This window comes from Marmota flaviventris, chromosome 10, assembly GCF_047511675.1.
Source record: "Marmota flaviventris isolate mMarFla1 chromosome 10, mMarFla1.hap1, whole genome shotgun sequence".
Lineage (NCBI taxonomy): Eukaryota > Metazoa > Chordata > Mammalia > Rodentia > Sciuridae > Marmota > Marmota flaviventris.
Genome location: NC_092507.1, coordinates 117,288,680 through 117,360,768, shown reverse-complemented (window position 1 = coordinate 117,360,768; position 72,089 = coordinate 117,288,680). Strand labels below are relative to the sequence as shown.

The following is a 72,089-nucleotide window of genomic DNA, read 5'->3' as shown; positions in this document are numbered from 1 at the left end:
TACTTGGCAGAAATCTAACTTTAGGGATTCAGCAGACCTGATCCCTCCAGATCCCTATATCAGAGCTGATGTCTTCCGTCATTTGGTCTTTTTGACAAAGAGTACACTGTCACTTCATCCCTCACAAATAGCTTCACCAAGAACAATAATTTGGAGGCTGCTCTGGTGAAGTCCAGGCCTCTGCTGTCAGATTTAATTCCAGATTCTCCCATAATGCCGTGAGCAGGCTAGCAATCCCCCCATCACCTCTGGTGTCTTAGAGGACAAATCCCTCTAATCTCAATACCTGGGTAGGAGTCTCTTTTTCCTTTTGTTTGTTCTGTGGTCAGAAACCCAACTGGGAGTCTGTCTATCAACATCACTGGGAGAATCCTGCCAGGTGTTGACTGCAGAGGATGATGCATCTGTGGTTTAAGGTGATGAGTCTCCTTCAGCAGAGTTCTAAGGCTGCCTGGTAGTTGACCCCACTGCAGTAACATCCAGACTTTGGCCAGCTGTTTCATCAAGCAAAGCAGGTTGGAGGTCCAGTATTGACTTCCATTCTCCTTTCTGGAAAGCTCCTAGTTTCTTAAGGAATTGTGGTTCCTTTGGAAGAAAAATTTGCACCTAATAGTTTCATGGGTTATTCTTAGAATTTAGTCATTCATGTATGCTCACAGGAGAGTATTTCAAATAAGAGAACTGAACATGTTTTATTTAACACGTAAAAATGATGTGTGGATTTTCAATATGTAGACATGGGATTTATGGATCTCCATTGGTTAACTTACTCTGGGTTCCATCAATGTTAGAGATGGTTTTGGCAGCAGGAGTAGGAGCATTGCTATTCTAAGCAACCTGCTTATGTGATTTATGTTTTCAAGTCCTGCTTGAACCTACTCCTGTATGTGTGCGTATGTGTGCATGTGTGCATGTGTGTGTGTGTGTGTGTGTGTGTATGTACGTGTGTGACTTTCACTTGGTAATAAAATGCTCTCATGCCTGATCACATGGTTTCATGAATTAGAAATTATCCAGATAAGGATAACAGCAAACCTAAAACCATGTGAAAAGTGTTACTTTCCCAAGAAGCTGCTGTTCTGCTCAATATTTAAGGAACATCAGTGTGTCTTTTTCTATCACATTCTGCCAGAGCTCCAAATAGTAACTAGAGAGCTCAAGGTCACTTCAAACACCTTTAGGTTTGCAGGATCATAAGGGCACTTTACAGCCACACCACAAGGAGAACCTTGTCTTGTTTTGAGCTATTTAAAGTTGATTGCCTCATGAAATTCATTTGGAAAAACAGGAGACCCGGAATCACTGAGGCAGTACTTAGCAAGAGTGAAGTAGGAGGTATCACAATACCAGACCTTAAACTATACTACAGAGCAATGGTAACAAAAATGCCATGGTATTGGCGCCAAAACAGACATGTAGACTAATGGTACAAAATAGAAGACACAGAGACAAACCCACATAATTACAGTTATTCCGTACTAGACAAAGGTGCCAAAAACATACATTGGGGGAAAGATAACCTATTCAACAAATGGTGCTGGGGAAACTGGAAATCCACATATAGCAAAATGAAATTAAACCTCTATCTCTCACCCTGCTCCAAAATCAACTCAAAATTGGGTTGGGGCTGTAGCTAAGTGGTACAGCACTTGTCTAGCATGCATGAGGCGCTGTGTTCGATCCTCAGTACCGCAAAAGAAAATAAATAAATAAAATAAAGTATTGTTATCCATCTACAACTAGAAATTTTTTTTGCAGGTTGAAAAACAATTTTTAAAAAATCAACTCAAAGTGGATCAAAAACTTAGACACTATAACAGAGAGAAACCCTGCACTAATAGAAGAAAAAGTAGGCCCAAATCTTCATCATGTTGGCTTAGAACCTGACTTCGTTAACAAGACTCCTAAAGCACAAGAAGTAAAATCAAGAATCAATAAATAGAAGCTGGGCTTGGTGGCACACACCTATAATTGCAGCAGCTGGGGAGACTGAGACAGGAGGATCACAAGTTCGAAGCCAGCCTCAACAAAACAAGGTATTAAGCAACTCAGTGTGACCCTGTCTTTAACATACAAAATAAGGCTAGGGATGTGGCTCAGTGGTCAAGTGCCCCTGAGTTCAATTCCTGGTACACCTCCTCCAAACCCTGGGAAAAAAAAAGAAACTATAAATGGAATGGATTCAAACTAAAAAGCTTCTTCTCAACAAAGGAAACAATCAGTAACATGATGAGAGAGCCTACACACTCTTTACCACACTCACCACAAATAAAGCACTAATCTCCAGGATATATAAAGAACTCAAAAAACTTAACACCTAAACCACAAATAACCCAATCTATAAATGAGCAAAGTAACTAAACAGGCACTTTGCAGAAGAAATACGATTGGTCAATAAATATATGAAAAAATGTTTAACATCTTTATTAATTTAAAAAAATGCAAATTAAAACTACATTGAGATTCCATCTCATTACAGTCAGAATGACAACTATCAAGAACACAGGTGACAATGAATGTTGTCGTGGATGTGGGGGAAAAGGCACACTCACACATTGCTGGTGGGACTGCAAAATGGTGCAACCACTCTGGAAAGCAGTATGGAGAGTCCTCAGAAAACTTGGAATGGATCCACCATGTGACCCAATTATTCCACCCCACAATTTATACACAAAGGACTGAAAATCAGCATACCACAGTGACACAGCCACATCAATGTTTATAGCAGCTCAATGCACAATAGCTAAACTGTGGAACCAACCTAGATGCCCTTAAATAAGGGAAAGGATAAAGAAAATGTGGTACTTGTACACAATGGAACATTACTCAGCCTTAGAGAAGAATGAAATTATGGCATAGCAGGTAAATGGATGGAACTAGACAACATCATGCTAGGTGAAATAAGCCAACCCCCCAAAACCAAAAGCCAAATGTTTTCTCTGATAAGCCAATGCTGATCCATAATAGGGTGGAGGGATAGGAAAGAATAAAGGATCTTTGGTTTGTGTAGAGGGGAGTGAGGGGAGGGGGGGGACTGTGGGGATGGGAAGGACAGTAGAATGAGGAAGACATTATTACCCCATATACATGTATGATTACACTACTGGAGTGACTCTGCACCATGGACAGCCAGAGGAATTGATCCCTGTCCCCAGTGCCAATCAATGCCAATTTAATAATGAGGACACCGCGTGTCTCTCTTGATCAGGAGGGACAGGGAGGTTTTAAAGGAACTTCAAGGGTTACATTCCAGGTGTGCTCTGGTAGGGGGACCCCAGGGTGCCCTGATGGCTGTTAGGATTCACATTTTAATTTGGGAGATATTCACTTCCCAGATCCTCAGCAGGCATCTCCTTCCTGTAGTGGGTGTGTTCAAGGGCATTAAACTAGGGGAAGAAAAGGTAACACTGTCTCCCCAATCTGGTTAGGGAGGGGAGAGGGGAGAAGAGAAAAAACATTTTGTAAAAATATAAGCCTTAGGGGCTGTGATTGTTGCTCAGCGGTAGAGCGCTCGCCTAGCATGTGTGAGGCCCTGGGTTTGATCCTCAGCCCACATAAAAATAAATAAAATAAAGGTAGTGTGTCCAACTACAACTAAAAAATAAACATTTAAAAAAAATAAGCCTTAGAGCAACGAGGGCTACATTCATAAGGTGAAGGTACCACTGTTACAGAATAAGAAGTTGTGTTCCATTTGTGTACAATATGTCAAAATGCATCCTACTATAAAATAAACAAATTTAATAATAAATAAATAAATACAGTTGATTGCCATATGTGTATCTTGGTGAATGTGCTGACACAGTACACCCTGATGTGATGAATCATGCCTCCAAATGCAGAAAAGACTACAAGGCCTGGTGGGTGACTCTTTGTTCAAAACTGTGCATTTAAGGTAAAGCAAAATTTTTTGTCTTTGAGGGAATGTGCTGGTGGTCCCCAAATGATTTGACTCCTAGAACTGTGCCAACATGTCAGGTCCGCTGACTTCCAAGAGATCTGTCTTCCATTTCCTGATACCTCTGTGTTGTGCAGTGCATCTAGAGCACCTGCAATTTCCTTCTCACTGCATCAAACCAACATCATGTAATTCCCTACTTAGATCTGCAGTCCGATGGGATGGGATATGACCAGACCCAATTACATTTCTCCCTCAAGGCTGTGATATCTTGAGAATCTATTCCCACTAGTATTCCCCTGATGTTCTCTGATATGACTTTACAAAATCTTGCAAGTCATAAAGTTTGAGAAACTTCTCCTCTATTGTTTTAGTTTCTAATTGGCCCATGGGACACAGAGGACCTAGTTATCCTGGAGGGATGAGGGATAAGAGAGACAAAGCATGAGGGGAATTGCTGTCTTCCTTCACCAGAACTCACAGGAGATGAGGTTACTACAACTGGGAAGGCAGGATTCCTTTTCCAGATGGATGTAGGAGCACTTTGGTTGGAAAGTGAGGTCCTGGTTCTCAGGGTCCAGTTTTTACCCAATTAGTGTGCTGCTCTTTAAAACAAGATAATTGAAAAGGCTGAGAATTCAACCTACTTTGAAATTCAGCAACCTGCAGGATCTGACTCTATCTGATTTTTGGCTGTGGGAAGTGAGCGATTATTTTGTAGTAGACAGAGAAAGCTTCTGCTTGTCTGATCACTCATTAAACTGAGAATTTTTAACATTGAGCTTATCTCCAGCACACTTAGAAGCATCTAGGGCAGCCCATAAACCTTATAGTCCTCATGTTTCCTCCCTAAAATTTTCTATCACAAGAGTCATTCAATATGTCTATGTCTTATCTTCAATACACACTTTGTTCCAGGTAACTCTAGGTGATCATTAGAGCTGTGTGCTATGAACTACCAGCATCTCACCATATAATAGTAATATTTGTTAGATGATTCAGATTAGTATCTATTATACAGGACAGACAAAATAATTTTTTGCTGGGTTTCAGTTCTCGAGACTAAAAGGCCCAGGGGTTACTCCAATTAAACTGGGCTGACTGGGCTGCACAAAATAACCACACAAGAGATTCAAGTATCTTTTTCCTTGGGGTTGCTGTAATGGATCCTCTAACCTTAAAGGTCCACAAGAAGAGAGAGAGAGAGAGAGAGAGAGAGAGAGAGAGAGAGAGAGAGAGAGAGCTCAAGTGAGAAAGAGCATGCACTGACCCATTTTGTTGAGGAGAAGCTATTCAAATGAGGCAAGGGGTCAGGTTTCAGGGGGCTGAGTCTATCTTCATGGTGTCCACTGTCAGCAGGTTGACTGACACCTGGGTAGGCCACACCCAAGGGCACAGTAAGAAAAGGGGACACAAAACAAGGCACTTCTATGGAAGATTCTATCCTAAACAGGGCATTGGGTTATATTACAAAGGAACAAATGAGCATAGTTCCACCCATGGGGCTGCAGCAAGACACACCCATGCATGAGACACCATCCCTTGAACCCAAGAAGGGTGTGGAAAGCTCTGCCACATTTCCGTGACTGAGCATCTCAGAGCCCACCTGGGGAGTGTGACTCAGTCATGTGCAAGTTTGGTCTCCCACATATTCCCCATTTCTTAATATATATTTTAAAAATGCAACTGGGAAATTCTATCTTTCAGTCACTTGACTCTTGGTCCAAGGTCATCATGATCCACTATTGAAACACAAAAAGAATTAGTAGAAAACATATCATCTTCATAACACAATCAACTTGGAAGATCCAGGTTATTATTATTATTTCACCAAACACTCATTAGAAGATTCTTAATCTTTTCCTAATTTTATTGGGAGGCATTGCTTTTGGCCATGCTAACAGACATTTTCATTGGCATGGCATTTAGGCCTCTCCATAAACCACAGAGCAGAGGGCTCACTCACATTATTTATTACATTGTCTTCTAGAGCATTATTACTTAGTTCTCATCCTTCCATCAGCACTTATCTGACCATGAAGGATTTTGGAAGTAATTTAAGTCAAACAATCCACACATTGTAAGTTTTAAGACATAGCCACAAAGGCTGCAATTGAATAAGCAAGGAATAACATTTAAAGTAGTCGCTTCAGGGATTATGAGACCAGCAGTTTGCCTAGGTCTGGTTAATTGACATACACCTGTTCCAAAGCCTGAATATTAACCTCAGCATATTATAGATCTGAAATATTATCTGGCAATAACTAATGATGCAATAAGTTGTATTCTTACAGGCTACAGGATATTTATCGTCTTTTTTCTTAATTCCTACTTTTAAGGAGTTTATTAGGTCTCTCAGTATTATAAATACTCTTGGAAAAATCTATTTTAATAATCTTTGCAACAATTGTCCATATAGGTAAATGTAGTCTTAGTCACTAAAGTCCAGCATAATTGGCTGGCTTTGGTTTCTCATTTGCTGTCTCACATACGTTCCTGTCACTGGTGTGGTCAATTAGTTGCTCGGCTACCTCGGCTATCTCAGTCGTGGTGGGTAGAGATGTGGAATCAACACACAGACTCCAGGAGCTGGTGAGAACTGGCTGGTGACAAACCTCAAGTCAATGTCCAGTAGCTCAGTTTAATTTTAAAATGCACACAACTGTTATAGGGCTCGAGTGGGGTGTGTCCGTCAATCATACATAAGCAAGACAACATCCATAGGCCAATTGTCTTCTGCCTAATGTAACCTCTCTGTGAGGAACTCTAAATGCTCGCAGCTGTTAGTTGCAACTGAAGGCTGTTCCAACATCTCCTCCACTTTTATTAAATTTGTTACCAAAGGAGAACCCTGATGAGAGAAGAAAGGAAAAGGGAAAAGCATAGAAAAAAGGGAAACATCCAGACACGGCCCTTTCCAGTGGCTGCAGGTGTTTCCTGCTGTGGTGGGAAGGCAGTTGCTGTGGACTAGGTCTCTGTCTGCCACTTGGGTCCCCATCTGAGCTGGACATGGGGAGCAAAGCTGCTATGGGGCAGGAGACCTCTCTCAGGAGGGGTGAAGAATTAGGCCTTTGCACAGGTGGAGTGTGCAAGGCATTGTCCCTGAGAGGGCTCCCTGTCTCCTTGATATATAATGCCCCCGTGGCCTCCACACCAGCATTTACCTTAGGATCAGCAAACTCAGGTTTCTTCTCCATGGAGGGCCCGGCTCACAGCACTGGGCTGGTGAGACTGCATTCAGGAAGGAAGGAGAAAGGCCACAGACCGACAAACAGTAATATTGTGACAAAGCCAAGAGACAGGGATAGATGAAGAGGAGGGCAGTGCTAAGACTCAGGGCATGATCCCTCACAGAGAACTGGCCCTTAGTTGATGTTAGTTACATCTGGTCCATAGCTGCCATCCATATGGATGCAGAACAATCCGTTATTTCAACACTGTCTTTTTCTCAAAAGATAATTCCACATAGTCTGTTTACCACAGAATCAATATGTAGGTATAACTGACCATTACAGTCAGGACAATTAATCTAGTCTCGTGGGTGGACTTTCCACTCCACACTGCAAGACACATTACAGGTGGACCTGGGAAATGTGTCCATAAGTCTTTTCATAATTTTTACTTACCTGACAAGCTCATGAAGCTGCATGGTATAGACTCTGTAGCTGGAAATTTACCTTCCTGAGCCAGGTTCTCAGTCATCATCATGATGACTGGTTTAAACTTTCCTTTGAAATCTAATATAATTTACTGAATCATGTTCAGTAACATTAAGGCTCTCAATATTACAATTTAAGAAAAAATTTAAAAATATTTTGTAAAACCTAGTTTGTCTCTCTGGGGTCCTGTATTTCTCCCTTTTCTTTATTTAATAAAATTGAGTAAAGGATTGGCATAAGTCATAGTATTAGTTTAAGTTATATATTATAGTACAAGTATTTAAATGATAAGAATATATTTACCTTTTACTGATTATTATAATTTTTTAATATAGACAAGTTGATCCATCCTAATAATTTAGTAAGAACTCTCAATCTCTTTTTGAGAAGGTCTCAAAATATCTTTATATTTTAGAATATTATCCTTTAAATAGATATCTCTTAATTGTTTTTAAAAAATATGATTAAGGTTATTTTCCAGTGTAGGGAGCAGTATATAAGTTTCACCATATTTTTTATAGATAATATGTCCAGCCAGAGAACTTATATAATATCAATGAATTTTTAAAGTTTGTAAATTTTATTGGTCAAAATTAACATACGATTTTAATTTGGAGAACTTTATTCCTAATAAAATGTTGTCTTAAATCTCATATAATTATCTAACAAACAAAATATGTAAAAATCAACAGTGTCTTTGTGTCTTAGAATCAATCAAATTTAGTCTTAAAGGACAATTTTTTTTTGTCAAAATTGGGATGTAAGTCAGCAGTTTAATATACTTAGTGTTTAATCAAGGATGTGAATTTATTTACCAAAATTAATCTTTGTCTTAAACAGCAAGAATCATTAGGCAATAAACAATGTTAAGGAAATAAACTTAACATTTTAATAGGTTTTTATCATGTCAAAATATGGGCAAAATCTTAGCTCATATCAGCATAGTAAAATTAGGGAAATAGCCAGGAATATCTTTGAATTAATCAGTTAAAATTTTTATAGTAAATCCAATATATATATAATTTTTAAAATTGTTTTAACTTTTTTATATCATCTGGTTAGATAATGATATAAAGATCTTGAAAGAAGATGCGACGCGAGACAAATCACCGGAGAAGTTCCACTTTATTACAAAAGGCTGTGGGCTTATATAGATCTAAGGAGAGGGTGCAGGGCTTAGGTAAATGACGGTCACCCGTTTATTGGTAAGTTCTTCCAGATGTCAGTTCTGGAGCCCAGGAAATCAATTCTCATTGGGGCTAAGGTTTCCCACCTCAGGAGTGAGCATTGGCGCTGCAGGAGTTTTTGGTGCCGGCGGGAAAGGGAGAGGCAGGAAGAGAAGCTCCTCAGGCGCCATGTTGGGTTTTTTTTAGGGTATGGCTGCCATTATACTTTAACCAAAAGATCTTTTTATTTAGAAAAATATTTTTATCATTCAAATTTAGAACATAAAGAGCTTGTTTTACCCAAAGATGATTTTTTTTTTTTTTTGATTTCCAATGCATGCTTCCTCTCTGTTGAAGCATCATTATCTTCTCAAATTTCTCCTGGTCACATTTTAGAACAATTTTTCAAAGCCTTAGAATTTATAAACAAATTATTGTACTTTGATAAGAAATATCAATGAAAATATAGTTAAAATCCTTACATATTTTTGCAGACAGAATTATATTTGTTTATAATCTTATAAGTTTGTACAATAACTTGAGAATTAGAAACTACTTGAAGATTGTACTTTTTCTTAAAAGCAAATTTATAGTAAATACATTTATCTCAAATATCTGTAACTGACAGGCAGAGGATCTAATAAATGTACATATAAAATGTATAAATTATGGTTTTCTGTTAAAGAAAAACAATTAGACAAATATATGTTAACCAAACAATTAGACCTGTGCTAATTATTTTATAGATTAACAACTATAGGTTATCTAAATATCTAGAAAAAATATATATTAAGATTAAGGAAATAACTTATAATTGTATTAACTTTATATAACCACGTGGTCTTAAAATACTTGGATCCATGTCAATTTATTTTTACTTAGGAGTGCACTCTTATATGATGTCACTGAAATAAGAACCTTATGTATACATATTTATTTCTTATAGTCAGGAATAAGAATAGGATTTTTTGGTCATCACAGGAACATTGCCAGCTTTTGTTCCTGTGGTGAGCAAATGCACCCCTGTAACCTCCAAATTTAAAAGTAAAATACAAAAAAGCATGTTTGATATCTTTCATTCATAGAACATTATTTAGTAACACAACTATAGAGAAAGTCAGGTTATTTAACTCAGAATTAATTTAAATTTAGGGTTGCAACGTAGCAACCTGTGGAATTAAATTTTAACTGAAAAAGATATCTTTCGTTAGCATTTACAGGTGGGCATTTTTAAAAATGAACGCTCTGAGCAGGTCCAGTAGCAATCTGAAACAGGAAGTACAGGTGAGCAGCTGGAAGGCGGGACCAGAAGTCCTATCTGAGTGACTGTGGAAGAACCAATAGAAGCCCATAAAAGTGTGGGAGGTGGGACCAGGAAGCCCCCTCCTCTGGCCAGGCACCCCATGGTTACCATGGTGATGCAAGCTATATGGAGTCTGCTGCTCATTGTTTGGGGCAAAGTTTCCTAAGAGTTTTCCTAGCCTATTGCATTTCATTTGATTTTGTCTGCATTTCCCCCACCTGGCCAAGATCCTACTGCGGTAGCAGCTTGCTCTGTCTCTGAGACCTGTCGTTGCAGCCTGTGCACTCCCACACCCTGCACTTCTTTCTGTGGCACGTGGGTGCTCCAAAAGTTTTTTTTTAGCAGCACATGCCAGCATTACCATCAGATATTAAGTTAGTGTGTGTCAAGTCATTTAAGGGTTCAAAGCACTGCTGGCCACAGGGTCTAGGACCCCATAGTGAGCAGCAAGCAGCAGCTAAAGTCTCTCCTCCCCAGTGGCTGAGTTACAGCCATTCTGATTCATAGGACAATCATGTAGCAAAGAGGTCAGTAAAAACTTTCTGAGTATTCACAAAAACAATAGAAAGTTGAAACTTACTTCTCTCCAGGTAAACATCACAACATTTTCTCTCCTTTTTACTCACTCTCCTAGCACAAACTTCTAGAACATAAAGCCCAACAAATCTTTTCCAAAGATTTACAAAAACAATTCAAAAAAGTCCATAAACTTGCTCTTTCCATGGAGAGGACTCAAATCAACAACAAAGGCCATTAATCATCTTAATAACTCTTTACATTTATTTAGAGTCTCTAGAATATATTAAAAATATATAAAAATTATACCCCAATATTAAAAATTTTAACGTCACAGATTTTCCTTCTCTCTAATTTACTTACTCATTACAAGTCTGCCCCAAATACTCTGCAATCCTAAGCATGCTTAACTTCTGGAGAGAATTTTCAACTTTACTAAACTTTTAATATTTAAATTGGAATCCCCTTAAGAGCCAGCATTTGTCTCTTTTGTCCTGGCAGCTTAAAGACTCAGACCTTTGGCCCACATTGAACACCAACTGCCGGGTTTCTGTTCTCATGACTAAAAGGCTCAGGGGTCACTCCAATTAAACTGGGCTGACTGGGCTGCACAAAATAACCACACAAGAGACACAAGTACCTTTTTCTTTGGGGTTGCTGTGTGGGCTCCTCTAACCTCAAAGGTCTGAAAGGAGAGAGAGAGAGAGAGAGAGAGAGAGAGAGAGAGAGAGAGAGAGAGCGCACATGAGCTGACCCCTTTTATTTAGGAGAAGCGCTATTCAAATGAGGCAAGGGGCCAGGTTTCAGGGGCTGAGTCTATCTTCATGATGTCCACTGTCAGCAGGTTGACTGACACCTGGGTAGGCCACACCCAAGGGCACAGTAAGAGAAGGGGACACACACAAGGCACTTCCATGGAAGATTCTATCCTAAACAGGACAAGGGGTTATATTACAAAGGAACAGGTGAGCATAGCTTCACCCATGGGGCTGTAGGAAGACACACTCATGCACAAGACACTGACCCTGGAACCCAAGAAAGGTGGGGAAAGCTCTGCTACATTTCTGTGACTGAGCACCTCAGCACCCAGCCAGGGAGTGTGACTCAGTCACATGCAAAGTTGGTCTTCCACAAATTCCAAATCAATTAAATAAAAATATTAGATCCTTCAAAGTCATTTAGATAGAGTATTCCATACTCAATTTTCCTTTAAAGGCTTATGTGAGCAACTATTTAATATCATCTTGTATTAGTCAAATATCTAGCAGAGGGCTGGGGATATAGCTCAGTTGATAGAGTGCTTGCCTTGCATGCACAATGCCCTGGGTGTGATCCGCAGAACCACACATACATACACATACACACACACACACACACACACACACACACAAAAAAAAAAAAAAAAAAACAATTAACAGAGACAGCATTCTTTGTAACTACTCAAAGGGAAAAAAGCATACTAAAAGAAATGTATTTTTAGGGGCTGGGAGTATAGCTCAATTGGTAGAGTGCTTGTCTTCCATGCACAAAGCCTTGGGTTCAATCCCCAGCACCACAAAAGAAAAAAATATTCTTGTGGGGGTAGGGGGTGAGGAGCACACCTGTAATCCCAGCAGCTGGAGTGGCTGAGACAGGAGAATTGGGAGCTCAAAACCAGCCTTAGCAGGACTGAGGCGCTAAGCAACTCAGTGAGACCCTGTCTCTAAATAAAATACAAAACAGAGCTGGGGATATGGCTCAATGGTCGAGTGCCCCTAAGTTCAATCCTGATACCAAAAAAAAAAAAAAAAAAGTACTGGGGATGTGGCTCAGGAGGTAAGTGCCCCTGAGTTTAGTCTCAGGTACAAAAAAAAAAAAAAAAAAAGTAGTTTTGAGTTTTTCATCCACTTCAGGATAGTGATACTGCTGGTGATCGGTGACGAGTCCTGCTTCCCCACATGTTGAAGTTTGAACTTCAAACTTGCCCTCTGAGGCAAGCATATGAAGCAGGGTTTATTTAAAAAGGGGTTGGTATACCAGATTCGTGGGACCCCAATAGACCTCCAGGAGCCGAATCCAATGCAATCACACAAGAGTCTTCTTTGCAAGCTTGAGCCTGGACTCACACACGTTTCCATCTCAGCAGTCCCAGGGAGTGAATCCTGGTCCTTTGTTCAGTGAGATTTTATAGGTTTTGGGGCACACTCTATGCGTCACAACATCACAGGGCAAATCATTTCACACCGTGGGAAAATCAAACAACTCTTAACATTGATAAGCACATTCATTGGTGGGACCAAGTCGGGTAAGGGTGATTGGTGAGTTCAAGTGGTGGATACCTTTGAACTGATTGGTTTAGGCCAGCAGGTGTTGCAAGAGTGTTATGTTAAACTGCAGGGTGTCCTAATCACAATATCAATCAGGGAAACTACAGGGAGGGCAGCCTGCATTCCAGATATCTTCCTTGTCTCAAGCTGATTGGTTGTTGCTTTGGGTCTTTAAGGTCAAAACTTAGGCCTCAAGCATTCTCTGGTCTTTCCCGGAACCTGCATTGCTGTGTCAAGGACATCTGTCTCTTGTTGGAGTCCAGCTCCAACAGGGGGTCTCAGGAGAGGAACTGATGGTGAGGAGTCGGTGAAAGGGGGGTGGAGAAACAACACAGACACCAAAGTGAAGGTGCTGAATCCCCATTTTTACTTGCGAAGTTGATCAAATATACTTTTCATTTTGGCAGGCTCACAGTACTTTGTGGTTACAAAACAGGAATCATTATTCAAAGAAATAAAATATTGTGTAGCTACAATTAGAATAGAAGAATGTATCTTGGCTTATGCATAAGCAAACATTTTTCCTTTTAGTTTGCGTTTTGCTTTGAGCTGTTTCTGTTTAGTTAACTTTTAATAATAGTTAGAAATGTCCCAACTATTGGCCTATACCTTGACTATTCTTTCTTGACTTACTGACTGGGACTGGTGCCATGGTTACGGCAAGTGGTTGACTTGTTATTAATTTTAATCAACAAGAGTAAGAGCACAAACCATTGTGCACAGAAACAAGAACAAGTTGCCCAGTACTAAGCACTAATCTGTCTCCTTAACATTAATTCTTCTTCTCTAGATTTTAATTTAATTTCTCAAAAACTTCCTTGACAGGAATACAGGGAGTTTTTCATTAGACATTAACAATTTATGCTCCACAGCTGAATCATTGCATTTAGAGCAAACAGATCTATTCTTTAGAAGTAGTTGCATTAATTGGGAAAGTCATGTTTTTTCCTTCATACTTAATGGTCATATGAGAAGTCGCAACTATACTTATTAAAGAAATACAAAAACAAACCAGCCCATTCCCAGAAACATACTGCCCTCCTCCAGAGGATGGATGCCTTGCACCATCCACCTCAGTAGGGCCTTGCCATTGCCTGAGTCAGGGGAGGGGCGCAGCAGTCTCTGCTGTCTGGGATATCTGGCTCCCCAGGCCCTTCCTGTTACTCATGGACAAATGACTCAGCAGGGTGGCTATGTGCCTAGGAACACTCATGGGTTTTCCAAGAACAAGGGTCACCTCAGTTTCTCAGGGTAACATAGACTTCTCCAGGAGGAGAAGGGGGCTATGGCTGGTGTCCTGATATCCCCAGAAGCGATGTCTTCTGCCCTTTTTATATGTCCTAGGCTTCCTTGGTTCTCCTGCCCTCTTCCCCTTATCTTCCTCCTCCCTGCTTAGGTGACTAGGCCCAGTCTCCTACTTCCCAGGACTCAAAATCGGCCTCCTTGACCCCACCTGACTCCATTTACCCATCTATGCTGACTGCCTGTCTAATTCTGGCTTCAATAGGAAGGCACCCTGTATCAGAGATGTCATGGCTGCTGGATGAGCCAGTTCATGTGTCTGCCAATTGTTCTGAGAATATGTTTAAAGTTGGTCTGACCCCTTTCCAGGGTTTGGCACAATGAAGTCCCCCCAATGGCTTCCATAAATCTCCAACTGTACTATCTCACAGTCCCCCCACCTCCTTTCCTAACTTGTTCAAACCTGTATCCATGCCTCCTGTCTTGGTTCTGTCCTAGTGTGAGGATGGCCTTTGGCCTGAGCCTTAGCAACTCCATTTTGAAAACTCCAGTTTGAAACCTGCAGTGTCCCCAGGCACACCCTCAGAGCCCTCCAGAGTGGCTTCAAACAAGTCACTTCCCCTCACATGATAAACAGAGTGAAGCTTCTGGCAGGCTATCCTCACCTGATAAGAGGGAAAGGCCAGAAGATCAGGGTGGAGATCACCAGACCAGTTGCTTCTGACCCCAGGGTAAATGATGTCATGGAGCTGATAAGGATTGCATGGAGGGTCAAAAAGCCCCCCAAATTTAGTATAAATAATAAAGCTGATGAACAGGGATTCAGCCAGCTGAAACAAGGATGCATTTGAGCTGGAGAGCATGATGAGGACCTCTCCTGATCCTCTGCATGATCCTCACCTCTCTCAAATTCTACCACCTTGTCTGGACCTTGGTGAGAGCTGCAACTCCTCCCTACAACACCTTCCTCAATCAATGGTCCACTCCACACCGGAAATGCCTGCCTTGGTTCCAGACCTGGTTACCATGGTCTGAGTGAGTGTGCATCTGCTGGATTTAAAGCCTAAGGTTTAAAACTTCTAAACTGAGAATGCAGAGGGAATGTCTGTCATTAGCCTGTCATAATTAAGTGTGTTTTGCAATGCTTAGAATTAATCTAGAATTGTTTGCTGTGAATTTATTAATCTAGAATTTTTTGCTGTGAATGGATTATGTCTATTGCAGTGCCTAGCACTAAGGATCATCATTTTCTTGATTAAGAACCTATAGAGTGAGTTGTATTGAGTAATTTGAGTGAATAAAGCATAGAAAGATGCAGAAGCATGTGGACATTCTTTATTTCTCCCTTTGACTGCAATTTTGCCCCCTCGTGATACCAGGTCCTATGAAAAATCCCACTGATCTGAGAACATTCTGGGTTGTTGACACTGCTATACATCAGAGTCTGGCATTGGCCACCCAGGATTTCCCTCTGTGGAGTCACTTTCAGGCTCTGCCTCAGGCAACAGCCTGAGTTGAACACAACCACCATCCTGCCCTGTGCTGCCCTTTGATCCTGTGTCTCTTCCTCCAGTTATTTCTTTGCAAGAGAAGTTCCAGGCTCTCATTGCTCAGCCCCCTGCAGGGAAATTGGAGTTAGATTCTTACCTCATGACACCAGTGATCTCCAGGAGAACCTGGGGCCAAGATGAGAACCAAAGAGTGGAATTTCAAAGTGTGCATTTCAATCATTTTAGACTCAGGTAAACTAGTTGAAACTATGGCAACCTTTCCCATGGGAAAAAAAACACACATTTATTTCCAGATAACACACCTAATAATTGCTTCTGCTTTCATTTCCCATTGGAGAAGGAAAATGCATCCTCTCTATCTTGCCAAATTCCACATTATACAAAAAAGGAACTGATACCAACACCCCAGCAGCCCAGATTCCTGCTTGGAGGTGTGAACCTTCTGGGAAACTTCAAAAGCCTAAAAATAATCAATAAGGAACAAAAGACAAGAGGTAGGTAATAGTTTTAAAAGCTGGGGCTTGGTGTGTTATGCTCGAATTCGGGACCCCCAAAGACCACCAGAGACCCAAGATCGATGTAAGCAGCAAAGACGTGTTTATTGGGAGCTAGCTTGGTCCTCCGCGTGCACACACAGCAACTGGTGACGCTGAGAGGCCCCGAGCCCAGGGTTTGCAGCATTTTTATACATTCTTTGGAGAGGGCAGGGTCTTCACATACATCATAGCCTCTTTTAGCAAATCATCACACACTGCGGGAAAATCAAATAACAACTCTAAAACATGATTAGCACATTCACTGGCGGGAACAAGTTGGGTAGGGGTGATTGGTCAGTACAAAAGGGGGATTCGTTTCAACTGATTGGTTTAAGCCAAGAGGGGTGTACGTGCTGAACTACATGGTTTCCCAACTTGTTATCAACCACCATAAACTGGGAGGGTCATCTGGCATCCTAGGTATTTCCCTGTCTCATGCTGATTGGTGGCTGCTAGGGGGTTGCTATGGATCTCCACCTAGCCTGACTGAGTCTCCTATTATTGGTAGATAAAAAGCTTAGCAGGGTGGGAATGTGCTTAGGAGTGCTCTGTGGGTCTTTCCAAGGACAAAGGTGATGTCCCTTCCTTGGATAGGCTTTGCTCTGAGATAGAGGCTGGTTTTTCAGGTGGTTTTTTCAGTCCTGGCAGAAACTGGAAATGCATAATGAAAAATGCCCAAATTCTTTATTTAAGAGGAAATACAGCAAGAGATTTCAGTGTGGCAGGCTTCTAGAAGAAAACCAGATAAAGACAGGGCTAGGGAGGTTATGTTCACTTCCGGTGGTGCAATGTATAAGCATATCTTTTCCCCCATGTCCTCACTAACATTTATTGTAACTTGTATTCTTGATAATTATCATTCTGACTGGAGTGAGATGGAATCTCAGTGTAGTTTTAATTTGCATTTTATTGATTGGGTTATTTTTGGTTTAGGTGTTAATTTTTTTGAGTTCTTTATATATGATGGGAGTGGCAAAGACTTTTTCCCCATTCTGTAGGCTCTTTATTAATTGCTTCCTTTGTTGGGAAGAAGCTTTTTAGTTTGATTCCATCCATTTATTGATTCTTGATTTTACTTCTTGCACTTTCATAGTCTTGTTGAGGAAGCTGACATGATAGAGAGTTGGCCCTACATTTTCTTCTGTTAGGCACAGGGTCTCAGGTTACATTTTTCTAGGAAATTATATAATTAAATGTTTGAATGCATTAGCCCAAAAAAGAACGAGCCAGGAGCTGTGGTGCATACCTGAATCTCCAGCATCTCGGGAGGCTGAGGCAGGAGGATTGCAAGTTCAAAGCAGGCCTCAGCAACTGCAAGGCACTAAGAAGCTCAGTGAGACCCTGTCTCAAAATAAAATACAAAATAGGGCTGAGATGTGGCTCAGTGGTGGAGTGCCCCTGAGTTCAATTCCTGGTACCAAAAAAAAAAAAAAAAAAAAAAAAAAAGGACAAAACCCTAGTAGAGTCTGATGGCTTCAGAGTGAATTGATTCAGTTGCTTCAAATGATATTAATCAGCCAGGAATGGGGGCACACGTCTGTAATCCCTGTAGCTCAGAAGGTTAAGACAGGAGGATCACAGGTTCAAGGCCAGCCTCAGCAACTAAGTGAGACCCAAAGAAACTTGTGAGACCCTCTCTCAAAATAAAAATAGATAGGACTGGAGATATGGCTCAGTGGTAAATTACCCCTGGGGACTTAACCCAATGCCTCTCCCCACTGCAAAAAAAGGGAGAGAGATATTAATGGTGCATCGACAAGCCTACATTATTTATCATATAATCACTTTTTATCTGTACTGTCTTTGTCTTCTCTATTATAAAAATATAAACTTATTCAATTATCTTTTATTAATTTCTATACAACTTGCATAATAGTTGGAAAAGAAAGTTAGTGACTCTTTAATATTCATTGAAATTCACTTCATGGACTCCTAGTAGAGGTGCTAGTTAACTTTTCTAAATGTTCCAGATGCGTTTGAAAATAAAATGCAATATTAAGTGTTTGGTGTTTTATCTATTAAATCAATTTACTCAGTTGTGTTGTTTTAACACACTTTAAGAAGATTGTTCTGATTTTTGTTATATTTTTTGATTACTGAGATTCAGACTAAAATCTTTTACTGTGTGAAACTGGGTCTATTTTTTTCTCCTTGAAATTCTGTCAATTTTGTGTTCTATAAGGCTGTGTTATTTAAGGTATTTTTATAATTTACCAGTATATTAGAATCACTGTATGATCCCTGCTACGATCTCAGTATTCACAACACAATTCATATGTTGAAACTTAACTCGTGAGGTAAGGATATTAGGAGCTGGAGCCAGAGGGAGATGATTAGGTCCCAAGGGCAGAACCTTCATAAATGGAATTATTAAGCTTAGAAAAGCCACACTTCCATCCCTAGTTTGCATTTTACTTAGAGACAGGGTCTCCCTGAGTTGCTAAGTGCCTGGCTTTCCATGAGGCTGGCTTTGAACCCAGGCTCCTCATGTCTCAGCATCCCAAGCCTCTGGGATGACAGGTGTGCACCACTGCACTTGGCCAAACTGATAGTTTTGAATATGATTTTTAATATTGTGCTGGATCTCTTGCTAATAAACCTGTTTGACTTTCAAAGACAAAAAGGAGGCTGACCTTATTTCGGGGCCAGCAGGGCTGCAGCGGGCTGAGGATCCCTAGCAGAGGCTGGAGAGTGCTGTCCTCAAGATATTTTATATCTTGTATCAGATCTTCCCACAGCTTCACCCAGCTACCCCCAAAGGGAGGGAGGGAACATGACACACCCTGTTAACTAAGAGCAGAGCTGAAGTGTTTCCTTAAGAAGGCAACCCCACTGGGGCTATGGATCAGTGGGAGAGCGGTCATCTAGCAAGTGCACGGGCCTGGGTTCGATTCTCAGCACCACAAAAAATAAAGAAATAAAATAAAGGTATTGCAATCATCTACAACTAAAAAATAAATATTAAAAAATGCAACCCCATTGGGACTGAGGGGATGGGGAGGACAGTAGGGTGAGACAGACAGTATGACCCTATAGATACATGTATGATGATGTGACTCTATGTCATGTAGAGCCAGAGGAATGAGAAGTTGTGCTCCATTTGTGTGCAATGTGTCAACATGCATTCCACTGCCATCTATAACTAATTAGAACACATTTTAAAAAATAGAAAGGAGACCAGCAGAATAGAAGGGGATCAGGGGGAGGGGGGAGGGAAAGGGGAATGAAATTGATTCAATTATGCTGTTTTATTGTGTGCCCATATGAGTATATCATAGCAAGTCTCACTGTCATAAAAATATAATATGCCAGTTAAAAAGGAAAAAAAAAAATTCAACCCCAGTCTGGGGAGTCCAGGGTCATTCTCAGGAAAAGAGAAAGTTGAGAAGGACCTGAAATAATATGGATTCCTCTTCCCAGTCCACAGGATGATGGGTCTGCAGGAGTTTGAGGTGTAAGTCCAGGTTAGCACAGGAATCCAGGAAGGCCACTCTGGCCCTGGTGTGTAATGTGCACAAGAAACTCCCCCAACACACACACACACACACACACACACACACACACACTTAGCTCCAGAGGAAACCCTGCACAAGGAAAGGAAGGAAAACCTAGAAAGTAAGTTAGGCTCCCACTTGCCACGCTGCCTCCATCAACCCCAATTCAGCGGCAGGACCCATCTTCACCCCCTCTGCTGGGGCAAGTCAGCACCTCTTCACGGTGCCCACACCTAGACCTGGGGTCTCAGAATGGCAAGAGTGACGCAGCAGAGGTGGCGAGGCTGTGCCAGCTGCAGAGTCAGGCAAGGATCTCTTTGGGAAGGCTTCTGAAAGGGAGGGGTCAGAAGCCACAGCAGTGACAGAGGAAGAACCCTGGCTGGATGGCACGAGAGCTCTGAGTGTGAAGGCAGCTTGGAAGGTGGCAGGAGAAGTGACAGGGCCACATGTGCCCACAGAGGTAGAGATGACCACCAGGTCAGGCTCATGCAGACCAGTGGCATCTCGAGCTGGACTGAAGATAGAGGAAGCAGGTATCCGCAGGTGTCAGGTGCAGAGTGCAGGTGTCTCCCTAGTGCTGGGTTCTCCTCCCTCCTCCAAATAAGTCATCTTCAAGGCCTGGCATGGCTTGGTCTCTGGGCCAGGCTGTAAACACTGGTGCAGGGCCCCTTTCCTTCCAGATGTTTGTCATCAATATCCTGAGAATACAAGAGAGAGGGTTCTCAGAGTAATTGAAGGACAGAGTGGCCCCAGAGAGACCAGAAGACAATCGACGCCCATTAACATGAATAGCTTAAGCCAGGGATGGTGGAACACATGTGTGGTCCCAAGACTTGGGAAGCTGAGGCAGGAGGATTGCAGGTTCTAGGCCATCCTCAGCAAATTAGTGAGACTATGTCTTGAAATTAAAATAAAATTTAAACCCCTGGGGGATGGGAGGTACTAGGGGTGAACCCAGAAGTGCTTTACCACTGAGTCACATCCCCAGCTTTTTATTTATTTTTTTGAGACAGGATCTCACTATGTTGTTTAGGGCCTCACTAAATTTCTAAGGCTAGCCTCCAACTTGTGATCATCCTGCCTCAGCCTCCCAAGTCACTGGGATTACAGGCTTGTGCCACCAACAAAGAAAATACAAATTATTTTATTTTTTTGCATATTGGGTATTGAACTCAGGGCCTTGTACATACTCAGCAAAAACTCAGCCACTGAGTTACACCCCAACTGTATTAGTCAGGGTTTTCTAGAGGAACACAATCAGCAGGAAGTATAATTATAAAAAGGGACCTATTAGGTGGTCTCTTACAACCAGGAGCTGGATAGTCCACAATGGCCGTGTGCAGGCTGGAGAGCTGGGAGAACCAGTAGCTGCAGTCTAAGAGGCTGAAGCCCCAGAACCAGAGGGATCCACGGTGCTACCCTGGTCTGAGATGTAAGCCTTCTGGAGAATCTCTGTCAGAGTCCACTTGGGAAGAATGAAGAGGCAAGAATCCGATATCCTACCGCAGTAGCCATCAAGAACCCATTCAAGAAGGAGTGAGCTTCATCTGCTGCTGCTGCTTTGTTCTTCCAACTTTTATTCCATCCAAGCCATCATCCTATTGGTTGCTGCTGCCCACACTTAGGGAGGGTCTTCATTTCAGTTGGCTATCCCACATGCCAATCACTCCTAGACACACCCTCATTGACACACTCATAATCCTCTTATTCGCATCTCTCTTTTTTTCCTAAATATTTATCTTTTAGTTGTAGTTGGACACAATACCTTTATTTATTTATTTTATGTGGTGCTGAGGATGGAACTCAGTGCCTTGCACTTGCTAAGTGAGTGCCCTACCGCTGAGCCACAACCCCAGCCCTTCCTTGTCATCTCTTAATCCAATCAAGTCAACAATTCAAATTAACCATGACACCAACCCATAAATTTTCTTAATACTCTCAACACAAAAAGAGGTAAAAAGGAAAGAAAAAATACAGTGGAGATAGCACAGCAGATACCTGGCTTTGTGCGGGCAGCCCAGGGCTGGGTGCCATGAGACCTGGCTGGTCACCACTCACAGCTCTCTCCTTCCGCTTGTCCTTCCGAGAATCCTGTTTTGTCAGCTGTGCATAGACTGCATCATCCTTGGCCCTGGGGTCCTCTGGCAATCCCGCACCTGAGTCATAACAGACTGGAGCTTGATTCTGTGCCAGGGAAACCTCCAACCCTACACACACACACACACACACACACACACACTTCCACTCACACTCACACACTCCAATACACTCTAACACTCACACACTCTCACACACTCACACTCTAACACATACATGCATTCACACTCACACACTCACGTCCACACACGCACTTACACTCATACACAGTCTCACAGTCTCACACATGCACTTACACTCACACAACTTTTACAAACACACTGTCACACACTCACATTCTCACACTCACACTCAGACACTTACACTCACACTCACACACTAACACTCACACACAATCATACTTACACTCTCACACTCACACACACTGTCACACACTCACACATACTCTCACACAGACTACAATCACACATAAACTCTCACACTCTCACACTTACACTCACACACGCACTTACATACACACTCACACTCAAATACGCACTTACACTCATAAACACACACACTCTCACACATGCACTTACACTCACACTCACACACTAACACTCACACACAATCATACTTACACTCTCACACTCACACACACTGTCACACACTCACACATACTCTCACACAGACTACAATCACACATAAACTCTCACACTCTCACACTTACACTCACACACGCACTTACATACACACTCACACTCAAATACGCACTTACACTCATAAACACACACACTCTCACACATGCACTTGCACTCACACAACTGTTACACACACACTGTCACATACTCACATTCTCACACTCACACTCAGACACTTACACTCACACTCACAATCATACTTACACTCACACACTCACACACACTCACACACTCACACATACTCTCACACTACAATCAAACAAAACTCTCACACTCTCACACAGACTCACATTTACACTCACACACGCACTTACATACACACACTCAAACATGCACTTACACTCATAAACACACACTCTCACACATGCACTTACAGTCACACACTCTTACATTCCCACTAACACACTAAAACACACTCACACACACTCATACTTGCACTCTCACACTCTCACACACACTCACAATCACATATTTACTCTCACACTCACACACTCACAACACTGTAATACACACACACTTACACACACTCATTCTAACACGCATCCACAATCTAACACACACACGCACTCACACAGTCACACTCATACATTTACTTATACTCAGACACACACTCTCACATGCACTTACACTCACACACTTTCACACACACACTAACAACACACATTGTCACACACACATTATCACACACTCACAAACACACACACTAACACACACTCACACACTAACACACACTGATACACTCTCACACTCACACACTCACTCTCACACACACTCAATCACACACTCTCACACACACTCATACTTTAACACACATGCACTCACACTCACACACATGCACTTAAACTCACACATGCACTTAAACTCACACACACCCTTACAAACACAGTCACTTTCTCACACACTCTAACACACTCACACACACTCAGAGTTACACTCTCACACACACTCACTCTCACACACTTACACTCAACAGACATGCAATCAAACGCACTTACACTCACACACACATGCACTTACACTCATACACACTCACACACTCACACACACTAACACATACACACACACACACACGCACAGAGCCAGAAACCCAAGGCCATCGAGGCTACACCCCTCATCCCCTCTACAAGGCCACTTCCTGCCATTAAAATGCAGGAGGAAGGAAGTCCAGGATCCAAGGGGAGAGGGGGAGACATCTGGACCAGAAAGGTAAGTGCAACCTGCCTCTCTCCATCTCCATCTCCATCTTCTTCTTCTTCTTCTTCTTCTCTCGTAAGTGCCAAAGGAACAGGAAACCTCCAACTCCCAGGATGAAAAACCCAGCCAGGAAGGCCCCTATGACACCTCTCGTGTGGCCAGCTGTGGGCGCTGCTTTCCAGAGTTAAGAAAACAAGAGAGTTAAGACAGGATATGGTAATAAGAGGAGCTGACACATCCATTGCCAGGGGAGGTGGAGAAGGCGCAGGTGTCAGGGGTCCTGGTGCAGAAGCCGCAGAGGGAGGGCGTGGCAGGTCCACTCAGTCAAGCAGTGGCCCAGGTCCTTCGTGGAGCAGGGGAGATGGGGATGAGCAAGGTGGGGTCTGTGAACAAGTCATCACCAGGAAGAGACAGAAGCTCTCAATCACCAGGGGAAGGAACTCACTGCAGAGAGGTTGACCCATGTCCAAGGTCTCCAGTGAGACCCCCAAGGACATGCACAGTCACCTGTGTGTGGGGAGTGGCAGGAGTTTCACAGATACTCAGTGTGGCGGGGGCGTCCCACAGGGGAGGGACAGCACAGGAGGCAGGGCTAGGTGGGGAGGCCAGGAGGCAGCCGTGAGTCCAGGAGGTTTGGTGGGCCATGTTGAACTTCCTCTGAGACTCCAGGGTGGAGGGGGGGGCACATGACCAGGGGTGGTGACTGCACTGACCAGTCAGGCTCCTCCAGCAGCCCCTAGAGGAAGACTGAGAGAGGACGGGTGCACACGGGTCCCAGGCATTCGGGTTCAGTGAAACACCTACTGGGCGCAAACTGCCCAGAACTGAGCTGGACACCTGGGCTAAGAGGAGAGAAGGATGTGTCCCCTGCCCTCATGGTGTCCCACTCAGGGTGGACTCAGACCCAGAAAGGGATCTTTCCACTCAGGGGGGATGGCCGTGGGCAGCTCCTTAAAGAGGCTGCGTCTTCAGAGCTGGCAGTGGCTTCACACATTAGGGAAGTCAGCAAGCAGCTGTGTCCCTGTGTGGATGAGGCCACCATCGGGGGCACAGGACCTTCTAAGCCCTACATCCTATGGGAACTAGGTGGAGGTCGACCCCAGAGATGACACAGACAAAGGCCACAATCCAATCTGTTTTTCCAAAGATGATTCTGGACACAGGGCAAGGGGACGGGGTGGGACAGGTCCTGGAAAGTGGCCCCTGGCCCAGGGGGAAGGGCATGGAGTTGAGGGATATTTAAAGACAGTCGTGAGCTGGATGCGACCCCACACTTCTGGATTGGAGTGACCAAGGGAAGGCAGTGCTGTTCATAAACACAGCAGCAAAAAAGCCAGGGACCTTCAGGCTCCAGAGCCACCTGAGCCCTTCCTGTGCCCCTCCCTCCTGCAGGTGCACTCACCTGGGCTACAGAGGTCAAGGAGCTGTAAGGTGGCATTTTTCTGGTCCACTGGGTTGCTGAGGACACAGGTGAGGCTGACATTGGGCTGCCTCAGTGGCAGGGTCAGGGCCAGTGTCCAGGGGTTGGGGGGTCCTGTTGCCCCTCTCTGCTCCAGCTCACTGGGGGGGCCCTGTACCACCCAGGTTACATTGAGGACGTCTACAGCCTCTCGGACCCCACACTCCAGAGTGACATTGCACCAGCTGGGTGTGATGGATGCTGATGTGATCTGGATCTGGGCAAGGGGCACAGGATCTGAGGAAGGAGGGGACAAAGGAGAGAGCCTCACACATGCCACACATTGTCCTCCAGTGTCTCACTGACCAGAGGCAGCAGCCCTAGGAGGAAGCTGGGAGCACGTTACAAATAAAGCACAATTTCCCCAGAGCTACATGTTGACAAGTGACAGCAGCCACTTTATTAAGCTCATGTGATCTCACTAGATGAAGCAAGTCTAAACTTTTTTTTTCCCATGAGAAAATGATGCTGAATCCCAGTTTTTAGGGCCAATTATTTCTAGAAGATAGGGGTCTTCTGGAAGGGAAGGAAGCATGGGACAGAAGAGCTTGTCTGGGGCCAGGGTCCTGTGTCCTGGGTCTTCAGCTGAGACAGTGCTTGGGACTGCACAGCCCGACTGGGGCAGGACACCAGGCCAGCTCTGGGAGGACCCAGAAAGCTCAATGTCAAAACAGGAGACATTGAGGGAGATACCATGGCTGCAACAGAGAGCACAACTCTGCAGGCAATTAGAATGTCCCCCTGACTGGGGGAGAAGGGTCTGATCTACAGGCCAGTCTGGAAATCACACAGGACCTGCACCTGCAGTCCACTCTCTGCAGAGGGACTGCCCTAGGCAGAGATGGACTATGGGGACCCTAGAGTTCGCAAAATAGATCTCCTGGGACGTGCAGCAGCATCACTTCTCCTACCCTATCAAGGCTTGCAGAGCAGGATTTGTGGGGTCTGTGGAAGTGAAGCTGGCCTCTCACTGGCCACTCTCTTCAAGCACTGGGGACAGTGAACTAGATACATGTGGATTCCAAACATGGTAGAACAATTGTGTCCCCACTCATGTCCACATCTTTATCTTCTGAATCTGTGAATATGCTAAGTTATGAAAAAAAGAGCTGACCTTTAAATAGGATTATCTGGATAGTCCCAGAGTCATCACAGGGACCCTTAAAAGTGGAAGAAAGTGTCGGGCATGGTGGTGCACACCCGCAATCCCAGCAGCTCAGGAGGCTGAGACAGGAAGATACGAAGATCAAAGCCAGCCTCAGCAACCTGGCATGGTCCTAAGCAACTTTGCAGGACCCTATCTCAAAAATATAGTTTAGTCTTACAAAGAGGAGGAAATGTTATTGCAAAAATGGCCAAATTTCTGTTTTTTCTCCCAAAACACGATGTGATCTTTCTCCCTGGTATAAATCCTCAGCTCTACTGTTTGTGATGAATATCTGACATGTTGGTGCCTGAGGAGAATCCTGAAGCATGTGGTCTCAGAGATTCCTAGACTCAAAGAAGGAGGCTGGCCCTGGGACTAGGTGAGGCTGTCACTTACCATAAACAGTGAGGTGGAAAACTCGTTTAATTTCTCTTCCCGTCTGAAGTATGATCTGGGCCCAGTACTGCCCACTGTCCTGTGATATCAAATTGTTAATCCTCAGGGATGACATACTGGGCACCTGGACCCTCTGCTTGTACTTGTCCTGAAGACCAAACCACTTTGGATCTTCCGTCCCATTCTGGAGTCTCAGCATGTAAATGGCATTTGAATTAGAGGTGACACCCCAGGAGATCTCCTCTATCTTGGGATCTTCTGGCTCCTGGATCACTTGGAACAAGACCGAACCTCCCTGGATTGCTGTCAGATTAGTGTGGGTTCTAAAACCTTTAATCCCAGAACCATGAGCTCCAGAACTCTTGGCTAAAGTGCTGCAGACACCTAGGGCATTGGGAAAGAGAACATGGATATTTCCTCAAGGAGAACAAGTGAAACAGACATTTGCTCCTTAACCAGTTCACCCAGCACCTTCCTTGACCCAGGGAGGCAGCCTTGTCCAGTGAATTGGAACTAATTCTGGGATCAAGTCCTGGTTCTGCTGAAGTTATTTCTGGGTGGGTTACTTCACTGGACTAACCTTCATTTCCTTATCCGTCTTGACATGGTGACATGAACTAAATGAGACTGTGAATTGAAAGCATCTAGCTCAGTAAATGAATTCAGCAAAGTGGCAGGATATAAAATCAACATGCATAAATCAAAGGCATTCCTGTATCAGTGACAAATCCACTGAAATTGAAATGAGGACGACCATTCCATTCACAGTATCCTCAAAAAAATAAATAAATAAAATACTTGGGAATCAACCTAACAAAAGAGGTGAAGGACCTATACAATGAAAACTACAGAACCCTAAAGAGAGAAATAGAAGAAGACCTTAGAAGATGGAAAGATATACCTTGTTCATGGATAGGCAGAACTAACATCATTAAAATGGCCATATTACCAAAAGTACTCTGTAGGTTTCATGCAATGCCAATCAAAATCCCAATGCTATTTCTCACAGAAATATAAAAAGCAATCATGAAATTCATCTGGAAAAATAAAAGACCCAGAATAGCAAAAGTAATTCTAAGCAGGAAGAGTGAAACAGGCAGTATAGCGATACCAGACTTCAAACTATACTACAGAGCAATAGTAACAAAAACAGCACGGTACTGGTACCAAAACAGGTGGGTAGACCAATGGTACAGAATAGAGGACACAGAGACCAATCCACAAAATTACAACTACCTCATATTAGACAAAGGTGATTAAAAACATGCAATGGAGAAAGGATAGCATCTTCAACAAATGGTGCTGGGAGAACTGGAAAGCCATATGCAACAAAATGAAATTGAATCCCTGTCTCTCACCATGCACAAAACTTAACTCAAAATGGATCAAGGAGCTAGGAATCAAACCAGAAACTTTGCATCTAATAAAAGAAAAAGTTGGCCCTAATCTCCATCTCGTGGGGTCGGCCTCCAAATTCCTTATTAGGACACCTATAGCACAAGAGTTAAAATCAAGAGTACACTTGCACATTGCTGGTGGGACTGCAAATTGGTGCAACCAATTTGGAAATCAGTGTGGAGATTCCTCAGAAAGCTGGGAATGGAACCACCATTCAACCCAGCTATTCCCCTTCTAGGACTATTCCCAAAAGACCTAAAAAGAGCATACTACAAGGATACAGCTTCATCAATGTTCATAGCAGCACAATTCACAATAGCTAGACTGTGGAACAAAACTAGATGCCCTTCAATAGATGAATGGATAAAAAAAATGTGGCATATATACACAATGGAATATTACTCAGCACTAAAAAAATAACAAAATCATGGCATTTGCAGGGAAATGGATGGCATTAGAGCAGATTATGCTAAGTGAAGTCAGCCAATCCCGAAAAAAAAATGCCGAATGTCTTCTTTGATATAAGGGGGGCAACTCAAAACAGAGCAGGGAGGAAGAGCATGAGAAGAAGATTACCATCAAACTGGGATGAGAGGTGGGAGGGAATGGAAGAGAGAAGGGGAATTGCACAGAAGATGGAAGGAGACCAGCATTGTTATACAAAAATTCATATAAGAGGATGTGAAGTGAAGTGGAGAAAAAAAAGAGAGAGAGAGAAAGAGAAATGAGTTATGGTATGGGGTAGAGGGAAGGGAGGGGAGGGGAGGGGGATAGGAAAGACAGCAGAATACAACAGACACTGGTATGGCAGTATTATAAACGTGGCGGTATAACCAATGTGATCCTGCAATCTGTACACGTGGGAATAATAAGAATTCATAACCCATTTGAAACACATGTATGAAATATTATATGTCAAAATCAATGTAATGTTTTGAGCAACTAATAAATTTCTGATGTTAAAAAAAAAAAAAAAAAAAAAGAAAGCACCTAGCTCACTGTCTGGCACATGCTGAATGTATAAGTGTAGGAGGCAGCTCCTAAAATGTCACCCAAGGATCCCCATCTGGTGTTCACACTTATGTGTCATCCTCTCCCACAAAGAGTGTGCACCTAGCAAAAATGATGGGATGTCACTTAATACAACCATTTTCAACCAGAGCACGGGTTCCTCCTGGCTCACTCCTGCTCCCTGTCCTCGGCCTCTCTCCTGCTCACTCTGATGAGGCCAGCTGCCATACTGACAGCTGCCCCGTGGAGACGCCCACGTGGCAAGGTCCTGAGGGCAGCCCTGGCCAATAGCTAGTGAGGAACTGAGCTTCCAGGCAGCCATCACAGGGAACTGCATCCTGTCCACAGTCCCACTGTGATGAGCTCCAAGCAGAAGCTTCCCAGTGGAACCTTGAGATGATGGCACCCCAGAAAACACCTGGATCTGTTTCTGCAAGACCCTGGGCCAGAAGACCCCGCTGTAGAGCAGTGCTGACCCCAGACCCCATGAGGGAGAACTCATGATGTTGCTTTTGGGCAACCAGTCATGGGGCAGCAGGTTGCTCCACAGATTAAAACATTCCTGAAGGTGCTTCCCCTTCCCCTTCTTCTAGAAAGTGAGTCACTCAAGATAGTGTTGGTCGTGCTGTGGAATCAGTTATAAATCTCTGGGACTTAGGACAGGGAAATTCACATCTCATTCGTAGGACATTAAGAGACAATGAGGGCGGGGTTACGCATGAGTGTGGGTCCACCACCTTAAAGCTGAGCCTGAGGAGTCCACCGCATCCTCTCAGCCTCCTAAGGTCCCACACAGGGAAGGGGGTCAGAGAGTCACACCTGTTTTTTCCCTGCAGCAGTTCAAGGGTGACCAATGTATTTCATGTTTTGAGACCAGGTGATGATAGACTGAAAATGTGGAGGAGCAAGTGGAACAGTTGGTGAATACACATTCGAGTCACCAAGAAAGAACTTTCTTGAACTGCCCCTGGAGTCCCCGTCAGTATTCCTTAGTGGCTGTCCCCCTGCACAGCCCTGGACAGTAGGCCTCCTTGAGCCCTTTCTCTCCCATCAGGCATAGCCCCAGGGAACCTGGGGACCCTCTCTTCTTCCTGGAGACCAGGTAGGATTTAACCACCAGGGGAAATCGCAACCCAACCATCTTGTCCTTGAGGATGGACAATTCCTCCTTTCAGAAGCCCAGGCTCCACTGGGGTATGCCACACCCAGTACACAACCCAAATTTGCAGATTTCTCCTTGTGTCACGTCTCTCACTTGTGAGTATCTGTAACATGCCCCAGTGTACAAACGCCACATTTCCTTTTTCCAAGGAAACATCCATTCACGGGCACTTGGGCTGCTTCTACATCTTAGCTGTTGGGAACAGCGTCTCAGTGAACATGCCAGCTTCAATGTTTGGCCCAGAAGTGGGGAGCTGGATAATATAAGAGTTTTGGTTTTAGTTTTGGAGGACCTTCCATTTCTTCAAAATAGCGACACTAATTTACATTCCCACCAACAGAGTCTGAGGGTTCATTTTCTGCCTATCTTTGCCAGTGCTTATGAACATCCATCATCCTAATAACAGCCAAGCTAAAGATGTGACTGATATCTCCTTGTTTAAAATTCTCATTTCCCTGATGATCAAAAATGTTGGCTATTCGTTTTTATAGATCCATTGGCTATTCATTTCTCTTCTTTGAGAAGTATCTGTTCAAAACTTTAAATCAAGTTACCTGTTTCCTTCTATCGAGTTACTTAGTTCTTTATACATTAGGGCCATTGGCCCCATATCAGATGTGTGCTTTGCAAATATTCTCTCCCAAGACATGGGCTGTCTCTTCACTCTGTGGTTTCCCTTGCTGTGCAGAAAGTTTTTAATTTGATGCAATTCGGTCAATTTTTGCTTTTGGTGTCTGTGCTTTGGGAATTCTATTCAAGACATTACCACCCAAGCTCATGGAAGTTTTCCTTTATGCTTTCTTCTAGAGGTGTTAGAGTTGCAAACCTTATGATTAAGTCTTTTATCCATTTTGAGTTGTTTTTTCTCTTTTTAAAATTTTTATTCTAATATGTTATGTATATGAGAGCAGAATGCAATTCAATTTATATTACACATATAGAGCACAATTTTTCATGTCTCTGGTTGTACACAAAGTAGAGTCACACCATTCGCATCTTCATCCATGTTCTTAGGGTAATGATGTCCATCTCATTCCACCATCTTTCCTACCCCCATGTCCCCTCCCTCCCCTTTGCCCTGTCTAAAGTTCCTCTATTCCTCCCATATTCCCATATGCATTTACTGAAGACAATGTCCTTTCCCCATTGTATATTCTTAGCACATTTGTCAAACATCACATCAACTGACTGTAAACACTGGGTTTATTTATGGAATTTCTTCTTTTTCCATTGGTTAATGGGTCTTTTTGTGTGCCAGAACCCTGCTGTTTCATTTATAGTAATATTGTATTTTCAAATCAGGGAATGAGATTCAGTTTTATTCTTTTTGCTTTTGGTATTTGGGGTCTTTTCTGATTCCATACAAATTTTTTGGAGAATTTTTTTTTCTGTGAAAAATCTCACTGGAATTTTGTAAGAATTCCATTAAATCTATTACAGTTTAATTTTACCCAGGGGCCAAAATGTTATTTCATGAAGTGAAAGGTATCAAAATATTTTTTTTTAGTACTTATTGGTTTCATATCTTGCTTAAAAGGATAGACCTCCCTTCAAAAGTATGTTTCTCATTTTTACTAGTTTTCTCCAAGTTCTTTTTGTGGTGTCAACATTTATGGTTAGGTTTCAATCAACCAAAATTAAGTTGGTTTCAGCTAGGTCCCACAGCTGGATGGTATAAAGAGTGGTTACAAGGTTGGACTTCACCTCAGTGAAGTCAGAGTTAATCTAGGTCCCCCATCTTCTGGCTGTGTGAACTTGAACAGTTACTTAACCTCTCTGTCTGCAGTTTTCTCATCTGTGAAATGGGAGTGATGGTGCTTACTTCATTGAATTCTTCTTTAGATTTAAGCAGAAAGAGCTTTGGGCACAGTATTCAATAACTGTGCTGTTCCCATTCGCTGCTGTTGTTATCACGATGAGCATTACTGGCCCAGCACCCTCGGGTCAAAAGCACACATTCCCAGTTCCAGGCTGGTGTCCCTTCCTCCTATTCAGCTGCCCCTCTTGGGAGTCTCCTCCTGAGTACAGGGATGGGATGCAGGAGTCAGACATCCTGTGGCTTCAATCTCCTTGGTGCCTGTAGGTGTCAAGGTCTAGCCAGGGCGTTCCTGTTTATAAAAGTCGAGTTTAAAAGGAAATTCACTGTGATGCAGACACCATTACCAAGCCCCACAGGACCCCTGTGCATCCAGGATTCAGGTGGGAAGGTGGAGGGGAGGACTTTTTATACCAGGCTTGAATGAAGTTTTTAAATTTTATATTATTAATGCTGGTTGCCCATCTTCCCATTCTTGAGTTATTCTATAATACAAAAGTATCATATGTTACATTGAAAACAAGTATCCAAGTTGTGGAGTTTTCAAATGAAAGCAAATTGTGCCCCATCCCAAGGTAAGCACTGGAAATGACATGTGCCCAGAGACACTCCAGCCCTGTGAGCCTGGGCATCTATTCATAAATGTCTCTCAACCTTCCCACTTGCCTGAGGTGCCCTTCATTCTTCTTTTGAAGGGGTTGTAACATCCCATGGTCCCCTCTTTAATTAATGAGCAAAATAGAAATATTCTTTAGCACTGTGGTCATCCAGCCTAATCAGAGTTTAACACATTGAAATATGTAATTCTGGGTGTGAAAATGGGCCATACACCACAACCTCCTTGTTTCTAAAAACTGTTTGCAAGTTGCTTTTTCAGGATGCAGCTGCAGACCTAGAGAGCTGAGAGGAACCAAAAGTCTCCAAGGACAAGAAGCTGAGGAACCAGAAGTGGGTCTTGTGGACCTGGGTTAGAAGCCAGTGTGCACTTCTGTTCAACATAGTTCTCGAAACACTGGCCAGAGCAATTAGACAGACGAAAGAAATTAAAGGCATAAAAATAGGAAAAGAAGAACTTAAATTATCACTATTTGCAGATGATATGATTCTATACCTAGCAGACCCAAAAGGCTCTACAAAGAAACTATTAGAGCTAATAAATGAATTCAGCAAAGTGGCAGGATATAAAATCAACACGCATAAATCAAAGGCATTCCTGTATATCAGCGACAAATCCTCTGAAATGGAAATGAAGACAACCACTCCATTCACAATATCTTCAAAAAAAAATAAAATACTTGGGAATCAACCTAACAAAAGAGGTGAAAGACTTATACAATGAAAACTACAGAACCCTAAAGAGAGAAATAGAAGAAGATCTTAGAAGATGGAAAAATATACCCTGTTCATGGATAGGCAGAACTAACATCATCAAAATGGCGATATTACCAAAAGTTCTCTATAGGTTTAATGCAATGCCAATCAAAATCCCAACGGCATTTCTTGTAGAAATAGAGAAAGCAATCATGAAATTCATATGGAAAAATAAAAGACCCAGAATAGCAAAAACAATGCTAAGCAGGAAGTGTGAATCAGGCGGTATAGCGATACCAGACTTCAAACTATACTACAGAGCAATAGTAACAAAAACAGCATGGTACGGGTACCAAAACAGGCGGGTGGACCAATGGTACAGAATAGAGGACACAGAAACCAATCCACAAAACTACAACTATCTTATATTTGATAAAGGGGCTAAAAGCATGCAATGGAGGAAGGATAGCATCTTCAACAAATGGTGCTGGGAAAACTGGAAATCCATATGCAACAAAATGAAACTGAATCCCTTTCTCTCGCCATGCACAAAAGTGAATTCAAAATGGATCAAGGAGCTTGATATCAAATCAGAGACACGCCGTCTGATAGAAGAAAAAGTTGGCTACGATCTACATTCGGTGGGGTCGGGCTCCAAATTCCTCAATAGGACACCCATAGCACAAAAGTTAATAACTAGAATCAACAAATGGGACTTACTCAAACTAAAAAGTTTTTTCTCAGCTAAAGAAACAATAAGAGAGGTAAATAGGGAGCCTACATCCTGGGAACAAATCTTTACTCCTCACACTTCAGATAGAGCCCTAATATCCAGAGTATACAAAGAACTCCAAAATTAGACAATAAGATAACAAACAACCCAGTCAACAAATGGGCCAAGGACCTGAACAGACACTTCTCAGAGGAGGACATACAATCAATCAACAAGTACATGAAAAAATGCTCACCATCTCTAGCTGTCAGAGAAATGCAAATCAAAACCACCCTAAGATACCATCTCACTCCAGTAAGATTGGCAGCCATTATGAAGTCAAACAACAACAAGTGCTGGCGAGGATGTGGGGAAAAGGGTACACTTGTACATTGCTGGTGGGACTGCAGATTGGTGCAGCCAATTTGGAAAGCAGTATGGAGATTTCTTGGAAAGCTGGGAATGGAGCCACCATTTGACCCAGCTATTCCCCTTCTTGGTCTATTCCCTAAAGACCTAAAAAGAGCATGCTACAGGGACACTGCTACATCGATGTTCATAGCAGCACAATTCACAATAGCAAGACTGTGGAACCAACCTAGATGCCCTTCAATAGACGAATGGATAAAAAAAATGTGGCATTTATACACAATGGAGTATTACTCTGCATTAAAAAATGACAAAATCATAGAATTTGCAGGGAAATGGATGGCACTAGAGCAGATTATGCTAAGTGAAGCTAGCCAATCCCTAAAAAACAAATGCCAAATGTCTTCTTTGATATAAGGAGAGTAACTAAGAACAGAGTAGGGACGAAGAGCATGAGAAGAAGATTAACATTAAACAGAGATGAGAGGTGGGGGGGAAAGGGAGAGAAAAGGGAAATTGCATGGAAATGGAAGGAGATCCTCAGGGTTATACAAAAGAACATACAAGAGGAAATGAGGGGAAAGGGAAAAATAATACAAGGGGGAGAAATGAAGGACAGTAGAGCGGGTAGAGAGAGAAGAGGGGAGGGGAGGGGAGGGGGGATAGTAGAGGATAGGAAAGGTAGCAGAACACGACAGTCACTAGTATGGCAATATGTAAATCAATGGATGTGTAATTGATGTGATTCTGCAATCTGTATATGGGCTAAAAATGGGAGTTCATAACCCACTTGAAGCAAAGTGTGAAAGATGATATATCAAGAACTATGTAATGTCTTGAACAACCAACAACAAAAAATAAAAAATAAAAAAAAAGAAGCCAGGGTGCAGCCACAGCTGCAGGAGGGAGCATGGGATCAGAGAGACCAGTGCACTCACAAAGTACCCAGAGGTTCCACCAGGCCCAGGGCACCTGGTGTGGACCATGCCACCAAGATTCCGGATTCTGGCCACCTGGCCTTCTGTTTCTCATCCCTGCCTTAAGTCCCTTCCTGCTCCCTGGGGAGACAGAGTATGCCTCCTCTCTCCTTGTCAGGGGAGCGACTGTGAAGTTCTTTCTTCTTGCAAAACCTGGTGCCCTGTTGGTTTCTCTGTGCATGGACAGCAGGCGCTTGCTGGGTGTCAGTACAGTGGTGGTCAGTACATTTAAGTGCTCTGTTTAATACAGTACCCAGAGAAACAGCCTGCTATCCCATGGGGAAACAGCGCAATTGGGTGCTCTGACAGCCTGTATTTTAGAGCATCCTCAGGGATTTGATGAGGTCATTGTGGTCACCACAGTGTTTGTGTCCCCCTGCCAGCATTGTAAGAGGGTCCTTAAGGGAAGCTAGTGTTTTGTGCTGAACAGGAACTTCAAGGTCTGGCAGAGGCTTTCATCAGCTGGTCTAAAGACCACAGCTGCAACATGGCCTCCTGGGAAAGGTTTGCAGACCACATCTGCACAGAAGTGCCTTTAACCCTTAAACAACCTGGTCTGGGTGCCAAACGCAGACTGCCTTAAGATCTGATGATAACACTGGCATCTGCCATTAAAACTCACTTCTAAAGTGGCATGTACTACAAGGGAAAATACAAAAGATAGGAGACTAAATCTGATGATTCAAAGACACTGCTGATTCTTGCGTATAACTTTTGTTTGTTGGATTGTTGTGAGATTTGAGAGAATATTTTGTTAGGACTGATGTTCTCCAAATTAAGGTTGTACATGGGTTTTAAACAATGGAAGTTGCAAAACTTGTTGGAAATTCATTGGTATTATATAAATTATCTGACTGGACTTATTATCCACTAAAAATATGGTGAGATTTATATACTACTCCCCACAGTGGGAAGTAACCTTAATCATATTTTCTAAAAGGACAATTGGGACAGCTACTTAAAGGATAATATTCTGAGATATTATGACCTCTCAAGAAGAGATTGAGGGCTCCTTATAATTTAAACTAATTATATTATGATTTATACCAATCTTTCAAATAAAGAAAATGGGGAAAACAGGACCCTACAGACACATATTAGATCTTACCAAATATTTTAAAATTTTTTCTTAATTGTAATATTGAGAGCTTTACTGTTACTGAACATGATTCAGTACATTAAATCAGATTTCCAAAGATAGAGTTGAAACTTGTCATCATGAAAATGACTGAAAAACCTGACACAGGAAGTAAATCTCCCAACTGCAGAGTTTACAACCATGCAGCTCCACCAGCGTGTCAGGTAAGTAAAAGCCATGAACAAACTTCTATGGACCCATTTCTCAGGTCCACTTTTAACGTGCATTGCAGGGGACTGGAAAGTCCATCAATGAAACTAGATTAACTGTACTGACTATAATGGTCAGTTAGACCTATATGTTGATCCTATGATAAACAGGCTGTCTGGGAGTATCTTTTGAGAAAAAGACCACATATAAGAAACTTAAACCAGCCAATCATGCTGGTCCTTAGAGATGAAGACTATATTGACCTATCTGGACAATTGTCAGAAAGATTATTAAAATAGATTTTTCCTATACAGGTCAGTTATTTATTAAAATATCTACCAATATATTGTTGCCCTAATCATTCTACAGTAGAAATTGACACCTTTGCTAAGAGGATAGATTATGCAAATGTCTTGGCAGTGCAACATAAGGTGTCTAGAGATATTGGGTATATTTTAGACTGGCTCCCAGAGTTGACAACCATGATTGTGCAAGGATGCCATAATCCCTGGAGGTTTATTGGTAATAATACCCTCACCCTCAGAGAGATGGCACCCAAAAGGATGTTTTCATGTTTGACTTCTACCTTCAAAATATTTATATTACTGACAGACCTAATAGACTCCTTAAATGTGAGAATTAAGAAAAAGGAAGATGAATATCCTGTAGCCTGTAAGAATACAACTTATCTTACTCTATCACAGGTTATTGCCAGCTAATATTTCAGAGCTATAATATGCTGTAGTTAATGTTCAGGCTTTGAAACACGTGCATGTCAATTAACCAGACCTAGGCAAGCTTAAATTATTTCCAAGATCCTTCATACTCAGATAAGTGATAATGAAAGAATTGAAACTAAATTAAAATACTCTACAAGTGACTGTCATCAATGTTGTGAATGAGCTCTCTGCTCTATGGTTTGTAAAGGCTTAAATGCCATGCTAAATAAAAATGTTTATGTTACAATGGCCAAACACAATGTTTCTCATGCAATTTGGAAAAGATAAAGAATCTCCTGATGAGTGTTTGGCAGAATAATAATAATAACCTGGAACTTCCAGGTTGATTATGTTATTAAGATAATATGTTTTCTATTAATCCTTTTTGCGTTTCAATAGTAGATCATGATGACTTCGGATCGAGATTCCAGTGTCTGGAAGATATAATTCCCCAATTGCCCTTTTTAAAAATATTAAGAAAGGGGAACTATATCGGGAGCTGCCACATAGGAACCGAGTGCCCCTTAGCCTTGAGTGATGAAAGTGTGGAGATGTGGCGAGCCAGCCATGGGCTGTGTGTGTGTGTGAACTGTGGGCACTAAGCGCACAAAGTGGACTGAACTGACATTGCCCCTCTGTTTTGGTGGGCCTTGCTCTGATCTTTTTGCTCACTCTGCCATGATCCCCACACAGGTCATGAGATGAGCATGGCCTCCATGGATGTTGGTCAACCTACTGACAGCAGACATCATGAAGCTAGACTCCACCCCCTGAAACCTGACCTCTTGCCTCATTTGAATGGCTTCTTCCCAATAAAAGTGTTCAGCATTCTCTCTCTCTCTCTCCCAGGACCCCTAAGGTCAGAGAAGCCAAAGAAAAAGGTATTTCTCTGTCTCTGTGTGGTGATTTCATGTAGCCCAGTTCAACAGGAGTGATCCTGAGTGTTTGGTCAAGGAACACAACAGAATAGTACAAGAAAAATGAACTAAACTATGCCATATGCATGTATGAATGAATATACCACAATGAACCCCACTTTAATGTATGATTATAATACATTCATACATTGAAATAGGAGACCAGAACAGTAGAGAAAGTTGGAAGAGGGGGAGGGAGAAGAAAAAGAGGAAGTACTAGGGAATTATCTGGAACAAATCATGTTATGTACATGATTTTACAATGAATCCCACTAATAAGTACAATTAGAAAAAGCTAATGTCAACATTTTTAAAGCTGTCACCAAAATTCAATTCAGTAGGTCATGTTATGTTTGTTAGCTGTTGATTTCCTTCTACATACAAACATTCTATTATGTCATAAATGTGATATGTGGCCCATAGTTACCATCAGTGTATTTTTTTTAAGTTTCTGTTTTTCAGAATATACTTTTCAGCCCTCTGTTGAACCTCCCATCCTCTCTCACCTGGCATATTTTCCTGCACAATTTTACCTACTCCTGAAACCTGTGTTACCCTCCATTGTTTCCTTCCACATGTTCAGTGTAACCATAGCCACGTGGTACATAGACACCCTCAGTTTAACAGGCAGCTTGTCCTTTTGGTTGTTGAATAAATATTTGGTTTTTGCTTTTTTTTTTTTTTTTAGTTGTAGGTGGACACAATAACCTCTATTTTATTTTTATCTGGTGCTGAGGATCAAACCCTGTGCCTCACACATGCTAGGCAAGTGGTTTACTGCTGAGCCCCAGCCCCAGCCCCACCCTGCTGTTTGTCCTTTTATAAAATAAGAACTTCATGTTGCTCGGTTCCCTGGATCTTGCTGAGGAGGATCCAGGCATCTTCCTCATGGAAACTGGACATTCTTCCCAGAACACTGGTGCACTGTTTCCTTAGCCTCCATGACATCCCATGCATGGGAGCCCCAGATACTGCTCAGTTTGCTCAATCTTTCCTCAAATGATGGCACCTCCTGTTTTTCCAGGGTTTTTCCAGGAACAGTGATGAGATAAGCAAGATTCCATCTGAGGTTGCTGGCATCAAGGTACATTTCAGCAAAGGAGCGCAGACCAGAGGAGCTTCCTCCAACTCAGACACCAGGGTTCTGGTTGGGGCCCTCACAGAAGAGCTGCAGAGGCCCTGAGGACCCTGGGGGCCCAGGCTGGGGTGCTGCCTCCTCACCCTGTGCCCCAGGAACATGGTCTTGGTCTGTCTCCATCCCGCTCCCCAGGCAGCTCCAGCCTCTCCCTGCTGCTGCAGCCCAGGTGGCCTCAGCTCCCTGCCTATGGTCCCTCATGCAGCCAGGGCTGCCCAAGCCCAGGGTCCCAGTTCCTCACCACAAAAAGCCATTTTGCTTTTTCCGTTCATCCTGGGCTCTACCAACACTGCACTGGTGAATTATAACAGTGCGGCTTTCTCTTTTTGTTTCCCAAAGGTATCAGAGCCCAACAGCCCCCCAGGACTGAAGGGTCCCAGCTGTCCCACATCCCCAATTTCCCTCCCTTCCAGGAAATCCAGATACTCACAGAGAAGGCTAATGACTCCCAGGAGCCTGGTGGTCCAGCAGAGGTGGGGGACTTGTGAGCACTGTCCCATCCTGGCTTCCTGCCGGCCACTTCAGCTGCAGAGGAAACAAAAGAAAGGGGAATCCATCAAGAGGAGGAGCTTCTCTACTCTGAGGGCAGAGTTACAGGCCAATGTTAGAAAGCCCACCAGAGTTCACAGAGGCAACCTCACTCACTCTAGGAAATTTCAGAATAAATGTACTTATGATGGGAGACTGGATGGACATCTGGTTTTTGACATCTGTTGGTAAGCCCCCTCCTACAGGCAGAGCCAGCTTGTCTCAGGTAACTACACCTGCCCACACCCACTGAGTGAACACCTCTGCCCAGGCAGCCCTGATCCCAATGCCAGCCTGTGGCCAGCACAGAATCTCCCTCTTACAAGCAAGCCTGAGCTAAGCCCTCCTGAGTTTCATGGTTTTCCTTTGCACTTATCCCATTCTATAATGCATTTATTGTCTGATAGTCCAAGAACTTCAACTGTCAGTTGCCTACAGGAGTAACTGTGGTCAAAAAAACACCAAACTGTAATGGAGAGTGGTAACCACCAATATTTGCACCCAGCTTTGACGGAGAGGCCTCGTGGCTTCTGAGCTCTTGTTGGTGCTCAGGAAAAGACAAGCTGTTTCTTCTGTTCTGCAGGCCTCTGGAACTGTTTAGATTGTGGGGTGGGGGCAGGGTTAGGGGATTGGATCCTACAGAGGGCAGCAGGATAATGGCTGGAAACTAAGGGCCCAATGGTCAGTCAATAGATATTCCAGCTGACAGGTGCCAGGGACTTTTCTGAACACCACGTCTCACATTTTCAACGTGCCAGCCATCCTACCCTAAGGTGTGATGTAGTATCCAAAGACACAGAGAGCCCCAGGTTCAATCCCCAGCACCACAAGACAAAAAGCAACAAAAAAGGAGCCTGCACAACAGTGTGTTTGCCACCAAGAGCCAAATAGAAGAAAAACAAAGATCAGGCACAAGGAGTGCTGATGAACCAGCCTAATTCCATGTTAAGATTGGGAGCCATCTCATCACAAAGTCATGAAAGTTTATTTCTGTTTCACTGTAAGATACCAAGACTTCTATTTGGCTTTAAAAAGGAAACAATACAGTAAAGTCGCGGCATTGATTCTACAATTCTGGTTCCCCTTTTGTGAGAGCATCTGGTCCCCTCATGGGGACATCTTGGGGCCACTGGTGTAGGTGTCATGGTTAAATGGGAGTTAGGAACTTGGGGAGACTTTCCCCCTATCTGGTCTCTGTGTTTAAAAATTTTCTCTCTGTCAGGCATACTTTGGAGATCCTCTCTGTCATTGTGTTTTTGCTTTGTATCTCTTTCTGGCCCTTTAAGACATGGGCAATATGTGTTGGTCTTATAGGTTGTTTTTTTGGGAATGATCTTGGCTGAATGGATCACCAATAGTTGTAAATGTGTCTAAAAAAGATGGTGTTTTACTGTAACAGTTTGTTTTTTCAAATGGTTTTCTGAAGTATTGTACAATCTTGCAGTTGGAAGTTGATCTGTCAGAGATAACATAATTAATAAGGAGTCTTAACAGTCAAAAACTAAGTTGGATGCACAATATGCTGCCTCTAATGTGTGAGCTCAGCAGGACTCTCAGGAGGATTCTCTCTTACCCCCAACATCCAGTCCCCCCTGAGTGTTCCCCTTCCTTTGCCCAACCAGAAACTCTAGCAATTCCCATTGTAGGACTAAAAGACATGAGGTATTTAGTAAGAAAAACATCCAGGTTCTCTCTGTTCACATAGTTAACCTTCACAAGCCAGTTTAAAATCTCCCATTACTTTTCCTGTGCTCAGATGTACTCAGTGTATTTTTATATTGAGATATTTCAGAACTTATAGCCTCAAATGCCCCTGGTATGCTTCTCCTCCTTCTCTGTAGGGAACCAAGAGGTCAGTTTCCCCTTGAATACAAGCACCAGCTTTTCTGTTCTCACCTCTTACTTTAGACCTCTTAGAAATATCTGAACAGTGTGTTACCAAAAGGCTTATTCCCCTTGAATAATGAACAGGTTTTGGAGCAAAATTTAACCAGTTTGTCACTTGAGAGAGAAGGAAAAACCCTAGGTATGGTCACACAAGGAAATGGACCAGCTCAATAGTCAGTGGCTTATCTCATTAAGAAAACTTAACATCGCTTTGTTCTTAAACACTATAAGAACTACGGTGTGATAATTTTCATCTAAACCTATCTGATTACCAACTAAAATGGTTAAAACAAGTGTCTTAGGCATGAGGTTTTTGCTCAAACCAGCAGTTTTTCCCAGCTCCTTGTAGACCTCAGGCAGGACTTACACTGAAATGCAAATGGCAGAAGCCTGCAAGCTCAGTTGGAGACTGAGACCTGCCCACCCCACAAAAAAGATAAAAGCTTCTTTTACCTGAACTCATATTAGACTAAACCCAAAAGTAAATTGTATGGTACTTGACTAAAATGGTTACCAGCCATGTCGTTTTTTCTAGAACCCTTGTTTTTTCTTAAATTTCACATTTTTTGAGCTCATCATTTTGGTCCTATGCACCTAGTTTAATTTTTCCCTGATCAATCCTATTTTTATTCAATTATGAAGTTTTTAAACATCTGCCACATTGCAATGGAGATTCATCTGTGAAAAGCTACAAGGCCTTTACTTTTATATGTGTGCACATTGTGTGTTGTGTTGTCTGTCCATATGTGTGTGGATCCATATGTCATGTACTCTCAAGTTGCCCCAAGAGTGACTCCATGGAAGCTCAGCTTAGTCTTAACAATATATAGAAACAACAGTTTGACCTGCTTCATTTTCAACATCTACCAAAAATAGTTAAAACCAAAACACAGCCATTCCTGGGCATTTAAAAGATAAATAGTAATAGTTAAGTGTAACTTACTTAAGATATACACTTATGTTAGTCCCCCCCCCCCCAAAAAAAAAAAGAAAAAATAAGTAGACTGGAACCTACAAAAAGAGATTCTTAGAAGGAATGCCTAATAACTCTCAAGTGAAATGGCCGAGTCAGAAGTTTTAGTCAGTTTAAGGCCTACAGATCTTCCTAACCTCCTACACAGGTAGGATAAATATTTGCTAACATGATTATATAGCCCTAAATAACCGAAATAAAGGGATCTCTAGTAGACACAGAGGTCATACCAGTAGAAAGATTTTACAAGATCAGATGACATGAAGTAACTTAACTACAGTTCATGGACATGAACATCTATAACATTAAAAGATAAATGTTTTGTTTATATTCCTGATAACTCTGAAGATGTTAAAGATTTACATTCCCAAATAAAGTTCTGGTTCACTCTGGCCTTATTATGGGGAAAACTTCTCAGCCCTCACACCTCTGGGTGAGAAAATATTGACTTCTGTCATCCTTATGATATTCATTGACATGTTCCAGACACTGCAATGTTTGTTCAGTACTCATGATTTTTGTTTCTCTGTCTTAGAAGCACCCTTACCCAGATGATTTTACAACCTATTCTTCACCAACCAGACTTCAATATGACCTGACTTCTAAAAGAAAACTCCAAAGCTGCTTGCGCCACCTCACATCACCCCCTCTCAGTTCTGAAGCCACCAGAGCAGTTATCAGCCCTCTTCTGTAAAGCTAGGGCTGATCATGGTGACCACCACATGTAATCCCAGCTACTCAGGCAGCTGAGGTAGGAGGTTAGTAAGTTCAAGGCCAACCATAAAAAAGTGGGTTGGGATGCACTTCAGCAGTAGAGTGCCCCTGGATTCAATCGCTAGTTTTATATATATATATATATATATATATATATATATATATATATATATACAAGAAAAACAAAAGCCTGGAGAACAAGATGTCCATAGAGGCCTTGACATTTTTTTCTTTTTCTTTTTTATTAGAGCTTTAGAGTTATACATTGTAGTTGAGTTGATCCCAACAAATTCACACATGCATGGAGATTGATTTCAGTTCATGACCCTCCCTTCTCCCCCATCCTCTCTCCCCTCTCCCACTCTCCTTCCTCTGCCCTACTCGACTTCCTTTTGCTCATCTATTAATTCATATTCGATTGGCTCTTTGTGTTACCCTATTCTTCTCTCCCTCTTCCCTTGGTTTTAGTCTATCTTCCTCATATGAGAGAACACATTTGACCTTTGAGTTTCTGAGTTGGCTTATTTCACTTAACATGATGTTCTCCATTTCCATCCATTTACCAGCAAAATGCCATCATTTCATTCTTTTTTATGGCTGATTAGAATTCCAGCATATGTATACACCACAATTTCTTAATCCACTCATCTAATGACAGGCATCTAGGTTGATTACAACATTTAGCTGTTGTGAACTGTGCTGATAGAAACACTGAGGTGGCTGTATCGCTATAGTATGCTGAATTTAGATCTCTTGGAAGATCTACCAAGGAGTGGGATAGCTGGGTCACATGATGGTTCCATTGCTAGTTTTTTGAGGAGCCTCCATACTGCTTTCCAGAGTGATTGTACTAGTTTGTAGTCCCACCAAAAATGTACAAGTGAACCTTTTTCTCCAAATCCTCACCAGCATTTATTATTGTTCATATTCTTACAACATTGTGACTGGAGATAGAGGAAATCTTAGTGTAATTTTGATTTGCATTTTCCTGATTGCCAAAGATGTTGAGCATTTTTTTATATAATTTGCAAGCCGTTTGCATTTATTCGATTGAGAAGTTTCTGTTTGGTTCTTTTGCCCATTAGTTGATTGCATTGTATGAGTGTGTGTATGGGTATGTGTGTTTGTGTGTGTATGTTTGTGTGTGTCAAGACTTTTTAGTTCTTTTTATATCCTGGGTACTAGTCCCCTATCAGAGGAACAGCTGGCCAAAATTTTCTCCCATTCTGTAGTCTGTCTTTATTCTCTTGTTTCATTAGCTGTGCAGAAACTTTTTATTTGTATGGCCCCCCAGTTATTGACTCCTGGTTTTATATCTGGTGCCTTGGGGACTTGTTAGGGAAGCTGGAGCCAGTGATTTTATGATGGAATGTCAACTCCATGTTTCCTTCCAGCAGTCCTAAATGGCTCAAAGTCTCATTCCTAAGACTTTGAGCCATTTCAGTTTGAGTTTTGTGCAGGATAAGGACAGGAGTCTAGTTTCATTTTTTACAGAAAGCTATCCAATTTTCCCAGCACCATCTGTTAAAAAGGCTGTCTTTTCTCCAAGATATACTTTTGGCACCTTGTCAAATGTCAGACAGCCCTAGGCAGATGGATTTGACTCTGTGTCCTCTGTGGTGTTCCATTGGTCTTGGTGTCAGTGTTGATGCCAATGCCATGCTCTTTGTGTTGCTACAGCTCTGTAGCATAATTTCAGATCTGGTATTGCCACAGGCCCCTGATCATCTCATTTCAATCCTCACCTTAAGGCCCTAGTGCCCCTGGCTTCCATGATCATGGTCAACTGCCAGTGCCAAGCCCTGCCTCTCCACCCACTGCCCCTGCTGGGCATCAGCCCCTGCGCTCCACTCTACCAGAGTCTCCACTGGGCCCACACCCACGTGCCAGGGCTGCACTTGTCACTAGGCTCTCACCGACTGCTGTTCCCAGTCTCAGTCAATAGTCCCATCCAGACCCTGGCTTTGCCCTGGGCTCCTTCCTCTGCTGACCCCAGGGCAGTTGATCAAACACCTGATCAATCAGATCCATCACTCAGCACCTCAGATGCAGTGATTTTCATTGTCCAAAAATCCTGGTGGAAAGGCAGAGTGAATCCAGCATCAGCTGTTCCTGGCACTTAGTGGTGAGGTCAAGGAAGCAGAGCTCCTAAGCCATGGCTTGTTCTCAGCTCTCCCCCATTTTGTGGAACTGACCCTCACCTCACCCTCTCCCTGGCCCCAGCCCAGGATGTGCCCCTGGATGCTTTCATGCTGCCCACTGCCCCTCCTCACCCTCTACTGCCTGTGCCGGGTTCCTTCCTGTGTACCATGGCACTTGGGGAGGAAGGTGAACTCTTCTCCCACCTGAAGGCACAATCCATTATTAGCAGTGGGATCTGGCACTGCTGTGCTGTGTGTGGGCGAGGTTGCAGTGGGACCAGCTGGTTGACCTCAACCTTCACAAGTTTCCTCCAACCTTCCTGATCCCACTTTCCCTGGTCATTGTCTACTCTGGAGTCGACTTCCTCTAATATGAATCAGTCCTCCCTTTCTCCTGAGAATGACTGTATGGCACAGCTTTTTCTCTCCTCTATTAACTACTAATATCGTCTTACAGTCAAACCAGATGGGGAACTATTGTGAGGACCTCCCATTAGCCCCTCATCCAGTTGCCCATTGCTCCCCCAGCTGAGATGCCTCTTGGCCACCTGCTGCCCCCTCCTTGTTCCTCTGTCCCCTTCAGAAGCCATGTTAAAAGGGTTCTGACATTGGGTCACTCCACCGTGGATACATAGCCGCTGGTTTTCCTGTGAATTTTATGAGATCTCTCACCCAATTCTGTTTTCTTCTCAGCCTGTCTCCCATTCTTACTGTCTATGTCAGTATTATATGATTAACAGAGATACTGACTTACAATTTTCTGTTTTTGCTATGTCTTTGCCTGGCCTTGGTATTAGTGGAATCCTTGCCTTGGGAACTGAGTTGGGAAGTGTTCCCCCTTCTTCACTCTTTGAGAGTTTGAGATAGATGGTGTCATTTCTTCACTAATATTCATAGTCTTACCAGTGAAATCATCTGGTCCTGAGCTTTTTTTAAATTTTTGATGGGAGACATTTTTTATTGATTTATGCTCCTTATTCATTATTGATCTATTCAGATTTTTCTATCTGTTTGTGATTCAACCTCAGTAGTTTGTATGTTACCAGAATTAATCCATTTCTTCTAGGTAATCAGATAATTGTTTCAAAACTTTTTTTATCATGCAGACACACCCACAGAGCCCTCCAGTGTGGCCTCAAACAAGTTACTTCCTGTCACCCTGGTAAACAGAGTGAAGCTCTGGCAGGCTGTCCTGGAAAGATAAGAGGGAAAGGCAGGAGATGAGGGTGGAGATCACCAGACCAGATGTTTCTGACCCCAGGGTAAATGATGTAACTGAGAAAACCAGTGGTAGCTGATAAGGATTTCAAGAGGGTCAAAAGCCCCAAAATTTTATAAATATATATTATAAATAATAGAGCTGATGAGCAGGGATTTAGCCAGTTGAAACAAGGATGCACTTGGACTGGAGAACCTGATGAGGACCTGACATCCCATCACTTGTCATTGTTTCCTAATCCTCTGCATTATCCTCACTGCTCTCAAACTCTACCACCTTGTCTGGACCCTGGTGAGAGCCACAACTCCTCCCTATGACCCTCTCCTCAACAGGTCATCCATTCCAACCCAGGAAAAGCCTGTCTCGGTTCCGGACCTGGTTCACCGCAATCTGAGTGGATGTACATCTGCTGCATATAAAGCCTAAGGTCTGAGACTTTTGAACTCAGCATGCAGAGGGAATGTCTGACATTAGCCTGTCATGATTAAGTGTTCTGCAGTGCATAGAATTAATCTAGAATTGTTTGCTGTGAATTAATTAATCTAGAATTGTTTGCTGTGAATGGATCATGCCTATTGCAGTGCCTAGCATTAATGACTGTCATTTTCTTGATTAAGAACCTATAGAGTGAATTGTATTGAGTGATTTGAGTGAATAAAGCATTGAAAGGGGCAGAAGCTTGTGAACATTCTTTGTTTCTCCCTTGGACTGCATATGACACAATTTTGCCCCCTTGCGTCACATTGCCTGTCTGCTCTCTAGCTGAGGTCCCCCTGTGCCCTTCTCATTCTTGTTTCTCCCCACACAGGCCCTTACTGAAAGGCTCCACATAATTGTCCACTCAGGGCCTGTGGTTTCCTAACTACTGATTTTTCTGAGATCCTGTCTCTGAAAATATTTCTCCTCCTCTAAACAAAAGTGAGACAGAGGAAAGAAATAACAACTCAAACTGTGAAATAATCCTAATGAGGCCCCCAAATAAGTATGAGGTAAGAGTTATAAACCACAGGGCACCTAGGTCCATCCCTGCCCCCTCCTGTCTCTCAGGTGTGAGCTCCTGCTGCCCACTGGGTACTGATGTGCAGGTAACCATTTGGCAGCTGGCTTTTCTGGAGGGGGAAAAACAAAAACAAAAACAAAACCTGATTTCTGGTGTCTTCCAATTACTGTGGGACTCATACCCCAACGATGGCTGATTTCAAACTACCAACATCATGACCCTGAACACAGAATTGGGAAAAGATGCACAAAACCTGCTCACAAATCACACCAACTGTCTCTAGCACTCACAGCCGGGAAGGGAGGCTCATGTTTCAATACATAGGACACATTTTACACACAGCATGTCCCCTGGACACCAGCCAACTATCTCATGAGGGCAGGGGGTGGGGGAGAGACAGTGTGTTCCAAAGAAGGAGGAAAACTTGCTGAGAGATAGAATGTTGCTCTCCAGTATGGCAGCCCCCTAAAGTGTTCATGAGAATGATTTTCATTGCATTGGATTTCCACCTTAAAATCTAACTCTTCCCTGCAGTAACCATAGATGAGGTTTAGTTACTGCCTACTCACCCTCTGCCTTCACTAAGTAATAAACAGGCCAGACTCATGCGAGGTCCCCACCATCTACCTCCACACAGGAAAGCACAGGTGACATTTCCTTTGGGACCTCAGCATGCCTGGGAGGCCTGACTTGGGATCCTGATAAACATTGATTCTATTCCTGCTCCTGTCACCAAGCTGGTAATGGCTTGCTGGTCCTCAGTTTCCTCCTCTGCGAGCTGAGGTTAGACCTCATTTTCGGGTCTGCTTAACCAGACTAAATAGATAGGGTGGAAAAGCAGATAGCACAGTACAATACAGAACAGTGCTCCGCCTCCTCAAGACCCAGGCAAGACTCCTCACAGGACTGGGCCCAAAGACAAAGTGCAGTGTCTGTCACCTCAATTTCCAGAGTGGACTCGCCAGACATGTGGTTTACCTCAAAAATTCATTTCTTTGCCATTCACAACAAAAGATGAGACAGAGGAAAGAAATAACAACTCAAACTGTGAAATGATTCTACTACTTCCCCTCCTTCCAGGCCCCAGGGACAGATAGGGATTGAGCCAAAGTCAGGCAATTTCGCCACCTAGTGGCTACACTAGAATTGCCCAAAAGGAACTAAAAGCATGCAATGGAGGGAGGATAGCATCTTCAACAAATGGTGCTGGGAAAACTGGAAATCCATATGCAACAAAATGAAACTGAATCCCCTCCTCTCGCCATGCACAAAAGTTAACTCAAAGTGGATCAAGGAGCTTGATATCAAATCAGAGACTCTGTGTCTGATAGAAGAAAAAGTTGGCTCCGATCTACATATTGTAGGGTCAGGCTCCAAATTCCTTAATAGGACACCCATAGCACAAAAGTTGATAACAAAAATCAACAAATGGGACTTACTTAAACTGAAAAGTTTTCTCTCAGCAAGAGAAACAATAAAAGGGACTTACTTAAACTGAAAAGTTTTCTCTCAGCAAGAGAAACAATAAAAGAGGTAAACAGGGAGCCTACATCATGGGAACAAATTTTTACTCCTCACACTTCAGATAGAGCCCTAATATCCAGAGTATACAAAGAACTCAAAAAATTAAACAATAAGAAAACAAATAACCCAATCAACAAATGGGCCAAAGACCTGAACAGACACTTCTCAGAGGAGGACATACAATCAATCAACAAGTACATGAAAAAATGCTCACCATCTCTAGCAGTCAGAGAAATGCAAATCAAAACCACCCTAAGATACCATCTCACTCCAGTAAGATTGGCAGCCATTATGAAGTCAAACAACAAGTGCTGGAGAGGATGTGGGGAAAAGGGTACTCTTGTACATTGCTGGTGGGACTGCAAACTGGTGCGGCCAATCTGGAAAGCAGTATGGAGATTCCTGGGAAAGCTGGGAATGGAACCACCATTTGACCCAGCTATTGCCCTTCTTGGACTTTTCCCTGAAGACCTTAAAAGAGCATACTACAGGGATACTGCTACATCGATGTTCATAGCAGCACAATTCACAATTGCTAGACTGTGGAACCAACCCAGATGCCCTTCAATAGATGAATGGATAAAAAAAATGTGGCATTTATACACCATGGAGTATTACGCAGCACTAAAAAATGACAAAATCATAGAATTTGCAGGGAAATGGATGGCACTAGAGCAGATTATGCTTAGTGAAGCTAGCCAATCCCTAAAAAACAAATACCAAATGTCTTCTTTGATATAATGAGAGCAACTAAGAACAGAGCAGGGAGGAAGAGCAGGAAAAAAAGATTAACATTAAACAGATACATGAGGTGGGATGGAAAGGGAGAGAAAAGGGAAATTGCATGGTAATGGAGGGAGACCCTCATTGTTATACAAAATTACATATAAGAGGTTGTGAGGGGAATGGGAAAATAAACAAGGAGAGATATGAATTACAGTGGATGGGGTAGAGAGAGAAGATGGGAGGGGAGGGAGGGGGGATGGTAGAGGATAGGAAAGGTAGCAGAATACAACAGTTACTAATAGGGCATTATGTAAAAATGTGGATGTGTAACCGATGTGATTCTGCAATCTGTATTTGCGGTAAAATTGGGAGTTCATAACCAACTTGAATCTAATGTATGAAATATGATATGTCAAGAGCTTTATAATGTTTTGAACAACCAATAAAAAAAATAAAAAAATAAAAAAATAAAAAATAAAATAAAAAGAGTTGGGGGATGTTGCTTAGCAGTAAAGTGCTCCTGGGGTAAATCCCCAATACCCTAAAAAAGAAAAACATCAAGAAGTATCTACTGCCTTTCACATTGTTCTTGACCCTCCAGTCCCCCTTCCCAGATTCTGATAAATTAGACCTTTCTACACCAAAATACATGTGAAGAGCCACAGAGACAAAGCCACAAACCTATGGCCATCTGATAGTTGACAAAGGGACCAAAAATATATTTTGGAGAAAAGACAGCCTTTTTAACAGATAACACTGGGAGAACTGGATAGCTATATGTAGAAAAGTGAAATCACACCCCTGTCTTTCACCCCATTCATTCCACACATTTTCAAATTGAAATGGCTCAAAGTCTTAGGAATTAGACCAGAACCCTTACAACTGCTTGAGGAAAACACAGTATCAGCTGGCGCGCTGAGAGGCGCAGGAGGCTGAGGCAGGGGGATCCTGAATTCAAAGCCAGCCTCAGCAAAAGCACGGCTCTAAGCAACTCAGTGAGACCCTGTCACTAAATAAAACACAAAATAGGGCTGGGAATGTGGCTCGGTGGTCGAGTGCCCCTGAGTTCAATCCCCAGCAACCCCCTCCCCACAAAAAAAGAAAAGAGATAAAACCTATATGTGCCGGCACCAACTTCCTCAACAACACTTAAGGCACAAGAAACAAAACCAACAATCAGTAAGTGGGATGCCATTAAACTAAAAAGGTTCTGCATAGACAAGGAAATAAGAGTATGAGGGGAGAGTCTACAGAATGGGAGGAAATTTTGGCCAGCTACTCCTCCAATAGGGGATATTAATATCCCCTATTTCCCTAATTTCCCCCAAGATCCTTCATCCCTGAAAGGGAGATTCTCAAAATCTCCATACTTCAAGGCAAACCTCTAAATGTTTACAATATTTAATGAGAGACTCACTGATGAAGTCAAGGATAACATTAAAAATAGAACCCCAAGGGCTGGGCTGTGGCTCAGCGGCAGAGCACTCGCCTAACATGTGCGAGGCCCTGGCTTCAGTCCTCAGCACCATATAAAAATAAATAAATAAAATAAAGGTAGTGTGTCCAACTACAACTAAGAAATTAATATTTAAAAAAAAAATAGAATCCCAAGCCTATGACAAAAGACATTACATTGAATTTTTAGATAGTCCATTTTATATAACTTTATATTTTTATAATTATAAAACTATTAATATATTATTGCATATCATATTTAACATCATATAATGAAAGACATTTCTAATAGATTGTCCTTGTCCGGTGACCCTGGCTGGACCTGCAAACCAAGATTTTTTCCTCCCATAATGAGCTCTCCTCCCAGCAGCAAGGAGAATAGTTGGACAAGGACCCTGGGATGTTGGGTGCTGGGACAATTCCTGCATGTTCAGGAACACCCCGAAACTTCCCGACCCAACTGAAAATACCTGTCTGCGGGGCGGCTTGTTCACTACTCTGATCCTGGGGCTGGACTCTTCCTGACCAGCAGGGCTTCTGTGCTGTCCAGTGCCTTTTAAGCTAGAAGATGGATGAGCTGGTTCCACAGGCAGCTGCCCTGGGAAAGACTGGGTCACACCCGAGGCATAACCATGTCTGCAAGTAAATTTCCAACAATTCTTTGAGTGACCCTGGACAGCGTACTGGTCAGCTTGCCTATGAGCTCATGTGCTTGTGGTTTAGTAACCAAGGCCCCGCACACATGCTCCGTGAGGACACTAGCGGATGCTCAACAGATATTCACACATATTCTTCTTTAAACTGGAATCCTTTACCTGGATTTGTAACTTCAGTTTCAAAATTGCTGGCTGCTGCAGGGCATGAGGGCACATACCTGTCATCCCCCACCCCTGGGGGTGGGGGGCCTGAGGCAGGAGGATTGCCAAATTCAAATCCAGCCTCAGCAACTTAAGGAGACCCTGTCTTAAAATGAAAAATAAAAAGGACTGTGGGGTGTGGAGATGTGGGGATGTGGTTCTGTGGTTAAGTGCCCCTGGAACAAAAAAAAAAAAAAAGAAAGAAAGAAAAGAAAAGAAATGCCAGCTGCTTTGCTACTAGACCAGAGCCACCGGCACCCCCTGTAGAACTGCATTTTCCTAATTCTCCTTACAAAAAAAAAAAAAAAAAAAAAAAAAACCCAAAAAACTAGGAACAGGAAACACCTGATAGACATCACTGTTCCTCCAGCTAGCTCCTGTCTACAGCCACTGTAACATATTTACATTGAAAGAATCAAATACCAATGTGTACTTTAATGTACTTGCCTATTCACATTGTGAATTCTTTTTTTTTTTTTTGGAAAACTTCCACGATGTTTTACTACCAAACTTACGCAAGTTAAGGTTAACTCTTTAACCCAGCTAACAGCAAAAACCAAATCTCCATGGAAATCCAGACCTGTAGAGATTTTCCTTTAAAAAAAAATGTATCTGCATATTTTACAAATATGTGAAATTCTCCAATGTTGCAGGAAAAAAATTCCAAGTGATGCCAATCCATATTAGAAGAATCTGGCAATCCGTCCCCACATGAAAAGAAAAAATAGAACCATCTTCTCCCACAATCAGGAAACTGATCCTTAGCCTGGGGGCCACATTCCTTGAAACTTGCAAAAGGTCCTAGAGCTTCCTCCAGGAAATGGCCTGAAGGCCCCACAGAGATGAAGTGGCCTTTTCTAAGCCAAACCACCAAAGGCCGTGTAATTTAAAGTCTAACCTATCAGCTAAAAATGCTCACAGAAAGCACCAAAAAGGTGCATCTCTTCCCTCCTGAACCACAGAGGTAAAAGATCGGAGAGAACCCAGTATTTTTTTTAATTTGTTCTAATTAGTTATTCTTGACAGTAGAATGCATTTTGACACCTCCTACATAAGTGGAGTACAACTTCTCATTCTCCATGTAATTCTACATGATGTAGAATTAAATCAACATAGGCGCATAGGGTGATAATGTGCAATTCATTCTGCTGCCCTTCCTACCCCATACTCCCTTCCCTCCCTTTACTCTCCTCTGTCTAATCCAAAGTACCTCTCTACTACACCCCCCCCCCCATTGTGAATTAGCATCCACATATCAGAGAAAACATTCAGCCTTTGATTCTTTAGGATTGGCTAATTCCAATTAGCATGGTGGACTCCAGTTCCACCCACTTACCCGCAAATGCCATGATTTCATTCATCTTTAAGACTGAATAATATTCCATCGTGTATACAAACCGCAGTTTCTTTATCCATTCATCTGTTGAAGGGCACCTAGGTTGGGAGAACCCAGTATTGGACCTCATCTGTCTTATGAGAAGTGTGCTTGCTTTAGGCTCTGCCACCTTTACCACCTTGGGGCTTCATCTCACTGTGCCTGGAGTGTTCAAAGGAAGAAATGGTTGAAGTCTATCTCTGATGTCCCTGGCTGGGCTGCCTGGTTCTCTGCTGCTTTATGGAAGCCCTCTCCCCTTATATGTGCACTTAAGAATAAGGACATTTTCACCAGGTGTGGTGGCACTCACCTGTAATCCTAGCAGCTCAGGAGACTGAGGCAGGAGGATCCAGATTTCAAAGCCAGCCTCAGCAAAAGCAAGGCACTAAGCAACTCAGTGAGACCCTGTCTCCAAATAAAACACAGAATAGAGCTGGGGATGTGGCTCCATGGTCAAGTGCCCCTGAGTACGATCCCCAGTACCTGCCCCCCCCCCCCAAAAAAAAGAAGGAAATTTTCAGTGACAGTGACTTCATACCTGACAAATACTTCAACAGCAGCTTCTCAAAACCACGGCTGTAGAAGAAGGGACACCCCTCCACCTTGGTGCAAGGTCACAGCTCCTTCCAGTCATGGGCTTCCTACCAGATTTCTGAGCAGCTCATTAGCTTTAGAAAAACGTCTACACCCAAAGAATCCGCTCTACACAGACAGCAGGGATGGACGGGCAGTCGGCTGTACAGGAGGCCGCTTCCTGTCGATGGCACTTCTGAGCAGAAGATCCCCAGAGCAGGAAGACAGGCCTTCAAATTCTGATTCAGCCAAGGCCACACTGCATCAGGGAACTGCTCCAGCCCCCTCCTTACGTGACTCAGGGGCTTGATGGGCCCAGACAGTGAGCTCAGCATTGAGCAGGAGGACATCCTGATAAACCTCCGTGACCCGGATGAACAAAACCTTCTAAGTCTGTGGACAGCTCTTCATAAATATTTTCCAAACTGCGTGGAGGTGGAACAGGTCTCTAGACGCTAAAGCAGAGCCCATGAGCCTGACTGGGTCCATCACAAGGACCTTGACCCAGGATGACAACCTTCACATCTCTCGTGTCACATGTTTGGGTCCATGTGAAGACTTGGTGTGGGGTGGATAAACAGTATAATGTCTTCATTCTTCTGCGACAGATCCCATTAGCTCTATAAATCACGGTTTCCCAAACTGTCCGCTGAGGGTCTTCTTCCAACACCCTCCAAGGCCCACCAGCATGAGGCATGGTTTATTTCACTTCTCTCTCTCTAGCACCCCAACCCTTCCGGGTTGTTTCTTGTTTGTATGTTTTTCTTGTTTTTTTTTTTTCTTTTTTGGAACCAGGGGTTGAACTCAGGGGCACTCAACCACAGAGCCACATGCCCAGACCTATTTTGTATTCTATTTAGAGACAGGGTCTCACTGAGTTCTTTTCAGAGGCTGACTTTGAACTCGTGATCCTCCTGCCTCAGCCTCCAGAGCTGCTGGGATTACAGGCCAGTGCCACCACACCAGACCCCCAGCCCTTTAAAAATATTTTATTTAGAGACAAGATCTCACTAAGTTGCTTAGGGCCTCACTAAATTGCTTGAAGCTGGCTTTCAACTTGCAATCCTCCTGCCTTGGCCTCTCAAGTCGTGGGATACAGGTGTTCACTATTCACCACCACACCTGGCCTCTCTCTGTTTAAAGACAGCATCTCACTATGTTACTGGTCTCAAACTCCTGGGCTCAGGAAGTCCTCCCATCTCAGCCTCCTGAGTGGTGAGACTACAGGCATGTGCCACACACCTGGGTCATTTAGTTTTTATAACACTTTGATGAGGCCTGTGCCAGTAAGGTCCTCATTGGACACACAGAGACTGGGTGATTTGCACAAGGTCACACAGGAGGGAGGGGACACCAGGCTCCACCCCCAGAGTCAGGCAGGTGCCCAACTGTGAAGGCTGGAGATGAGGACCTAGAGGTGACCTCCAGGTTCCAAAGCTTTGTGGTCCATCAGCTCAGGCTGTCTCCAATCTGAGCTGAGAGGCAGGGGTGAGCACCCCACCTACAGAAGAGTAGGCCAGCTCAGAAGGGGAAGGACGTGAAGGGGGAAAGGTGGGTGCCAACCCAGGGTTTGCTGAGACCCTTCTCAGTCCTTCAAAGCAGGCTCCACTTCCAGGGGCTGGAAATCCTCTCCAGGGCTGAGTGCTCCCCACCTGAACCAGCCTCCAGCCCCAGGAAAGCACCTGACTCCCGTTCCCTCCCCTAGACACCCACCTCCACTCTCAGGGTCTGTCTCCAGGGGGCTGGGAGGGAGCGCCCTGACTCTCCTCTCCTTGAGGCAGTTTCAGTTCAGAAATCTCTTCCCTGGATGATAAGAGCTAAGGTCAGACACACTGGGTTCTCGAGGATCCCCAGTGGGAACCGACCCCATCCCACCCAAGCAATTCTTTCAGCCCCAGCAGAGACTGGAATTTAAGGAGCCAAGCCTTGACCCTCCCACTGCAGGACCCCCTGAGTTCTCTCCTGGGCACATATCGCCCTGGGACCAGGCCCCCAGTCACTGAGTCACACATTCGCACAGTGGAACTTCCGCCCCAGCAATGGATCTGCCACCCCCTCCAGGACATGGAAGGTTCCCCAATGTGTGTTAGCTGGTGGTATTTTCTGTTTTGTGAATTATCTATACATATTGAATATCTGCCAGGATCCTGCCCTAGTGGGGTCCAGGTAATCCTGAAGGATGAGTGATGTCGGCGAAAAGATGAGATAGGAGCCGTTCCGTTGGAGCAATCTCCAGAGAGAGAGCTCTAATGCAGCTTTCTCTGGGTCATCTTTTATTGCAATTTTTCTCATCATTATACATTCAGAATATGTCATTGATGATACAATTTAAAACTTTTGCCAAGACATGACATTTCCTTAACCTTGATTAGGGGTACAAAAAATGTAACATTAATTTCCATTTTTCCAGGATATGACCTTTAGTTATTTAATTATTAAAAGTACAAAATCATTAATAAAATGCATCACTAATTTACATTTTTCAGATTTTCCCAAGATTTACTATTTTCCCCAAGATATGCTATTTTCTTATTAACTAATGCCAAACTATGTAACTAGACTCTCAGTCTCCTAACCTGTCATTAATCTTTAAGTTTAAAGTACACTTTTACTTTATTTCTAATCTGAAATTCCCATCTAAAAAAGTCCCCTTAAATCTTATAGTTAAAATATCCTAAAATTTATAAATCATTCTCAAAACATATCAGAAACCCATACAACTAAAAACTTAAGAATTTCTAAATCCCAAAATCTAAATAGGATAGTATTTCTAATATTATTCTAAAAATATATCTTATAAAGCTAATTTAATTAATTCCTAAATTTATTCTCATAAAACTGGTTGAGCTGCTTTCTCAAAGAGTTTCTTTGTTTCTCAGTCAAGGTGCACTAGTTCTCATATCTTTATAATCTTTCTCAATAGAAAGTAAGTTCTAAACACAGTCCACTTTCCGCCAATATTAACTATGCTCATCATAAATTCCTATATAAAGTAAAAAAGGGTTTATAAAAAGAGAAGAATATATACTTATATGTTTTAACTTTCCTAAGTGTATAATATAACTTTCCTCAATCAAGAATGAGACTACATATGGTGGGCTTTGTAAAATAAACATAATGATTAGATTTTCTAAGAGGCTGGAAATATGAGCTTGGGTTCTAGTTGATAAAATCAATGTGGTGCCTAAAATTCTCGTGACCTTTCAGAGGATGATTGTTGTCCATTATCAGATTTGTCCTCAATGTACTGAGATAGAAGAACAGCCTTCTACTTTGTCCTTGAAATGCTGAGGGGTAGTAAAACAGCCTTCAAGGCATGAACTACCTGTTATGTTCTAGCCATCTGAAATTTGTTTGTCATTTAACATACTCATGACTCCTGTCAGGAACATGAGCATGAAAATGAAAAGTCCCAATTATATAAAAAAGGGTCTCATGGTTTCGGTTTCCCACCAACCAGTGCGGCTTTGCCAGCATTCATCCTCACTGTGACCCTGTCAAGAGAGTGGGAGAGTGGCTTTGCCAGGACTTATTTTCACTGTGACCCTGTCAAGACAGTGAGTGGGGGATCGCCTTCACCAGATATCCTCTGGGGATACCCCCGGGGCATCTCACCTGGCTCCACTTTCCAGATGTCATTCTCTTACCCCGGGTTTCTCTGCCTCTCACATCTACCTGCCCTGTGGATGCTCTGGGAGAGAAACCAAGAGACTCCACACTCCTCCAGAATCACCTGCAGCCTCTGCCCAGGTGTTGCTCAAAGCTGTCTACAGTGCCACCTCGTGGCTGAGGGCCAAACTGCAGGTGGGGTTTCCTGACAGGAGGCCCTCCACCCTCAGGTCACCTCCATGGAACACACCTGTAATGATTGCTACTGCGTGGGAGCACCTCTGGAGCACAAAGACAGAAGCAAACTCACTGTCCTCGAGTGGCCCAGGGGTGGTGGGAAAGAAGCAGAAATCCCATCAGAGCAGGGTGTGAGGGCTGCTCTGAGGGAAGCATGTGCCTTCATGAGGAGGAGGCAGCCATGGCTGGAGATGCCCTGTGAAGAGTCAGATTTGTCAACATGGAGCCCAGTGGAGACTCCCAGGCTGGAGACTCTGGAGGACCCAAAGTACTTGAAACCATAAAATGGAATGACATCTGTTCCTTCTGCCATAGTCAATCACCACAGCCTCAGTGTCTTGACATGGCACCAGCTTATTGTCTCCCTGACCTGGAGGTCAAGATCTGATGTGGAATAAAGTCAGGGTGTCTCCAGGTTGTGTTCCCTTCTGGAGACTCTAAGGCAGAATCCATTTCTCGCTCATTAGGTTTTCACCATAATTCTGTTCTTTGCTGTTATAAAACTGAGGTCCTCATTTCCTTGCTGGCTGTAGCTGAGGGCCCTTTATGAAGAACACCCTCATTCGATTTCGTGTGCTCAAGGCACAAGCAAATGGGGAGAAGGGTCAAGATCCTTCATGAGAAGAGGCATGGGTTCTCCTGGGCGTTGGCCTCCCCCAGTCCCTTTTGAGGGAGCCCTACTTTAATCCGGTGGATAAGAAATGACTCCCATCCAGGACAGACTGTGGCACGGGCCTCAATGATTTTCAAATGTTGAAAGAGGCCAAATTCGAGAGAGCCTATGTCCAAAACTCTGGGGTCCAGACAGGCTCCTTAGAACAGGAGGCTGAGAAGTGAGATTTGGGAAGATGGAAGAATTTCAGCAGGTAGGGGTGGGTGTGGGCAGGAACAGGGAGAAGGCAGGCAGAGAGGTGTGTGTGAGCACAGAGGAGCTGACCTTGGGCTTGGGGCCAGAGGGCTTCAGGGGGTGAGGGTCAGGAGGAGGCCTGGGGACGGCTGGCTCAGAACTTCCCACAGCTTCGCACATCAGAGCCCACAGCAGCCTCACTAAGGGGCGTGTGGGGGGCACTGCACACCCACTCTCCTCAAGGGCCTTCATCCCAAGGCAGGGGGTGTTGGTGTAGATTTCCTAAGACAAACCCTGTGTTGGGGTCAGAGCCAGGAGAAGAGAAGCCTGAGGAGGGCCTGAGGAATGTGGATTCCTTTTTGCACTTGACATGGAGATGAGTTTGCAATAGGCAACAGCTAAGTTCAGGTGAGCTATGGTCCCATGTCTCCTGTGTATTAGACACTTCCCCAACACCCCCCACCCATCCCCCATGCACACAGACACACACAGACACACAGCCCGACACCCAAGGGGGTCCTACACCAGGTCTGTAAGGGACCCAGGGCTCCATCATGCATGCTGCTTCCACCGACCCCCAGTTCAGCCTGCAGAACCCATCTTGACTCCCTCCTCTGGGCAAGGTCCATATCTCTTCACTGTCCCACCACCTGTGCCAATGTTCCTACTGGACAGACCAGTGACACAGCCGAGGTGGTGAGGATTTGCCACCTGCACAGTCAGGGGGATTTGCTTTGGGAAGGCTTCTCAAACTGAGGGACCAGGAGCCAGATCAAGCACAGAGGAAGAGCCCTTGCTTGGCTGGCATGAGGGTCCTGAGGGTGGAGGCAGCTTGGGGAGGTGTCACAAGAAGGAACAGGGCCATGTGTGCTCAGGAAGACGGGGACTCTCCAGGGCCATCTGGAGCTGGACTGAACCTGGAGCAGGTGGGCATCTGTGTGTGTCAGGCTCAGAGCACAGTCTCTCCCAAGTGCCGGCTTCTGCAGCTTCCTTCAATGAAACCATCTTCATGGCCTGTCCTTGGTTAAGGACCTCACTGTAGACACCAAGGGCAAGGCCCCTTCTCTTCTAGATGTTGTTCATCAATTCCTGGGAAAGCAAGACACAGTGTTCCTTGGACAGCCAAGGGACAGAGGGTCCCGAGGTACTGGCCTACAATCAACACTCAGTACTATGAACTGCCTATGAAATCCCCTAAACAAGCCAGCACAGGTTGGTCAGTGATGGACTTTCTTTGTTAATCATGTTGGTGTTACATAAATAGGTCAAGATCAGTGGGAACAGAAAGAGTGTATGCCTGATTTGGGGAGCCCCAGGGAGGGCAGTGTGACCTAGGGGTGTCCAGGCTGGTCACCACTGCCAGCTCTCAGTTTGTCCTTGTCCTGCCAAGACTCCTGCTGCACCAGCTGTTCACAGTTGATGTCATTGTCCTCGACCTCATGGCCCTCCTGCAGTCCTGGACCTGTGTCATCCCAGGTTGCGGCCAGATTCTCCAGGGAAACCTCTACCTGTACCCAGTCCAGGAATCCAAGGCTGTCACCTTTACCCTCCTCATCTTCTCCACAAAGCCCACCTACTGTCAGGAAAATGTAGGAGGAGGGGAGCCCAGGGCCCAAGGGGAGAGGGAGGTTTCTGGGCCCAGGAGGAGAAACACAACCTGCTTCTTCTCTTCTCCATCATCTTCTCATGGATCATCCAAAGGCAGATTCCAGCTGCAAGGATCAAAATCACAGCCACGTAACCCATTCGGACGCCTCCCATGAGGACAGCTGGGTGCTCTCCATGTGAGTCTGTTTCCCTCCCAAGGAGACAGTGAAACACGTTAAGGCAGAGAGAAGATGAGGTTCACAGTGACAAGGGAGAGAGAGAGGATGGAGAAAGGTTGGAAGGGGCCTGGTGCAGAAGCCGCAGAGGGAGGGCGTGGCAGGTCCACTCAGTCAAGCAGTGGCCCAGGCACTTCATGTGCAGGGGAGACGGGGATGAGCAAGGTGGGGTCTGTGAACAAGTCATCACCAGGAAGAGAAGAAGCTCTCAATCACCAGGTGAAGGATCTCACTGCAGAGAGGTTGACCCATGTCCAAGGTCTCCAGTGAGACCCCCAAGGACATGCGCAGTCACCTGTGTGTGGGGAGTGGCAGGAGTTTCACAGATACTCAGTGTGGCAGGAGCGTCCTGCAGGGCAGGGACAGCACAGGAGGCAGGGCTAGGTGGGGAGGCCCGGGAGGCAGCCGTGAGTCCAGGAGGTTTGGTGGGCCATGTTGAACTTCCTCTGAGACTCCAGGGTGGAGGGGGGGGCACATGACCAGGGGTGGTGACTGCACTGACCAGTCAGGCTCCTCCAGCAGCCCCTGGAGGAAGACTGAGAGAGGACGGGTGCACACGGGTCCCAGGCATTCGGGTTCAGTGAGACACCTACTGGGCACAAACTGCCCAGAACTGAGCTGGACACCTGGGCTAAGAGGAGAGAAGGATGTGTCCCCTGCCCTCATGGTGTCCCACTCAGGGTGGACTCAGACCCAGAAAGGGATCTTTCCACTCAGGGGGGATGGTCGTGGGCAGCTCCTTAAAGAGGCTGCGCCTTCAGAGCCAGCAGTGGCTCACACGTTAGGGAAGGTCAGCAAGCAGCTAATTCCCTGTGTGGATGAGGCCACCATCGGGGGCACAGGATCTTCTAAGCCCTACATCCTATGGGAACTAGGTGGAGGTTGACCCCAGAGATGACACAGACAAAGGCCACAATCCAATCTGTTTTTCCAAAGATGACTCTGGACACAGGGCATGGTGACAGAAGGGACAGGTCCTGGAAGACTGCCCCTGGCCCAGGGGGAAGGGCCTGGAGTTGAGGGATATTTAAAGACAGTCATGAGCTGGATGCGACCCCACACTTCTGGACTGGAGTGACCAAGGGAAGGCAGTGCTGTTCATAAACACAGCAGCAAAAAAGCCAGGGACCCTCGGGCTCCAGAGCCACCTGAGCCCTCCCTGTGCCCCTCCCTCCTGCAGGTGCACTCACCTGGGCTACAGAGGTCAGTGAGCTCTAAGGTGGCATTTTTCTGGTCCACTGGGTTGCTGAGGACACAGGTGAGGCTGACATTGGGCTGCCTCAGTGGCAGGCTCAGGGCCAGTGTCCAGGGGTTGGGGGGTCCTGTTGCCCCTCTCTGCTCCAGCTCACTGGAGGGGCCCTGGACCTCCCAGGTTACATTCAGGACCTCTACAGCCTCTCGGGCCCCACACTCCAGAGTGACATTGCACCAGCTGGGCGTGATGGACGCTGACGTGGTCCAGATCTGGGCAAGGGGCACAGAATCTGAGGAAGGAGGGGACAAAAGGAGAGAGCCTCACACATGCCACACATTGTCCTCCAGTGTCTCGCTGACCAGAGGCAGGAGCCCTAGGAGGAAGCTGGGAGCATGTTACAAATAAAGCACAATTTCCCCAGAGCTACATGTTGACAAGTGACAGCAGCCACTTTATTAAGCTCATGTGATCTCACTAGATGAAGCAAGTCTAAACTTTATTTCCCATGAGAACATGATGGCTGAATCCCAGTTTTTAGGGCCAATTATTTCTAGAAGATAGGGGTCTTCTGGAAGGGAAGGAAGCGTGGGACAGAAGAGCTTGTCTGGGGCCAGGGTCCTGTGTCCTGGGTCTTCAGCTGAGACAGTGCCTGGGACTGCACAGCCCGACTGGGGCAGGACACCAGGCCAGCTCTGGGAGGACCCAGAAAGCTCAGATCAAAACAGGAGACATTGTGGGAGATACCGTGGCTGCAAGAGAGAGCACAGCTCTGCAGGCAGTTAGAACATGACCCTGAATGTGTGCTCCCGACTGGGGGAGAAGGGTCAGATCCACAGGCCAGTCTGGAAATCACACAGGACCTGCACCTGAGGTCAACTCTCTGCAGCAGGGACTGACTTATGCAGAGAGGGACTGTGGGGACCCTAGAGGTGGCAAAATGGATCTCCTGGGACGTGCAGCAGCATCACTTCTCCTACCCTATCAAGGCTTGCAGAGCAGGATTTGTGGGGTCTGTGGAAGTGAGGCTGGCCTCTCATTGACTCTCTGCAAGGATTGGAGATGGTGAACTAGATACCAGTGGATTTCAAATGAGGTAGAACAATCCTGTCCCACAGATGTTCACATCTTTATCCTCAGAACCTGTGAATATGCTAAGTTATGAAAAAAAGAGCTGAGCTTTAAATAGGATTATATGATAGTCCCAGTGTCCTCACAGGGACCCTTAGTCGTGGAAGAAGAGTCAGGCATGGTGGTGCACACCCCCAATCCCAGCAGCTCAGGAGGGTGAGACAGGATGATCCGAAGGAAGATCAAAGCCAGCCTCAGCAACCTGGCATGGTTCGAAGGAAATTAGTGAGACCTTGTCTCAAAAATATGAATCAATAAAAAAGGCTGGGAATGTTGCTCAGTGGTTAAGAACCCCGGGATTCAATTCCTGATACCAAAAGCACAACACAAAACCAAAAGAAGAGGAAGGAAAGGAGTAGGTATGAGAGATGCAAGAGAGACTCCCCCTCCCTTTCTAGTTTAGGAGGAGGAGGGGACCTCAAGTCCAGGGAGGCTGGCAGCTCTGGAGAGTAGGAAAGGCAGGAAAGGATCCCCTCTAGATCCTGTAGAACAAAATGCAGCCCTGCCCACACTTGGATTTTAGCCCAGTGACACCATGTCTGACCTTGACCTGCAGCATATTGTGGATACACATTTGTGTTGTTTTAAACCATGATTATGCACTGTTAAAAGAGCAAAGGAAAACTAATACACAAAAGCAGTAAATTTAGTCTTACAAAGAGGAGGAAATGTTACTGCAAAAATGGCCAAATTTCCATTTTGTCTTCCAAAACACAGATGTGATCTTTCTCCCTGGTATAAAACCTCAGCTCTACTGTTTGTGATGAATATCTGACTTGGCGCCTGAGGAGAATCCTGCAGCATGTGGTCTCAGAGCCTCCCAGACTTAAGGAAGGAGGCCAGCCCTGGGACTAGGTGAGGGTGTCACTTACCATAAACAGTGAGGTGGAAAACTCGTTTAATTTCTCTTCCCGTCTGAAACATGATCAGGGCCCAGTACTGCCCACTGTCCTGTAAAGTCAAATTGTTAATCTTCAGGGATGACATACTGGGCACCTGGACCCTGTGCTTGTACTTGTCCTGGAGACTGAACCACAGTGGATCTTCCTTCCCATTCTGGAGTCTCAGCATGAATGTGGCATTTGAATCAGAGGTGAAGCCCCAGGTGATCTCCTGTATCTTGGGATCCTCTGGCTCCTGGATCACTTGCAACAAGACTGAACCTCCCTGGATCACCTTCAGATAAGTGCGGGTTCTGAAACCTTTAATCCCAGAACTCTTGGGTAAAGTGTTGCAGGTACCTAGGACATTGGGAAAGAGAACATGGGTATTTCTTTAAGGAGAACAAGTGAAACAGACATTTTCTTCTTAACCAGTTCATCCAGCACCTTCCTTGATCTAGAGATGCAGCCTTGTCCAGTGAACTGGACCCATTTCTCAGATCAAATCCTGTTCTGCTGAAGTGCAACCTTGGGCTGGTGACTTAACTGGACTAGACTGCAGTTTCCTTACCTGACTTGAAGTCAGGGTATGAACTACAGGAGGCCAGGGATTGACAGCTCCCAGCACATCGTCTGGCACATGCTAGATGCGAGCCATGCTAACAGATGGGAGGGGTACCTCATGTGTCTTCAATTCTCATTTCCCTGATGATTAGAGATGCTGAGGATGTTTTTATAGCTCTTTTGGCTACTCATTTCTCTCTTTGAGCAATACTTGTTCAAATCTTTTGCCCATTTTTTAAATCAAGTTACCTGTTTCCTTGCTATCGAGTTTCTTAGTTCTTTATCCATTAGGCCTATTGGCCCCATATCAGATGTGTGGTTTGCAAATATTCTCTCCCAAGACATGGGCTGTCTCTTCACTCTGTTGTTTCTTTGCTGTGCAGAAGGTTTTTAATTTGATGCAATTCTGTCAGTTTTTGCTTTTGGTGCCTGTGCTTTGGGAATCCTAGTCAAGAAATCACCACCCAAGCTCATGTGACTTCTATGTTTTCTTCTAGAGGCTTTATAGTTCCAGATCTTATTATTCAGTCTTTCTTCCATTTTGCATTATTTTTTTTCATAAGAGGTGAGTTAGAATCAAATTTTCTTCCTGTACATGTATCTATCCCATCTTCCCATAAGCATTTACTGAAGACACTCTCCTTTCCCTGTTGTGTATTCTTAGCACATTTGTCAAACATCACATCAACTGACTGTAAACACTGGGTTTATTTATGGAATTTCTTCATTTTCCATTGGTCAATGTGTCTGTTTTGTGCCAGTACCCTCCTGTTTTAATCACAATAACATTGTATTTTGAAATCAGGGAGTGAGACACCCAGTTTTGTTCTTTTTCATTTGTTATTTGGGGTCCTTCATGCTTTCAAACAAATTTTAGAATTTTTTCTATTTCTGTGAAAAATCATTGGAATTGTGATAAATTTCATTAAATCTATTACAGTTTATTTTGCCCAGGAGCCAAAATGTCACTTCATGAATTCAAAGATATCAAAAGATTTTTTTTAGTATTCATTGGTTTCATATCTTGCTTAAAAGGATAGCCTTCCCTTCAAAAGTATGTTTCTCATATTTTCTAGTTTTCTTCAAGTTCTTTTTGTGGTTTCAACATTTGTGTTTAGGTTTTGATCAACCAAAAATTTAGTTTGTTTCAGCTAGTTACCACACCTTGATGATATAAAGAGTGGTTACAAGGTTGGACCTAATCTGAGTTACTCTAGGTCCCCCATCTTCTGGCTGTGTATGCTTGAATAGTTACTGAACCTCTCTGGCTTCAGCTTTCTCATCTATGAAATGGAAGAGATGGTGCTTACTTCATTGAATTCTCCTTTGAATTTAAGCAGAAAAGCTTTCGGCACAGTATTCAATAACTGTGCTGTTCCCATTTGCTGCAGTTGGTTTCTGTTCTCGCGACTAAAAGGCTCAGGGTTTACTCCAGTTGAATTGGGCTAATTGAGTACACAAAATAACCCAACAAGAGACACAAATACCTTTTTTATTGGGGTCACTGTGATGGCTCCTCTGACCTTAAAGGTCCACAAGAAGAGATAGAGCAAGAGCACACGCTGACCCCTTTTATTGAGGAGAAGCTCTTTAAATGAGGCAAGGGGTCAGGTTTCAGGGGGCTGAGTCTATCTCATGATGTCCACTGTCAGCAGGTTGACTGACACCTGGGTAGGCCACATCCAAGGGCACAGTAAGAGAAGGGAAGACACACAAGGCATTTCCATGGTAGATTCTACCCTAAACAGGGCAAGGGATTATATTACAAAGGAACAGGTGAGCATAGCTCCACCCATGGGGCTGTAGCAAGACAGACCATGCAGGAGACACTGACCCTCAAACTCAAGAAGGGTGGGGAAAGCTGTGCCACATTTCTGTGACTAAGAGCCTCAGCACCCAGCTGGGGAGTGTGACTCAGTCACGTGTGAGGTTGGTCTCCCACACGCTGCTGCTGTCATTATCTTGATGGGCATTACTGGCCCAGCACCCCCGGGTCAGAACCATACATTCCCAGTTCCAGGCTGGTTTCCTTCCTCCCCTCCAGCTGCCCCTCTCGGGGGTCTCCTCCTGAGTACAGGGATGGGATGCAGGAGTCACACATCCTGTGGCTTCAATCTCCTTGGTGCCTGTAGGTGTCAAGGTCCAGCCAGGGCTTTCCTGTTTATAAAAGCTGAGTTTAAAAGGAAATTCACTGTGATGCAGGCACCATTACCAAGCACCACAGGACAGACCCCTGTGCAGCCAGGAGTGGGGGTGGGAAGGTGGAGGGAAGGACTCATTACCCATACCTTGAACTAAGATTTTAAATTTTATATTCTTAACTCTGGTTGCCCATCTACCCACATCTTGAGCTGTTCTTTAATACAAAAGTATTACATATTACACTGAAAACAAGAACCCAACTTGTGGAGTATTCAAGTGAAAGCAAAGTGTGCCCATTCCCAAGGTAAGCACTGGAAATGACGTGTGCCCAGAGACACTCCAGCCCTGTGAGCCTGGGTATCTATTCATAAATGCCTCTTAACCTTCCCACTGGCCTGAGGTGCCCTTCATTCTTCTTTTAAGGGGGTTGTGACATGCTATGGTCCCCTTTTTAATTAATGAGCAAAATAGAAGTATCCTTTAGCACTGTGGTCATCCAGCCTAATCAGAGTTTAACACATTTAAATATGTAATTCTGGGTGTGAAAATGGGCCATACACCACAACTTCCTTGTTTCTAAAAACTGTTTGCAAGTTGCTTTTTCAGGACTTGAGACTTAGAGAGCTGAGAGGAACCAAAAGCCTCCAAGGACAAGAAGCCGAGGAACCAGAACAGGGACTTGTGGACCTGGGTTAGAAGCCAGGGTGCAGCCACAGCTGCAGGAGGGAGCATGGGGTCAGAGAGACCAGTGCAGTTACAATGTACCCAGAGGTTCCACCAGGCCCAGGGCACCTGGTGTGGACCATGCCACCAAGACTTGAGATTCCAGCCAGCTGGACTTCTGTTTCTCATCCCTCCCTTAAGTCCCTTCCTGCTCCCTGGGGAGACAGAAGTGAGCGTGCCTCATCTCTCCTTTTCAGGGGAGTGACTGTGAAGTTCTTTCTTCTTGCAAAACCTGGTGCCGTGTTGGTTTCTCTGTGCATGGACAGCAGGCACTTGCTGGGTGTCAGTACAGTGGTGGTCAGTACATTTAAGTGCTCTGTTTAATGCAGTACCCAGAGAAACAGCCTGCTATCCCATGGGGAAACAGCGCAATTGGGTGCTCTGACAGCCTGTATTTCAGACCATCCTCAGGGATTTGATGAGGTCATTGTGGTCACCACAGCGTCTGTGTCCCCCTGCCAGCATTGTAGGAGGGTCCTTCAGGGAAGCTAGTGTTTTGTGCTGAACAGGAACCTCAAGGTCTGGCAGAGGCTTTCATCAGCTGGTCTAAAGGGCACAGCTGCAACATGGCCTCCTGGGCAAGGTTTGCAGACCACATCTGCAAGGGTGTGAGGAGGGAGAGTCCTTGGGCAGGAGATCTGAGGACACCAGCCCTGAGGTCCCCCTCAGGAGCAGAGGCAGAGAAGACCAGGTCAGGTGGAGGAGCTGAGGAGCAGGATTTCTTCCCTCCCTTGGGGGCTGAAGAAATGACCACAGGGACAGCTCAGGGTGTCCTCTCTTAAGGAGTCCTAAACAGGCTCCCCAGCTGTGACTCCCTGTCAGGTGACAGGATAGGACAGGTCAGGACGAGAAAGACAGAGCAGAGGCCTTGCAGTGACCACAGAAAGCCCTGTGTGAGTGGAAGCCCTGGGTCACCCTGGAGGGGCTTCAGAGGTGAGCTGTCAAGCCCCTCCTGTTAGAGAGCAGGGGGTCCCCAGGGGAGTGGACTTGTCCTGGCGACACAGGGCACAGCAAGGCCTGGAGCCCAGGATGCTGCCCACTAGGAACTCTGCCCCTCCCTGAGCTGTTACCTGGTCCCTCCAGGGCCTGAGCAGCTGCTGGAGTCTCATCCTCCAACTGTCCCCCCTGCAGGGACAGTGTCCCCTTGGAGTGGCTGAGCACAGCTGAGACTTCTGGCTCGCCCAGGGTTGGACAGCCAGCCTGCCCAGACTGCCACTTCCTAGAAGAGGGAACCACAAATACAGAGGAGGGTTAGCCTCAGCCTGTGGGAGGATCAGCCCCTGAGGCCCAATGGTGGCTGACATCAGCAAGACAGAGAAGGGAGGCAGAGAGGGGAGGCAGCAGGAGCTCTCTGACCTACAGAAGATGCTCATCCTAAACAAGGAAAAGAGGAGCCATGGAGCACATGGGCTTTACCAGGTAGAGGGTGAACTTCATACTACAAAATTAAAAATGCAACCGTGGGCATAGAACATGGTTCCTCTTGTGTCGTATCCCTATCTCCACTTTCCCACACCAGGAGCAGTTCCCTGTCAACTCATGCACAAAACTGCCAAACTGATACCTTGCTGCCCTTTACACTGTTTCCGTGTCTCTCTTGGGCCAATAGTGACCTGGAAACTTCTCCATCTCCCCGCCAGCAGATGGGGGGCAGCATTCATTAAATGCTGTTGCTATCAGTTTGGGGGAGCCACCACATATCCAGGATCACCCCGCTGCAGTGTGGAAATTCCAGGAAGCAAGCTGTGCTCAGTTTCCCTTTCTCTTCCACACTTGCCCTTCCAAACCACGTGCAGGAAAGGACTTGCTATTTGAACCATGATATGGGCAAGTTCTTCACCACCCTCACCATCACTCCTTCACCACCATCTCTCTCCCCCAAACAAGGGTGAGTGAACAGAGGACAATCCAGAAACCAAAGAAAAATGCAACTGTGGATCTTCAGGCTTCCAGAAAGGATGCAGAGCAATTTAGGGGTGAGGCTCCTTCCATGAAGAGCCTCTGACCAACTCCTTGCAAGGTGCTTTGCTTCATTCAGCTGCACAGAGGTCAGGACTGTGGGGGGACCAATTTCAACCTTCCCTGTTTCTGTTGACCTTGAGAGAACCACCCTCTTTGTCTGGGCTCAGGCTGCAAATCCAATAATTGGGAAAGTCAAGTCCTCCCTTTCCTTCTCCCTTCTTCCTCGCCCTCCCCTCCTGTTCTTCTCCTTCCTTTTGAAATCTTCCACCCCCACTGCCTCTGGAGAGAGCTGCACCTTAACAGTTAAACAACGCAGTAGAAATGGGAAGAGTGTGCATTGTGCTGTTCCAAAATTGAGCTATTTAAAAGGGACCAGTCTTCTACCACTGGCAGCTTGTTGTTCAGTTAATAAGTCTCCTTTCACAAGTGCTCCCTAAACCACCAAGCTCCGGGTAATTCCCTGCAAGTTCACTTAGTGGCTGGGATTGATAAAAAATCAGATAGAAAGTCTTCACCAAAAGTCACTTCACTAGATCTTCTTGTTTTCTCATTAGTTTTTATTTTATTTCTTCATAGGAGCAAACACAACAGTCCATGATGTCATAGTGTAACATGATCTTGGCTCACATGACTCAATCATTAGGTCAGTACTTTTTTCACTTCCTTTTAGCTTCCCACCCTCTCTTTTTCCCTGCGTATTTTCTGCACAATTTCCCCTCCTGTAGCCTGTGGTAGCTACCACTATTGTTTCCCCACATGCTCAACAGCCCCATAAATGTGGGTGTGTAGAGGCTGCTTGTCCTTTTATACAATAAGGACTTCATGATGCTGGGTTCCCTGGATCTTGCTGAGGAGGATCCAGGCGTCTCCCTCATGGAAACTGGACATTCTTCCCAGAACACTGGGGCACTGTTTCCTTAGCCTCCATGACATCCCATGCATGGGGCCCCCAGATACTACACAGTTTGCTCAATCTTTCCCCAATTGATGGTGCCTCCTGTTTTTCCAGGGCTTTACCAGGAACAGTGAAGAGATAAGCAAGGTTCCAGCTGAGGTCTGCAGGGCCAGGAACATTTGAGGGTGGGGGGAAGGAGCGCAGACCAGAGGAGCTTCCTCCAGCTCAGAAATCAGGGTTCCGGTTGAGGCCTCCACAGAAGAGCTGCAGAGGCCCTGAGGACCCTGGGGGCCCAGGCTGGGGTGCTGCCTCCTCACCCTGTGCCACAGGAACAGGCTCTTGGTCTGTCTCCTTCCCTGTCCCCAGGCAGCTCCAGCCTCTCCCTGCTGCTGCAGCCCAGGTGGCCTCAGCTCCCTGCCTATGGTCCCTCATTCAGCCAGGGCTGCCCATGCCCAGGGTCCCAGGTCCTCACCACAAAAAGGCCATTTTGCACTTTCCGTTCATCCTGGGCTCTACCAACACTGCATTGGTGAATAATAATAGTGCGGCTTTCACTTTTTGTTTCCAAAGGCATCAGAGCCTAACAGCCCCCAGGACTGAAGGGTCCCAGCTGACCCAGCACCCCAACTGCCCTCCCTTCCAGGAAATCCAGCTACTCACAGAGAAGGCTAATGACTCCCAGGAGCCTGGTGGTCCAGCAGAGGTGGGGATCTTGTGAGCTGTGTCCCATCCTGGCTGCCTGCCGGCCTCTTCAGCTGGGGAGGAAACATCCGAAAGGGGAACCAGCAAGAGGAAGAGCTTCCCTACTCTGAGGGCAGAGCCACAGGCCAGTGTTAGGAAGCCCACCAGAGTTCACAGAGGCAACCTCACTCGCTCTAAGAAATTGCAGAATAACTGTACGAATGACCAGAGCCTGGATGGACATTGGTTTCTGACATCTGTTGACAAGCCCCCTCCTGCAGGCAGAGCCAGCTTGTCTCAGGTAACTACACCTGCCCACACCCGCTGGGTGAACTGCTCTGTCCAGGCAGCCCTGATCTCAATGCCAGCCTGTGGCCAGCACAGAATCTCCCTCTTACAAGCAAGCCTGAGCTAAGCCGTCCTGAGTTCCATGGCTTCCCTCTATTCTGTAGAACCTTCACATACTCTTCCCCACCCCAAAGGCACAGCTACATGCTACTACTAGAGAATTCACAGGGTACAGAGAGGCAGGGCTTTGGGTGTGGTGGGCTAGGGCTCTACCATGCAGCCCCTGGGGTTTGTGTTTATACAAAGAAAAAGGGCAAGGGGGAGGTAACAGCAAAACACCTGCTCCAGTCACAGTGGACAAGACAAACACTCGCAGTTGATGTCTTTGCTCACTTCATGCTATATGTGCCAGGGCAGTATCGTGATCAGCAGGGACAAGTCTCTTCCAGGTTGTTCCTTCTCTGATGGAGTCCATGGTCTCATGCCTTCTGCTTGTGCTGGCTTAAAGAGATGCGCAGTCCATTCTTTTGCAAGTTTAACTCCATCTACAGCCTGCAACAGCAAATCAAGGAGCAGGTCTGAGCTCACAACCTCCAGGTCTAGGAATGTTCCTGGAGTCACAGCCAGTCCCCAAGCCCCATGGCCTCAAGTGTGTCATCTGGAAAATAGTCTATGCCACGACCCTACTTCTCAGCATTGGCCCAGATAGAAAACATGGGGAGG

The 72,089-nt window shown here is 44.5% G+C and overlaps 1 protein-coding gene, 2 long non-coding RNA genes and 1 pseudogene across 8 annotated transcripts in view; all 4 read right to left on the bottom strand.

Annotated features, from left to right (window-relative positions):
- LOC114081928 (uncharacterized) overlaps nucleotides 1-7,152 on the bottom strand; it is a 25,084-nt gene extending 17,932 nt beyond the window's left edge. The window contains exon 1 of the long non-coding RNA XR_011709049.1: nucleotides 7,063-7,152. This is a non-coding gene — a long non-coding RNA (uncharacterized lncRNA). The remainder of the gene's footprint in view (nucleotides 1-7,062) is intronic.
- Nucleotides 7,153-21,476: 14,324 nt separating this feature from the next.
- LOC139707487 (uncharacterized) lies at nucleotides 21,477-25,167 on the bottom strand. Its single transcript, XR_011709048.1, has 3 exons — nucleotides 25,005-25,167; nucleotides 23,630-23,773; nucleotides 21,477-21,838 (listed from the first exon to the last, which is right to left on the bottom strand). It is a non-coding gene; the product is annotated as an uncharacterized lncRNA (long non-coding RNA).
- Nucleotides 25,168-54,500: 29,333 nt separating this feature from the next.
- LOC139707422 (uracil-DNA glycosylase pseudogene) lies at nucleotides 54,501-55,081 on the bottom strand (annotated as a pseudogene).
- Nucleotides 55,082-56,611: 1,530 nt separating this feature from the next.
- Nucleotides 56,612-71,157, bottom strand: LOC114079135 (SLAM family member 9-like). Of its 6 annotated transcripts, none has more exons than XM_071618300.1 (5): nucleotides 71,058-71,157; nucleotides 64,103-64,471; nucleotides 62,098-62,391; nucleotides 60,742-60,874; nucleotides 56,612-60,173 (listed from the first exon to the last, which is right to left on the bottom strand). In XM_071618300.1, the coding sequence occupies exons 1-5, from the start codon at nucleotides 71,125-71,127 to the stop codon at nucleotides 60,167-60,169; spliced, it is 873 nt and encodes a 290-aa protein (XP_071474401.1). In that variant the 5' UTR covers nucleotides 71,128-71,157; the 3' UTR covers nucleotides 56,612-60,166. The 6 variants fall into 6 exon arrangements, 5 of the variants coding, with proteins under 5 accessions (XP_071474401.1, XP_071474403.1, XP_071474402.1 ...); XM_071618302.1 differs by having other exon boundaries at nucleotides 60,742-60,796; XR_011708945.1 differs by lacking the exon at nucleotides 56,612-60,173 and adding an exon at nucleotides 68,611-68,759 and having other exon boundaries at nucleotides 60,298-60,874.
- Between the last annotated feature and the right edge of the window lie 932 nt (nucleotides 71,158-72,089).

Coding starts and splice junctions, on each gene's coding strand:
- LOC114079135 (XM_071618298.1), bottom strand. CDS start 71,127: ATGGGACACAGCTCACAAGATCCCCACCTCTGCTGGACCACCAGGCTC. Junction 64,472..71,057: donor GGGAGTCATTAGCCTTCTCT/GTGAGTAGCTGG, acceptor CCAATGTCCTAG/GTACCTGCAACACTTTACCC. Junction 62,392..64,102: donor TTTCCACCTCACTGTTTATG/GTAAGTGACACC, acceptor CTCCTTCCTCAG/ATTCTGTGCCCCTTGCCCAG.